At 45.3% G+C, this 71,215-nt stretch overlaps 1 protein-coding gene across 3 annotated transcripts; it reads left to right on the top strand.

Moving 5' to 3' along the window:
- The first annotated feature begins 10,285 nt into the window (after positions 1 to 10,285).
- On the top strand, positions 10,286 to 36,233 carry MYSM1 (Myb like, SWIRM and MPN domains 1). 3 transcript variants are annotated; one of them, XM_051999573.1, is made up of 20 exons: positions 10,286 to 10,403; positions 12,882 to 12,960; positions 13,258 to 13,328; positions 15,165 to 15,242; positions 15,342 to 15,365; positions 17,826 to 17,904; positions 19,347 to 19,445; positions 20,226 to 20,938; positions 23,427 to 23,557; positions 24,349 to 24,452; positions 24,749 to 24,826; positions 25,676 to 25,764; positions 26,280 to 26,334; positions 27,005 to 27,055; positions 27,672 to 27,746; positions 28,099 to 28,287; positions 29,052 to 29,184; positions 31,965 to 32,070; positions 32,224 to 32,281; positions 33,780 to 36,233. In XM_051999573.1, exons 1-20 carry the CDS (start codon positions 10,336 to 10,338, stop codon positions 33,945 to 33,947), a joined length of 2,448 nt encoding a protein of 815 aa, XP_051855533.1. In that variant the 5' UTR covers positions 10,286 to 10,335; the 3' UTR covers positions 33,948 to 36,233. The 3 variants fall into 3 exon arrangements, with proteins under 3 accessions (XP_051855533.1, XP_051855534.1, XP_051855535.1); XM_051999574.1 differs by lacking the exons at positions 12,882 to 12,960; positions 13,258 to 13,328; positions 15,165 to 15,242 and having other exon boundaries at positions 10,287 to 10,403; XM_051999575.1 differs by lacking the exons at positions 12,882 to 12,960; positions 13,258 to 13,328; positions 15,165 to 15,242; positions 15,342 to 15,365 and having other exon boundaries at positions 10,287 to 10,403.
- Positions 36,234 to 71,215: the final 34,982 nt, after the last annotated feature.

Below are 71,215 nucleotides of genomic sequence, written 5' to 3' on the forward strand. Positions count from 1 at the left end.
TGCTGCCTCCCAGTGGGCTCAGCTGCAGCTGAGATGCTCCTTCTTCCCTCTTAGTGGAAGCGTGGATTCGGGCGCCTCCTTTTCACTTGGGTCCCAGAGGCTCTATTGCAACTGGGCTGTCATATGTCCGATGACAGGACTGTCGGCCTGCTCTAGAACAGTGAGCCAGGTCACTAGAACCCAGAGACAGTGAGTCTTGTTTGAATTGACTTCCATCTTTTCTGCAGAATCCAAGCTTTGTAATTCTTACTTTACCATTTAAGTGGCTTTTGTGCCCCTGAAATCTATTTTGAAGTGTTTTATCATTAAAACAACAACAACAACAACAAACTTACAGGAATTGTGTGGCTGGGAGGTGCCTCAGTTTCCCTCCACCCCACAAGATCCTTAGGGCTTAGTAAATGATCTGCAAGGGAAAAGACCAAAAAAATCAAACAGCATTTAGGTGTCAACCCTGGGTGCTATTGGTCTACACTTCAAATGCCTGCCTTTCACTTACAAATTTTGCCAGCCCCAAACCACCCAAGCTCCAGAGCTGCCCTACATAAGAAAGAAGATTAGGAACTTATGGGAGGTCAAATAAAGGATTTAAATCCATTTAACCAACCTTTTAGAAGCGCCTGGATGAGGCAGCTTAAGCCGCCGTGACCCCCTGACCACCCCAGAGCTTCCCACCCAGATGTTCACAGCCCAGGACCCGGAACCCACAAGTCCTGAGTAAAGCCCTGAGCCAGCCTGCTGGCTCTTCTTCCAGCTAAGCTCACTGTGGAAATGATTCAGCCTAAGACATGGATAGGATTTCATCAGAGAAATGACATTTTTAAATGTTGTATTATTATGCTTGACTTTGCCACTGTCCTCAGAGGATGGAAGATGGAAGCGGGGGGCAGTGGGAGGAGTGCGTCCCACCTGACCTGCAGATGAAGCTCCTTCTATGTGCGAGCTCCTGGTTTTAGAAGGTGAGAAGCCCGAGAAAGGATTTTTTTGCTTCTCTATTTATATCCCAGCCCCCGCAGAGCTTGCCACATAGTAAGCTTTAAAAGCTTTTTCATTCACTCATTCAATCATTGATCTACCATGTAAGGTACCAGGCTAAGGACTTGCCCAAGCTCACACGGGTGAGTGGCCGAGTCGGTTCGGTCTCCTGCCCTCCAGATTCACTGTCCTTTACTGTACAGATGAATTGGGTCAAGAACTGGCAGGAACCTTAGAGTTCCAGAGCATGAGCCAAAGAAAATAGTTCTTGCATTTTGCTGGAAAACACTTGTCTGTAAATAAGGGAATATAAGATAATTTGAGAAGGGAGAGGGCAACTGGAGATGGGGAGAGAGGGGAGATAAGGACAGATGAGACCATGATCATCATCATCATCAAAATCATCATCAGGTAGAGGTAGATTCACATCCAATACTATGGATAGGGTAGCTAGGTGGTACAGTAAATAGAGTGCTGGGCCTAGAGTCAAGAATATGTGAGTTCAAATCTGGCCTCTTACTAGTTGGGTGCGACTATTTGCCTCAGTTTCCCCATCTGTAAAATGAGCTGGAGGATGAAATGACCAATCACTCCAGTATCTTTGCCAAGAAAACTTCAAATGGGGTCCCAAAGAGTCAGACACGTGTGAACAACAACTGTGTATCCCCTTGTCTCTGTAGAGTCCTCTGGAGGGGCAACTAGGTTGCACAGTGGATAGTGCTAGACCTGGAATCAGAAAAGACCTGAATTTATCTGATGGAAGTGGATCTCTTCGACAAAGAGAAGATCTAACTCAGTTCCAATTGATCAAGGATGGACAGAAGCAGCTACACCCAGAGAAAGAACACTGGGAAATGAATGTAAACTGTTTGCATTTCTGTTTTTCTTCCCAGGTTATTTCTACCTTCTGAAGCCAATTCTCCCTGTGCAACAAGAGAACTGTTCAGTTCTGCACACATATATTGTACCTAGGATATACTGCAACCTATTTAACATATATAGGACTGCTTGCCATCTGGGGGAGGGGGTGAAGGGAGGGAGGGGGAAAGTCGGAACAGAAGCAAGTGCAAGGGATAATGCTGTAAAACATTACCCTGGCATGGATTCTGTCAATAAAAAGTTATAATAAAAATTTAAAAAGAAAAAAAGAAAAAACAACAACAAAAAGAAAAAAAAAAAAAAGACCTGAATTCAAATCTTATCTTAGTACTTGACAGCTAAGTGATGCTAGATAAGAACCATAAGTATCTGCCTGTAAAAGAAGTCTAATAACAGTCCAGAGTTATTGTAAGGATCAAATGAGATGATGTGCATCAAAGGCTTAAGTCCATTTACTAAATAAACGCTAGCTGTTATTATCACTGCATATTGAACCAAATCCAGATTCCTCAGTCTGGCATTCAAGGCTCTTCCCTAGCTGCTTTCATTTCACCATCCAAGCTCTTCTCTTAGTACCCAGTGACATAGATCCTCCACTCCAGGAAAGCTCCATTGAGATGCTCCCCATACATTTCCCACTCCTAGAATTTCCTTTCCCCTCTTCATTGTCAGTCCAAACCCTCCACCAAAGCCCTGCTTCTTTTCCATGGTGTCTTGATGGGCTCTCCCTTATTCTGATGCCCACCTTCCTACTACACACTTTGTTAAATGTCACTTCTGTGGTAGCTGTTCCCTGGGCCTATAGTTCATTTGTCCAACAAGTCTAGAAACTCCTTGTGGGTGAGGGTAGAGAAGTGAAATAGAACCCTGGAAAGAAGGGAGCGCCAAAACCTTAGTCAAGAGATAGGGGTTCATATTTGCATTTTTGTTTTTCTTCCCGGGTTATTTCTACCTTCTGAATCCAATTCTCCCTGTGCAACAAGAGAACTGTTCGGTTCTGCACACATAGATTGTATCTAGGATATACTGCAACATATCTAACATATATAGGACTGCTTGCCATCTAGGGGAGTGGGTGGAGGGAGGGAGGGGAAAAATCGGAACAGAAACGAGTGCAAGGGATAATGTTGTAAAAAAATTACCCTGGCCTGGGTTCTGTCAATATAAAGTTATTATTAAATAAAATAAAATATATTTATTTATTTTTTTAAAAATAACTTTTTATTGATAGAACGCATGCCAGGGTAATTTTTTTACAGCATTATCCCTTGCATTCACTTCTGTTCCGATTTTTCCCCTCCCTCCCTCCACCCCTTCCCCCAGATGGCAAGCAGTCCTTTACATGTTGAATAGGTTACAGTATATCCTAGATACAATATACGTGTGCAGAACCGAACAGTTCTCTTGTTGCACAGGGAGAATTGGATTCAGAAGGTAGAAATAACCCGGGAAGAAAAACAAAAATGCAAGCAGTTTATATTCATTTCCAGTGTTCTTTCTCTGGGTGTAGCTGCTTCTGTCCATCTTTGATCAATTAAGGCTCTCTTTATCCAAGAGATCCACTTCCATCAGAATACATTCTCAAACAGTATTGTTGTTGAGGTATATAATGATCTCCTGGTTCTGCTCATTTCACTCAGCATCAGTTCATGTAAGTCTCGCCAGTCCTCTCTGTATTCATCCTGCTGGTCATTCCTTACAGAACAATAATATTCCATAACATTCATATACCACAATTTACTCAACCATTCTCCAATTGATGGGCATCCTTTCATTTTCCAGTTTCTGGCCACTACAAACAGGGCTGCCACAAACATTTTGGCACATACAGGTCCCTTTCCCTTCTTTAGTATCTCTTTGAAGTATAAGCCCAGTAGAAACACTGCTGGATCAAAGGGTATGCACAGTTTGATAACTTTTTGAGCATAGTTCCAAATCGCTCTCCAGAATGGCTGGATGTGCTCACAATTCCACCAACAATGTATCAGTGTCCCTGTTTTCCCACATCCCCTCCAGCATTCCCCATTATCTTTCCCTGTCATTCTAGCCAATCTGACAGGTATGTAGTGGTATCTCAGAGTTGTCTTAATTTGCATTTCTCTGATTAATAATGATTTGGAGCATATTTTCATATGTCTATAAATAGTTTCTATTTCTTCGTCTGAGAATTGTCTGTTAATATCCTTTGACCATTTATCAATTGGAGAATGGTTTGATTTCTTATAGATTAGGGTCAATTCTCTATATATTTTGGAAATGAGGCCTTTATCAGAACCTTTGATTGTAAAAATGTTTTCCCAGTTTATTGTTTCCCTTCTAATCTTGCCTGCATTTGTTTTGTTTGTACAAAAACTTTTCAATTTGATATAATCAAAATTTTCTATTTTGTGGTCAATAGTGATCTCTAGTTCTTCTTTGGTCATAAATTCCTCCCTCTTCCACAGGTCTGACAGGTAAACTATCCTATGCTCTTCCAATTTATTTATCATCTCATTCTTTATGCCTAGGTCATGAACCCATTTTGACCTTATCTTGGTGTACAGTGTTAAGTGTGGGTCAATGCCTAGTTTCTGCCATACTGATTTCCAATTTTCCCAGCAATTTTTGTCAAATAATGCATTCTTATCCCCAAAACTGGGGTCTTTGGGTTTGTCAAACACTATATGATTAAAGTTATTGTCTGTTTTGTCCTTTGAACCTAACCTATTCCATTGATCAACTAGTCTATTTCTTAGCCAATACCAGATGGTTTTAGTAACTGCTGCTTTATAATATATTTTTAGATCTGGTACAGCTAGGCCACCTTCATTTGATTTTTTTTCATTAATTCCCTTGAAATTCTTGACCTTTTGTTTTTCCATATGAACTTTGTTGTTATTTTTTCTAATTCATCAAAGTAGTTTTTTGGGAGTCTGATTGGTAGAGCGCTAAATAAGTAGATTAATTTAGGTAGTATTGTCATCTTTATTATATTTGCTCGCCCAATCCAAGAGCATTTAATATTTTTCCAGTTGGTTAGATCAGACTTATAATGTGTGGAAAGTGTTTTGTAGTTTTGCTCATAAAGTTTCTGATTTTCCCTTGGCAGATAGATTCCTAAATAGTTTATACAATCAGTAGTTACTTTAAATGGAATTTCTTAAAATATATTTAAGAGAGAAAGAGAGAGAGAGAGGTTCAAATATGGCCGCAGGCACTTAGAGACTAGATGAAAACATCTGAAGACTTAGTTTCCCCATCTGTTAAAATGGTAATGAGCATGATTGATTGATTGAGGAGGGTCGCAGTGAGGGTTAGCATTTGCATAGTCCTTTCACTTATCTCATTTGAATTTCACCATTATTATCCCCATTTTACACTTGGGCGACCCGAGGCTGCAAGAAGTTAAGTGACTTGCGCCTAGGGCAAAGGATAATGGAATTAGGAGCTCCAATCCCCTTCTTTGGCCAAGCCGGAGGTCAAGACAAGATCAAAGGTACAAGCTCGCAGCAAAGCTTGGACTCAAGACCAGAGAGTAACTACCTCAACCCTTCGTGTTCCTCTTATTGAAAAATTCTACTTGGGAAATTTAGTCTACGTTGGTCTGTGTTCCATTGCTCATGGAACCAAATGTCTTCGAGCGCTCTGGGCTTTATCATATTTTCATTTCCACACCATCCATGGCCGGGTAGCCAAACTAAGCTCCCGGCTCTTCCCCAATTCCATTCTCTACACAGGGCATTTTCCTTGCTCTTTGAAAGCACTCCATCCGCATCTCTAATATCTGAACTTGTTCTTTTCCTCAGATGTTATATCTTTCCTGCTAAAAGCGACTTCTCCTTCCTTCATTTTCTTAAATCTTTCTCACTGATATATCTTATACTTTAATGTAGTTAGGGTCTTCCTAATAGTGTGAGGGCCGGGAGGCTACACCCAAGTTCAAATGGGTCTTCAAGTCAGTATCTATGCAAAGCCACTGGCAAGAGCCCCCACCTTATCTTTTCCTTTTGCAACAGATTATGCTTCAATCAAAGTAAAAAAGCATTTAAATAGAATTGTAAAGGCAAGCTCTAGCAGCTCTTTGTCCCTTCTCTAAGAGGACCATGACGTCAGGGAGAGGACACCCAGACAGATGAGTGAATTGAATTTCAGTGAGGGAGGGCAGTGCAAAGTCCCCAGTCTCACTTTCTTTCCCAAAGATCCAAAGGGATCTTCCAGGGTGGGTGGGTCCAGTACAAAGATATAGCTGGGGAGGATTGGAGGTGGTCCTGGATGAAATATAGTCACCCAAATATGGGAAATGCCCCATGTGTACCATCTCTGACTTAGATAAAACAATTCTGCTTCTGAAGCTTCTGCTTGCTGCTTTTTCCTAGAGCTACTGATGAGCATCTCCAGGATAGATTGCTAATTCTGTGAGAGGATCTGCTGGTTTTCTGCTGGGCTCTGTCTGCCATCTACTGCATTTCCCCTGAATTGCAGAGGGAGGGAAGGGCTCTCTCAGCTTTTTAATGAAGTAACTCAGCGTCTAAAAGAAGGGACTTTTCTCCTGCTGGGGTACACACTTTTCTTAGGGGTTCAAGAATAGATTTCTCAGCTTTTTAATGAAGTAACTCAGCGCCTAAAAGAAGGGACTTTTCTCCTGCTGGGGTACACAGACACTTTTTTAGGGGTTCATGAATAGATTTCAAGGAGTCCATGAACTTAGATGGAAAAATAATTGCATGTTTATTTTCACCAACTTTGGGTTTCATTCATAATCTTGTTTTGCGTTTATGCATTCCCAAGCATCATTCTGAGACAGACATGGTAGGTTTTGTTGATTTGCCAAAGGGTCCATGACATTTAAAGATGGAGATCCTCCAACTCATACCTATTTTAGCATTTTTGTGACTAGGACCTCTAAGTGGTGGATAGAGGCAACTCAGCAAAATTTCCCTCAGAGGAAATCTCTCTTTTTGAATAATTTTACTTCTTCCTCTATTCTTCAGACCCACCTGACAGGTGTGACCTGGGGAAGTGAATACTTTCCAATTCCTGGCACAGATGATGACGCCCTGCAGTTTTACTTCATGGGACTGGAATGAATGGGTTGAAGAAGCGTCAGTAAAGATGGTCCTCCCACAAAGTTGGAATCTCAGCTAAGTCCAGACACAGGGATTTATCTTACTCATCCCTTTCCAAGGCTTTACAATTCTTTTTTTTTTTTTTAATAACTTTTTATTGATAGAACCCATGCCAGGGTAATTTTTTACAGCATTATCCCTTGCACTCACTTCTGTTCCAATTTTTCCTCTCCCTCCCTCCACCCCTTTCCCCAGATGGCAAGCAGTCCTTTACAGGTTGAATAGGTTACAGTATATCCTAGATACAATATATGTGTGCAGAACCGAACAGTTCTCTTGTTGCACAGGGAGAATTGGATTCAGAAGGTATAAATAACCCAGGAAGAAAAACAAAAATACAAGCAGTTTATATTCATTTCCCAGTGTTCTTTCTTTGGGTGTAGCTGCTTCTTTCTGTCCATCCTTGATCAATTGAAACTGAACCTAGCTCTCTTTATCGAAGAGATCCACTTCCATCAGAATACATCCTCAAACGGTATCGTTGTTGAGGTATATAATGATCTCCTGGTTCTGCTCATTTTACTTAGTATCATTTCCTGTAAGTCTCGCCAGTCCTCTCTGTATTCATTCTGCTGGTCATTTCTTACAGAACAATAATATTCCATAACATTCATATACCACAATTTACCCAGCCATTCTCCAATTGATGGGCATCCATTCATTTTCCAGCTTCTGGCCACTGCAAACAGGGCTGCCACAAACATTTTGGTACATACAGGTCCCTTTCCCTTCTTTAGTATCTTTGGTATAAGGGCTTTACAATTCCTAACTGGACCAGGGTTGACCAGGTTCAACCCTCTCATTTTAGAAAGGAGGAAGTTAATTCCCAGAAGGGTTCAATAAGTTGTTTTAGAATCAGATGAGATAATTTGTAAAGCACTTGCCAGCTTTAAGGTATGATATAAATACCAGGGATCATTCTGATCATCATTACCCAGGGGCCCATTTATGAAATCTGTAAAGTCCACTCATGCTCATAGGGTCACAATATTATTCTATATTATGTATAACAACATCAAATATATTATAAATGTCCATTGAGTGACTGACTAACAACCTCTCTGTTTCTGATCTGTGAAAGGAGGCAGTTGACACGATCTGTAAATCTTTCGTTTCTATAAAAAGTATCCACTCTGGGGTCAGTTCTGGGACCCCGGGCAAAAGATGGAAGTTTGATTAGATGGTTTTGGGGTTGAGGGGACTTCCAGCTTCAGACTGCAAGAAATACTTCATTGAGACCTCTACTCTGTTCCATTCAGTATTTTTGAATTGGATAGAATCTTATCAAAGTGCTCCCCATCAGGCCCCAGAGCTGTGAGCTGCAGATTCGAAGTTCACTTACTCAATCATAGGAAATTAACCCAAGGCCCTGCACCCTTGCTTTTCCTTATCCCCGTGACCAAGTCCAGCCTGGCAGCGCTAACAACTCCATGAAAAACTCCCCCAAATAGTTCTGTAATCTCAAACCAATCTCTATTTTTTAAAATAACTTTTTATTGACAGAGCCCATGCCAGGGTAATTTTTTACAGTATTCCTTGCACTTACTTTTGTTCCGATTTTCCCCCTCTCTCCACCCCCTCCCCCAGATGGCAAGCGATCCAATACATGTCAAACCCATCCCTTACCCAATAAGAGCAGGTGACCAGCTTACAACCACTTAGCTCATAAAAGTGTGTAGTTTATACCATTTCCTCCTGCCCAAATGAAGAAAATTGTGCGTCTCATCTGGAGATTTTCCTTGCTTCTCCCAACTTGTGACCCGGCTGACATATTTATTGCTTACTTTAGCTTACGTACCCCATGGCAATCAATGGAATTATTCTGCATTTGTTGTTCTGGAAAAACCGGCCCCTGCATTTGTTTGCGATGGAATATTATTGTTCCATGGGAAATGATGAGCAAAATGCTCTCAGAAAAAGAAACCTGGAAAGTCCTTCATGAACAAAGTGATATTGAACCCCAGACACATTATTATTGCCCTTTGACCTTGGTGGAGTCCCACTCCCCCCCAGAACTCAGTTTCCCCATCTGTAAAATGAGCCATTTGGATGAGACAGACTTGGAAGTCTCTCCTGGCTCTCCGATCCTGCTCCTGCCCCGCCCCCCGTCGGGCCCCCATCTGTAGGAAGAGCGATCCCAGGCGATCCAAAGCCGCTGCTTGGGACCCGGACCGGGCCGGATGAGGGCGCTTGGTCATGCCGATTTCTTATGTTGCTTTTCTTTTAAAAAATGAGTGACAGAAATGTTGGTGGCGGCCCTGGTTGTGGTGGCCAGAAGCTGGAAAGTGAAAGGCTGCCCATCCATGGGAGAACGGCTGGGTAAGTTGTGGTCTATGAACGTGATGGAATATTATTGTTCTGTAAGGAATGACCAGCAGGATGAATACAGAGAGGACTGGCGAGACTGACAGGAGCTGATGCTGAGGGAAACGAGCAGAAACAGGAGATCATCATATACCTCAACAACGATACTGTTTGAGGATGTATTCTGATGGAAGGGGATCTCTTTGACAAAGAGAGCCTTAATTGATCAAGGATGGACAGAAGCAGCTACACCCAGAGAAAGAACACTGGGAAATGAATATAAACTGTTCGCATTTTTTTTTCTTCCCGGGTTATTTCTACCTTCTGAATCCAATTCTCCCTGTGCAACAAGAGAACTGTTCGGTTCTGCACACATATATTGTATCTAGGATATACTGTAACCTATTTAACATGTAAAGGACTGCTTGCCATCTGGGGGAGGGGGTGGAGGGAGGGAGGGGAAAAATCGGACAGAAGTGAGTGCAAGGGATAATGCTGTAAAAAATTACCCTGGCATGGGTTCTGGCAATAAAAAGTTATTTTTTTAAAAAAGTGAATGACAGGAATAAGAAAAACGGGGGGTTTGGGCGGAAAGAATAAAATTTAATTTAATGCTTATCGAGCAAAAATAAATTCAAAGGAAAAAAATAGAAAGGCACGAAGGACTCGAGCTGGCGGGCAGTTGGGCGCGTTTACCGCCTCACGGAATCAGAAGTGCGGAGACAGCAGAGACCGCCGCCCACTTTTCTCAGAACCTCCCGGCTTCCAGCTCAGCGCGCCCCCCCTCCCTCACCGAACCACCCTTCTCTTCAGGTTCCCTGCTCCGCTAGAGGCGCCAGGCCCCGCCCCTCGCGTTAGCTCCCCCTTCCTGTAACCCCGCCTCCGAGCTGAAGTCCCGCCCCTTATCTCTGGTAGTTCCCCCACCCCCTTGTGACCACGCCCCCGAGAGTAGCCACGCCCCCTGCCTCTTCTCTCCAGTGACGGGCTTCCTCCCTCCACCACAGCCCTCCTAAGTCTCGCGGGATTTCGCGAGGGGTCGCCCGGGGCCGCGGCGGGGTCGCGAGACGCGATCATGGCTGCCGAGGAAGCGGATGTGGATGTCGAGGGGGACCCAGGGACGGCGCTTCCTCCTCCACGCGGGTGAGGCCGGGGTTGGGACCGAGCGGGCCGGCGGGAGGTCAGGGCGGGCTCGGGCAGAGCCCGGCTCTCGAGCCCCCGAGACCCGGACCGGGATCCCTGTCAGGGTCACGGCGCGTGAGCCGAGCGGGCTTCCCCTTCCCCGCCTGTGACATGGAAAGGTGCCCCTGTGTGCTCCCTCCTCTGGCCCCGGCCCGGCACCGTCCTACAGCTAGGGACCGAGGTCCCACCCCCGGGAGGCGGGCGCCTCTTGTACAGAGGCGGAAACTGAGGCAGGCCCCTCCCGGCCTACAGGCCCTGAGGGTTTGCGGAGCCGCGGCTGCCGCCTGACCCTGTGGGCTCTCCCGTGACCCCTGCGCCTCCGACCAGGGTCAGGTACCGGGGTGTCTCCCAGTGAGACTGTGGTACACTAAGGCAGCGGAGCGGCCCGGCGGGCAGGGCGGCATCGGGGCTGGAGCAGGAGGGCACGGCGGGCAGGGCGGCATGGGGGGTGGAGCAGGAGGGCACGGCGGGCAGGGCGGCATCGGGGGTGGAGCAGGAGGGCACGGCGGGCAGGGCGGCATGGGGGGTGGAGCAGGAGGGCACGGTGAGCAGGGCAGCAGGGGGGGCGGAGCAGGAGGGCACGGCGGGCAGGGCAGCAGGGGGGGCGGAGCAGGAGGGCACGGCGGGCAGGGGGGGTGGAGCAGGAGGGCACGGCGGGCAGGGGGGGTGGAGCAGGAGGGCACGGCGGGCAGGGCGGCAGGGGGGGTGGAGCAGGAGGGCACAGTGGGCAGGGCAGCATCGGGGGTGGAGCAGGAGGGCACGGCAGGCACGGCGGGCAGGGGGGGTGGAGCAGGAGGGCACGGCGGGCAGGGCGGCAGGGGGGGTGCAGCAGGAGGGCACGGCGGGCAGGGCGGCAGGGGGGGTGGAGCAGGAGGGCACAGTGGGCAGGGCAGCATCGGGGGTGGAGCAGGAGGGCACGGCAGGCACGGCGGGCAGGGGGGGTGGAGCAGGAGGGCACGGCGGGCAGGGGGGGTGGAGCAGGAGGGCACGGCGGGCAGGGGGGGTGGAGCAGGAGGGCACGGCGGGCAGGGGGGGTGGAGCAGGAGGGCACGGCGGGCAGGGGGGGTGGAGCAGGAGGGCACGGCGGGCAGGGCGGCATCGGGGGTGGAGCAGGAGGGCACGGCGGGCAGGGCAGGATGGGGGGTGGAGCAGGAGGGCACGGCGGGCAGGGCGGCAGGGGGGTGGAGCAGGAGGGCACAGTGGGCAGGGCAGCATCGGGGGTGGAGCAGGAGGGCACGGCGGGCAGGGCGGCATGGGGGGTGGAGCAGGAGGGCACAGCGGGCAGGGCAGTACAGTGGGTAGGACTCCAGGACTCTATGCTGTCTGGATGACCCTGGCCAAGTCCCTTTCCCCCCTGCCTCAGTTTCCTCATCTGTAAAACGAGCTGGAGGAGGATTTGCCAAATCCCTCCAGTACTTCTGCCCAGAAAACCCCCGGTGGGGTTAGAGTCCCCAGAACTCAAGTCCAAGTCTTAAGAATCTGTCCACCCTCAAGCGCTTTGTCCTGGGCTGCAGGGGTCAGGGGTCCAGGCCGGGCCTGGCTGGGATTCAGGATTCGGGGGATTTGCTGCTGGGAGGCGCGGGCTGATGTGCCCCCTCCTTTTGTGAAAGTGCCGGAAGCCCTGGGGGAGGGTGACCCAGAACTGCCACTCTGACCTCTCCATTCACAGATGAGAAAGTGGTGCCCGTTGGATTAGGTGCTTTGCCCAGGACCACACACAGCTCGGCTTGCTAGGAAGCCTCTCTGGGCACGAGCCCCGCTCGGGCGCTTCTCTCCCAGCTCTTGGTTCGGCCTTTCCGACGCTTGCCGGCCGCTCTCTCCTCCGGCCCGCTGCCCTTAGCTCATCCTTTGCTCTCCCGTGCCGTGGACGCCGGGATCTTTGCCCTGCTGGGCAGCTCTGTCCCTTCCCTGCGCTTCCGAGCTGAACTTTGCCCTCCGTGTGTTGTCTGACCGGCCTCGGCGGCGCCCGCTCCCTGCGGCTCTTGGCCGACACTTCCCACTTCTGACGTTTCTGTCTCTCTTCGTGCTTAGACCAGCCCGTCGGTAACGGGTCTGTTTTCTTGACGCTTTAATTCATGTTGGCAGCAGCCCCGGCCGCTGTCATCTTCCGATCCCATCGTGTGAGGGCGGGGGCGGCGCTGGAGACGGCCTGGCTCCGGCCCTTCCTCACTGCGGGTCAGCCCTTGGCTTTTCTGAGTCAGCCTCGGTTTCCCCTCAGAGAGGTGGGGATAGGTGGACTTGTAATACCTACCCCTTGTCTTCGGGAGGTACCCGCCTGCTGTGGGGCCGGCTTCTGGCTGTGGAGGCAGGTCCCGAAGGCCGCAGCCAGATCCATCGCTGCACCGCAAACAATGAGAGACAGCATCGGGCAGCCCAGGAGAGTCCCCAAGCCAGGCTCCCTTTTAAGCATCTCTGTGCCCATTTTCTTATCTGTTACAGAAGCCATGAAAATACAGCATCTGCTTTACAGCAAGATCACTACCTTGAATCCACCTGGAGAACTGATAATGGCCTCATTGTAAGTGCTTTATGAGAGGGTTGTGCCCTTTTGCTTTTTACGATATGCCTATGAGAGAGATATGCCTATCTTGAAATACCACTCTTTCCTGCTTCTGTCCCTGTTCTCAGCCATTGCGGATAACACCCTGGGAGATTTTCCTTGGTTTAAACAACATAAGGAACCTTGTTTCTTTTCATCTTGAAGAAGAGCATAGCGGGAGGTTTCACTTAGACATCACACATTTTTATCTGATGTGATATAGCAGATAATCTCAAAAATCAATTAGTATAAAAAATTATCTTTCTTTCTTAATAGCCTTGGACTCTGGATAATACCATCAGTGCTGAGAACAGGGCTGTCATCGAGAAAATGTTACTGGAAGAAGAGTATCCTTTAATGCTTCTGAGGAAAAAACTCATCAAGTTAGGTTGTAGAAGCTACAAATAGAAAATTTGGACCAGAAGTCACTGATTGTCATTCTGTAGGGTTTCTCACCTGAGAGATCTCCCTGATCTCTGGGTCTCTGAATGTTAGTAGAGTGTTTCATTCAACAAAAACTAAGTTTTCACTTCCAAAGACCGGCATTGTCTAAAATCTGTCGTAGCTCTCAGAAACTGGGAGCACCTCTCCATTTCAAGCATTTTCTGCCTAATGCTTGTTAATGCTATGGAAACGTGAGGTTAAAAAAACATAGTTACACTTAAGACGGGTGGGCCTATAGCCGTGATGTTCTCGATAAGTGATTGTCCGGATCCTGTCGCAGTAACGTGTTCACGATGTTATTGATATTGAATAACATTGAGATGGGCAGCCTCCTGTGAAACGTGCTTGAATCGAAACTTGTAGCGCTGCTCTTGGCCAGACCATCTTGAACTCAGCCATGCTCTTAGGGAAGGTTGTCATTTGTGCCCGGCCTCTTGCTTCCTTGTCACTTGTGAATACATCCTTTCTTGTCTGTTTTTTTGATCGTTCCTCCTTTAGTTAATCTTCAAGGACTCAAATAAAACACCAAAATGCCCCAAAAGTGAAGCAATCAGGTCTTTTTATTTCAAAAGGGATGTAGTAAGCGATGGTATGGCTTGGTGGGAAGAGCACCCAATTGCAAGCGAAGAGGCCTTGACTCAAGTGTTCATTCTGCTCCTAACTGGCTGTGTGTGGCCTTGTTCAAACCACATAATCATTTTAGATTTGGGGGGTGGGGGGGCTTCATCTTTTTTCTTGGGCTTCCTCCACCATGATCCATTTCTGATCTCCAAATACTCGGTCATTGCTGTAATGACATCAGAGCTTCTGTTTTAGTCCACGCCCACTCCATCCTCAGGAGATATTGTTCCAGTCCAGGAATCGGCAGTCTTCATTTTACCTGGGAAAAAATGATAGGTTTTCATTAGGTTCTTTTATCAGTGTCCCAAAGTCATCTCAGTAGCTATCTGAAGATGTTTGGCCAGATAGAATGAAGGTGTGGAATTCCGTTGACCTGCAAGTGGTCCAGTTGGCTAGTTTCCACACACTTGTGGGGATGCTGGGGGCATTTTCCTAACATGACAAAGGAATAGCCCAGACCTCCTTGCACCCTCAGGGAGCAGAGATTCTTAACCTGGTATCCAGAGACCACAGATCACAGGTCTGAACTTGAATGGAGGAAAAATTACATCTTTAATTTTATTAACTTTTAATTTCCTTTGTAATTCTGTATATTTTATTGTATTCATTTAAAATATAATTCTTGGAAGGAAGCCTACCTTTTGCAGAATGTCAAAGGTATTGCCATACAAAAGGTTAATTCGTCTTGCTGAAGAGAAAGGAGGTTTAGAGTCTTTAGTTGGTGTGAGGGAAATATATTCTAATTATCCTATGTGCCTTATAAAATAGTGCAGAAGGAGAGGCAAAGAGAATAAAGCTGTTATTCTCATCCTTCCCAGACATTCAAGTATAGCCTAGGTCAAGTCTTGCTAGAACTCTGCATCTCTTTATGCCATTAAAATTTAGCTATCAATTCATTAGAGATAAGAATGGGTTCTATAATATACTATGTCATTTGTATATTAATATAGAAAAATTTGTTTAATTCCTATTTTGGTCCCGTGTAATAACATGCAACTCATTGCATTTTCAACTTAAGCTGGTGATGTTCATTCAGGAGATAATAATTTCCATGAAGTATGTGAAAGACATCATTTTTCACTTCATGTTTTCAGACAGTTTCCTTAGTAACCTCACAGATATTATATGTCTAACAAATCACTTCCAGGCAAAATCTGGCTTGATCATAAGGAAAATAATAAAAAATACACAAAAAGGTAAAAAAAAAAAAATCACTTGGGTAAAACTTGGGAGAAGGCAGTGAATTTGAAAAAATTCATTACATCAACCATTTCTTCTTTTTTTATCTTTTACAGTCCACAAAAATCAGGAAAACTCACGTATGTACTTTTCATTTTTTCAAAGCCTTTTGTGAGCATATGAGTTAAGTCGCATTATTCTTAAAAGTAATTTGTAAATCTTTGTATGACTAAATTCTTGTAAGCATGGGATATGTAAAAATGTGAGATATAGAGAAAGCTGCATTTCTTTAGGAAATATAAGAATATGAAGATCATTTTTAGTTGACTTTGAATGCAATTAATTTTAGCCAGCCAACATGAAGGGCTTGTTGTATACAAGATACATTATAAGTCAGTCAGAGAAGTTGGATTCAGGATGACAATTACAACTTAAAAGTGATTATTTATCTAGTCATAGGCAAAAAAGCTGGCTAAGTTGAACAGAGCAAGTCGAGGTTCTGTTCATTGGATTTCCAGGATAACAAAAATAATGTTTAAGCAAGTAGAAGGAATTCAGTACAGAACCCCACAATTGAGGAGGTAGAAGGAAGTTCAGCAGCTGCAAGCCCAGACCCCAGCACAAAAGGAACCTATTGTCACGTGCAGGCTGCCTTGCCTCGACCTGAATACGTGCCCCGTTCCTTGTTTTGCACTTTGGGGCCAAACACAATGACACCAGCTCCTTTACAGGTCAGCCCTTCAAACACTTGAAAATAGCTGTCGGGTCCCATTGAGTCTTGTCCAAGCTACACATGTCCCGTTCTGTCATTCAGCTTATCCTAAGATAGGAGTTACCTGCCCTCCACCTTCTGGATTTTCCTCTGGATGCTCCGGCTCCTCGGCGGTTCTTAGAACTGGGCAGATGCTCCGAATGAGGGCAACTACATGGCACCTCTGTTCTGGAAGCTGAGCTCCTCTTACTGCTGCCCAGTATCCCTTTGCTGACTGCACTGACCTTGCAAGCCCCTAAAACTCTCAGGTCTTTTTTCACAACTGCTTTCTATCTCTGAAAGCTAAAGAAGCTGAAATGTTAGGTCGTTTACTGCTGACTGTCCAATTTCCTCTGCAGCTCTCTGGTTGTATTAGTCTTAGCCATGACTCTCCATCTTCTCGGCCGTAATTGTGCGAGAGCCTTTAGGAAAAGCTTTACCAAAATCTGGCTAAACTGTCTCTGGCTGTTCTCCCCAAGCACTCATTTAGTAATCATGTCAAAAGAGGAAATGAAGTTGGTCTGGCTCCCTACTGTTGGTAAAGCCAGTGCTGGTTCTTTGTAATCCCCACTTCCTTTCTAGATTTTCTCCAGCCATCTCAGATTGTCCCCGGAGTCAGTCACTCATTGCATGTGTGTAGACCCTGTTCTCTTTCCTTTTCTAAAAGTAAGGGTCATGTTTGCTGTTTTCCAGTATCTGACCTCTGCTCTCTTTCCAGATCTTTCACTGGCAATGGTTAAGTGACCCTCCTTTCTCCTTATCTCATCATTCTTTTGTCATTTCCAGTCTAATGGTCATTCTCCTTTGCAGGAAAAAAAAAAAAAAAAACAAAAACAAAAACAAGTTAAGAAGGCAAATGTCTGAGGCCAGATTTGAGCTCAGATTATCCTCACTCCAGGGCTAGTGCTCTATTCACTACACCATCTAGCTACCCCCCAAATTAAGAATTGGGAATATTCTTATGGAAGATATTTCTTCTCTCTTGAATACATTTGTATTCCTTAAAAAGTTCTTGCAGGTTTCCTCTCTGTTCATCTGAAGGAGTAAAGGCCATTTGTTTCTCTTTGAGGCATAGAATAGTAAAGGTAGTTTTGTAATCGCCAGACATCTGAGCCCTGGCTGTCTCTTTAAGTATTGTAAATGTTTGTTGAAAGTTAATTTGAACAGCTTAGGTTACATTCCTAAGGTCATGCAGTGAATATTGTCAACGAACCCACTGACAATATAAATTTATCTAGCAAGAAGTAAAAACAGGCAGACATTATCAGCCCATTGACAATATATATTTATTTAGGGAGAAGTAGATAAAAGACAGGCAGACATTACTAAGTGCTAAAAATAATAAATGGAGCCCAAAGATGTATGGAACTGCTATATCTCATTTGATTTTTTTGTCATTAATTACATAAAGTAATTAAAAGTAGAGATTCCAAAGGGTCAGAAGAGATGGGATTGGAGGGAGACAGAATTCTGGAAAAGGGGAAGGAAGAGAACTTGATTTCTAAGAAATGTGGAACCAAGTCCCAAGATTTCCTGTTTCTTTTTTGATCTGAAGATGTAGCGGTTATTGCCTAGTCTTGCTTCCCACTTGATGGCTCCTGTTCCCGTTGCCTGTTGTTCTTTGGTTCCTTCATGATTTTTTCCCTGTGTTAACCCCAGTTTCCCCCCCTGCCCTCCAAATGTGCCTATAAAGTGTCCCTGAATTTGTATCTTCCCTGATTCAGGCCTCAGAATTTGAATGCAACCCATAACCATAAGATTTCTGATTATATCAAATATGAGTTGTTTATTCGCAATCTTTTTTTTTTTTTATATGTAACCTTCCCCCCCCCCTTTTTTTTTTTTTTAGGACTCAGTCACCTACAAAGCCAGCCAGTCACTCAGTCAAGTGGACAGTGGGAGAAAAAGAGCTTTTTGAGCAAGGCCTGGTAAAGAAGAGCTTTTTATCATTTCAGATAAATTATTCTAGAAGTTCTGGTTGTTCCTAGACACAGATAAGTGTGATTAACTGCTAGTAAAGGGATCAAATATTATGTATTTCTAGCTCAAAAAACTTGTACATTTTTATGGAGATGAATGAAATAATAAGGTAGATCTAAAATAGGATGTCTGACATGGTAAGCCACTAAAATCATTGTGATTTATTTTAAGCAGCCTTAATCCACAAAAGAAGTCTTTTCTGGCCTAGAACAAACCTAAACAAATTAGACTATACAATGCCAAGTATCAAGATAAAAAGTGAAAATCCTCCTAGTTTTTTTTACCTAACACCAGCCTGTCTGGGTCGCTAGTTGCCTAAAATTTTCATTTTAATTCAAGTATTTGGAATTCTACAAAGCAGTCAAAATGGCTTCATTTTAGTTGGAAACCAGAAACGACCTATTTGCATAAATGCTTCATAAGGATTAGTTTATATGTGAAAAAATTGCACACACCAATCCAATTGTGAAACACCCTCCCTGTACCCTTGGGAGAAAAAAGTACGTGGAGGGTGTATTTACTATTAAATACTGCTGAATGTCCAAAACAAGAACTTTTCATGCATTTGGAAATTTGTTTCTACATTTATGAGATTTTCAAATAAGATTAATGTGGATGAAACTTTAAAAATGAGCTTTTTTATAACATTGTCTTCATTAAGACACTGTGATAGTATTTGAAAGCAGATATAACTGCATCTCCTCCTCCCAACTTTTTCCTGAGCACAAAGGCAGCCATTTGTCAGTATTTTAGTTGTTCAAAGACTCCCTATGGACTGATCTTAGAGTGAGTGTAGAGTATCAGTATAGACAAGTGTCCTCAGGAGATTAGGGAACAAGCCTTAGCGCTGATCACCCACCACTGCCCTTGTGAAAAGCTGAGACCTGGTCTTATTTTCTTTTCTCATGAATAATTATTATTTGATTTTTTACAAATAGAGATTTAATGGATTATTTATTTTCTTAAATCCCACAGAACTGGGATTATTTCGCACTGCTTAGTGTATAGAGATCCTGAAATTTTTTGGTTTTGTCTATAGGTTTACAATGTATTTTCTCCTGCTATTTCCTGTTATCACCACAATAATCCTGGGCAGTGGGGCTAATGTTATCTCTGCTTTATAAATGAGGCTGCTGCTGCCCACGGGGGCACAGTCTGTGCCACTTAACTGCACAGGGCCAGCAGCTTTCACGGGTCAGCAGTAATTACGACTTAATTAACTGTCACCTTCCTCATTAGCTTCAGAAGGAAAGCGGAAACAGTTTCATGGTGGTTTTTGTTGTTGTTTATTTTTGGTTTTTTTAGTTCTAGTTTTTTAGAAAATCTACCTGTCCAGGCTATATTTCCAAGCTGACAAAACATTTTAAAATTTCTCTTTTTGGTGTGGCAGGCCAGGTTTGGCCGGAGGTGGACCAAAATTGCCAAACTGATAGGAAGTCGCAACGTTTTACAAGTCAGGAGTTACGCCAGGCAGCACTTAAAGAAGAAGGTAAGCAGGATGTCAATGGGGTAGTTCTCATGACATATAGAGAAATGGGAGAAGCCACCCCCTCCCCCCCATTGGGTGTAGTAAGGGGGTGGTCCTGCTCACCCACCAGAGTCATCGCCACAAAATAAACCATAGAAAGTGTGGCTGGTTTGGGCACTTACTGAGCTCCCCCCGCCCCCCCGCCTGAGCAGGGTTTGCCCACGCAACTTCCACCTCCTCCAGGGGGAGCCTGTGAGGGTTGGACTTGAATTGATCACTTCTGCCATCTTCTCCATTCGGGGGGGTGCTGTCCGGGGCTGGGACTCCGGCGACGTGGGCTCAGGGATCTGGAGCTCCAAGGCCCGGAGGCCCTGGCCGCCTTTTCAGATGATGGGGAGGTGACTGGCCAGAGGGGGGCGCCCGGCCAAGGACGAGGCCTCTGGTTCTTCCCTCCTCCACCCCCCACCCCCCAGACCTGGAAATGCTTTGAGACTCCTTCCACCAGCACCCCAACCCTGCCCTCCTCTGGAGGCTGCACAGGAGCCCCTGCCTGACATCACTCACAGAAAGGGAAACTGAGGCACGTGCTCCTTCTGAGGGGCCAGATTCTGAATGAGAGAGGCAGATGAGCAAGAGATCTGTGTGTGTCTGTGTGTGTGCGCGCATGTGTGTGCGTGTGTGCGACCCAGGGGACCCCTGCGACTGAGGTTAATGGTGTTCTCTTTGTTTTGTGCCTCTTATTTAAGTTGTAAAATCTCCCTGTTCTTGTTCTTTTTTTCCTGCTTTTTAAATGCCTCAAAGATAGGTGTCGTGGGGAAGGGCGCGCCCAAGCAGGAGAGCCCGGAGGAGCTGCTGGCGGAGAAGCCCTGGGCTTCACTGGGCCTACAGGGGCGGGCCGACCCTCACCTGAACGCTGTGAAGATCGAGACCTTGTCCGATGACGAAGAGGTGGACATCACCGATGACTCGGACGAGCTTTTCCCCGTGCCCCTGAGGAGTCCCAGCAATGTTCTTTTATTCAATGTTCCCAACAAGACGGACGCCCAAGGGCCCCCTCCTCCCGAGCGACAAGACTGCGCCCTTTCTGCCGCTCCCAGGAATGACCCTCACGGGGCCCCCCGGGGGCAGAAGGAGGAGCTCTCCGCCTCGGGGATGGCTCCTTGGCTGCAGAAGCCCCACAGCAACGGTGGGGGATGCGAGCGGATGTGCCAGCGGACGTCTGGTCCTGGCTGCGGCACAGAAGGAAGCACCTCGTCGGGGGCCGGTGAGCAGGGGGCCAGCCGGGGGCCGAAGGACGTCCTCGATCGCCAGGCGCTTTTCCCTCCCTCCTGCCAAGTGGACGAGGAGAGCGCAGAGGACGGGGAGCCCCTCAAGGCGCCCGAGCAGGAGGTGGAGGTCAACAGAGGCACCATCCAGGAGGAGGAGAAGCAGGCCATCCCCGAGTTCTTCGAGGGCCGCCCAGCCAAGACACCGGAGCGCTACCTGAAGATCAGGAATTACATTTTGGATCAGTGGTAAGAGACAAAAGCAAATCTGAACGAAATGGGGAGGGGAGATGGTGGGAGAGGGGGGAGGGTTCTGGCTCCCTGTTGGTCCAGGGGAACAATAATTAGAGTTCTGACTGGGCAGGGCTCACGGTGCTCCCAAGGCCTGGTTTAGTCCGGTTTTCCCAAAGCTCCGGCCATCGTGCCTTCTGGCCCAGCGTCGGCACCTGTTTTTTAGAGGGGATGGGGGGAAAATAGGCAGAACCTTTCTGTTTCTTAGAACCGCATGGACCCAGCCAAGGAAGGGATGCTCAGGCTCCAGGAAGGCTTTGGGAAGAGCAGGCCTTGGGCTGGGCCGGAAAGGGTGGGGAGAGTTTATAAAAGGCAAAAACAGGGATCAGGAGAAGATTCGGAGGCAGAGAAGATCTCAACAAAGGGGGAAAGGTGGAAAAATCTGAGACTTATTGGAAAGTCCTTGAGGACTCGCCTGGGACATTGATGGGGACCTTCACGGCAACAGGATCAGGGTGGGGGCACCCGAGAGGAAGATTGTGGCTTTTTCCCAGCTGATGATAGGAAGTCGGGGAAGGGCGGTGAGCTTGCTGACTAGCACTGGCTGGGCTAGGCTCCCACGGCACCTGGAGGGCCAGGGCTGGGTCTCACTGAATCCAGGGCCTGTGAGGAGCCGCTAGCCACTGACAAGGAGCCAGGGCCACTCGCAGTGCCTGGCCTTGGGCCCCTTCTAACAAGAAAAACCTCTGGAACAGCTAAGGGGGGGGACCACTAGGTGGGGAGGTGGACCAGGGAGGTATCCTGGCAGCAGAGCTGGAGGTGAGCAGTGGTGGGGGGAGAGCCACCAGTCCCTGTGAAATGTGAGGGGCCAAAGGGGTAAAAGAAAAGGGGGAGGAGGGGAACTGCTGGCCAACGGCTGTCTGAGGTGTGGAGCCCAAAGCCAGGGCAAGCAGAAGAGCAAGCCAGGGTGGGGTGCCCTGGGCCATGGCCCCCCACCAGCAGCAGGCATTCAGATCCACTGTGGGGCGGGAGAGGTTCCTGTAACCTTAGTGCTCTTTGTGCTTGTTAGAGAGACCGAACTCTCAGGGCAGGTGTCACTGAGCCACACCAAGACCCCCAGTGGGGGAAGCTTGAGCTCCCATTTTACAGGTGAGGGAATGGAGGCCCAGAGGGTAAAAGAGATCGCCCAGGGGTCCCCAGACCTCCTCCTTTTCGGAGCCAGAGCACTCCAGCTCCACAGACGGGGGCAGACTCTGACCTTCATCCCCCAAAACAGCTCTTAAATGTCCATGTTTATCTTTGAGAGCTCGCCAAGGGAGGCCCCAGGTGTCTCCCATCTTTTTTTCTTTCCCCTTTGGGGCCCGAGATCCTGTGTTATCCAGCTGTCTTCTGGCTGGATGTGGACGGCGGTCTGTGTGAGCGCCCCCTCCCGCTGGGCTCAAGGGTCCCACGCTGACCTTTGACAGAGCCGCGCATTTCTTCCCCGACACCGAGGGGAGAAGAAGCGGTGAGGAAAGCGGGGGATGTCTTAGAAGAGAGGAGGCGGGCTCTGAAAGGCTGTGGGGAGTGCTTAGAGCACTGGGCTCCAAGTCAGGGCCTGGGTCCGAATGCGGGCGGCTGCATTCTGCACCTCGGGCCCTTCGTCTGGGAGGTGGGACCGACCCAGAGCAGATGAGAGACGGTGTCACGGAGCACCACGTAAATGTCGGTTACGGCCCGATGGTTGGTGACGGTCACTTACTGCCTCGTCGTGGAGGACGCTGCGAAGCTCGTCATGTTCTCAGTACAGTGTTAGTGTAGGGGACAGTTCGGCTTTTTTCTTTTTTTTAAAGTGAAGCCCCAGGGCTGAGGATCACACATCCTGACCCCAGGACCGTCTTCTGTCCCAGGGCACCTCGCTCCCCGACGTTCTGGACAGCCAGTACGGTTCTGAGAGAATGCCCTGGGCTTCAGAAGCAGTCTGGACAAAAGGACCCAGAGGAGCAGGGTAGAGCAAGAGCCCCAGGGGCCCCAGAACCCGCCGTCAATCCCCAGCCCTTCATTTTATGGAGAAGGCAAAAGTGGCCCGAGATCCCAAGGGCAGTCAGCAGCCAGGCAAGATTTGATCCCAGCACCTGCAACTCTAGAACAGCAACAAATTTGAACTACAGATAAAACACCCAATCAGTATTTGCACATGTTTATAATTTCCAACTCTTTTGTTACCGAAGTTACCGAAATCCAGTGAATTTAGCATTGGAGAGGAAACTCCATTGCAAAAGCCATGCTGCTGTACGTGAAAGGTGCTGCAGAACTTATCAGAAGAGTGGGTATCTTTTAGCTGTCCCAGAACTCTTTTCCTGTGGGACTTTTCTGACTTTCCAAGACCCACTCATTTGAGGAACTTATAATGGGGAAAGCAAGGGAAAGTTTTATTTTGCACTGAGAGAAAAATGTTTAAAAATGGCAGGTATTAAAATGTTTTTGGAGAAATGAAATTTTCATTTGTATTTTTCCAAAATATTAGGGAAAACTGCAAACCAAAATATTTGAACAAGACCTCGGTGCGTCCAGGCCTGAAGAACTGCGGCGACGTTAACTGTATTGGACGGATACACACGTACCTGGAGTTAATAGGAGCCATCAATTTTGGATGTGGTAAAAAAATTATTTACATCTATTTACACTTTTGTCCTCGCAGCGCATGTTAATGTTATCTCTGATCACTTCCAAGAAGAGACATTTTCTTGAAAGCTTAGTTAAAAAAACCTTCTTTTTGATAAGCTTGCCAACGTTTTGTTCTTGACCTGCCTTTGAAGATTTCTCATGAAAGATGATCAGGCCCCATATTAATGGTGCTCTTTTTTAAAAGTCAGACAAAAGAAAAGGAAATTAAAGCAAAGTCCTGATAGTACGTGGAGTTACTCAGAATGCAGGTGCTGGGCATTATCCCAAAGACTTACCCAGAGCAGAAGCTTCTAAAAGCAGATGGGGATCCCCTTGTCCTTTGAGGGGCACATTTCTGCTTGAGTCTTCAGGCAGCGATACCTACAGGAGGCACCCGCTTCTCATCGGCAAATCCAGCCTCGAAAACATTAAGCTGGAGCCTGATAGCTGGGCTTCGGGCACTTAGGAAGGGAGGCGGCCGTTGCTTTTCCATGTCTAGGCGGAAAGGATTAGACCGGATTGGAGACAGAAAGGGGAATGCCCTGAGAGTGTGGACATTTTGTGCCCAAAAAGCGTTATTCTGAAAGCTCCTTTTGTGGCATGGGAGCCACCAAGCCACCGTGGGCCCTCGGCTCGATTCAAAGGGGCCTCTTGGCAGTGGTTTGGAAGAGGGCCTGGGCTGTGGACACTTCAGGGCTCCCCCTCTCCCAGAACTCCCTTCTTCTCTCTCCTGAATGTGGATCAGTCGCCCCAAACAGCTGACCGTCTCTGGTTTCCAATAGAGCAGGCGGTGTATAACCGACCTCAGCCGGCCGACAGGACCCGGGTCCGAGGAGGAAGAGACGCCGAGGAAGCCTACCAGCTAGCGCAGCGGCTGCAGTCGATGGTGAGCCGCCCTCCGCCGCCTCTCCCCAACCCATCCTCCCATCCGTGCCGCGGGCTGGCGGGCGCCACGTCCTCTCGGCCTTTCGTTTCCCCAGCTCCCACTCAGCATCGCGTTCCAACGATACCGGGCGTCTCCAGACTCCTGTGTGAGCCCACTCCCCATTGAGCCAGGGAGCCTTGATCCCCCCGATGCTAGGACCCTGTTAGGCTCGGCTAACTGCACGGACTGGGGGAGGGCGTCAGTGATTTGATCTGAATGGATTGATGATGTCTGATTTCTTTTAATCCCTTATTTAGCGCACGCGTAGGCGGCGAGTGCGAGACCCATGGGGCAACTGGTGTGACGCCAGGGACTTGGAGGGACAGACGTTTGAGGTACCTGAGCCTGCCAGCCATCCGTCCTTCCCCTCCTTAGTCCTCCGTCCTTCTCTGAGTTAGGAGGGAGCAACGGGGAGCGCCAGGCCAGTGAGGGGAAAGGGGGGAGTGGGCATGAAGGCCCAGAGCAAGGCCCTCCCAGCCACCTGGCTGATTGTGCTGGAGAAGCCCCCCTGTGTCCCAGACCAAAGGACCCTGAGTTTGCCAAGTTGGGCAAGGTCCTTCAGGGGGTCTCCAGGGGATCCCCAACTTCCCCCCCCCCATCAAAAAGAAGGGTCAGAAAAAGCTGTGCAGAACCCACCCCTCCCAACTCTGCTTTTGTTGCCTATCATCTGTGCGCCCTCCCCCCCCCCCAACCTCAAGTGCGAGTCTGTCCCGGCCTCCCCACCAGGGCTTCAGTTTCTCATGAGCTGCCACCTTTTTCCCATTCTATGCATTCAGACCTGAGCATACCATCGGTGCTTCATAAGTGCTTAGAGCTTGGTTGTCATTTCAGCCTGGCCATGGGGTTCCCAGGGATGAGCCTTTGTTTCTTCTCAAGGTCTCCTTCCTCAGTTTGCTCTGGCTTTGGGGTTCCCAGGGGTCTTTCCACAGCAGGTGGGCAGGGTTAGGGCAGGTCCCCACAAGCATCACCCCCATACCCCCAGCACGGTCTCGGCCAGCCGTGGAGAGGTGTCCTTGGGGGACCCCGCAGAGCACTGGAGGAGCCCTAGGCCATTATTCACTGGTGGCGTGACCGGCAGTAGTGGGCCTCCCTCCCCTGGCCAGGCCCCTGGGCTGGGAGGGGGCGGCAGGGGGTCTCTGGAGTGCCCCCCCTCGTGGCTCTGATCAGCTGCTCCCTGTTTGCAGCATCTCTCGGCTGAAGAGCTGGCCAGAAGACGAGAAGAGGAAAAGAGCAGGCCTTCCAAAGCCACCAGGGCCCCCCGGCTCCCCAGGAGGTAACCCCGCGGCTCTGAGCAAGCGGAGAGGGCGGGAAAGCTCCCTTAGGGCCCACGTGCCAACTTCAGCGCAGCCCCTTTAGCCCGAGGGCTCCGTGCCGGCAGGACACATGTGATGCCTCCCATCAATGGCCCTGGCAGAAAAGGGCGTCTGAGGCCCCCCCCCCCCCTCCCCTCTGCCCCCAGGCCCGTCCGTGCTGTCCCTCTGGTTGTGTCTGGGCCCTCGCACATGGCACCTGGGGGGGAGGCCGGGTCTAACTGCGGAGCTCGGGCTCCTGCCTCGTCCTTCCCACGTGCCCCGACCGTCACCGTGAGAGTCACGGGGCACTCTGGGCAGAAGGTCCCCCCAGGGTCTGCCCATTTGGGCTCTGGGACTCACCGTAGAGTAATCTGCAGCCAAAGTGATGGTGGGCCTGTCTGCCACGTGACGTTCCTGTGGAGGCCGCAGTTTAGACGTTCTTAGCGCAGTGACCTCCCTCTCGTTGTGATTAAAGCGGAAACGTTTCCTTTCGCAGCGCCTTCGACCCCTTCCAGCTGATCCCTTGCAGCCTCTTCAGTGAAGCGAAGCAGGTACTCCCTCAGGCCCCGGCTCTGTGTCCGCTGCTGGCTCCCGCCCTGGGCGCAGCCCCTCACTGGCCTTGGTAGGGCCTAGGCACGTTGTGTTTCGCGCCTTCATGGGGCCGACGGCCTGTGTCTAAACGGGGCCAGAACCAGGGGCCCTTCCCCTCTGGGGTAGCCTGGACCCCGTGGCCAGGCCATCTCTGAAGTCTTTAAACGAAGTCAGTAAGTTACGTAGCGTTACAGAGGAGCTGCAGGTCAGTGAGAGCCAAGCTGTCGTGTTTTCCGTCCCGGTCTGTGGCTCCCTTGCAGCCCCACCTGCCACAGACGGCCAGAAGGATCAGGAGGGACCCCTGAGCCAAAGGGCGGTCCCCGATCTCATCCCCAGGGGCCTCCTGGGCCACTTGTGGCCTTCCATCGTCCAGGCTCCCGGGCCCGGTGATGTTTCTGCCGCCACCCCTGGTGGCCCTCCGGAGCCTCCTCCCAGGCACGCGTCCCCCCTTACCCTTCATTGGGCCCCCTGTGACTGAGGCCCTTGGAAGAGTTAGAGGGGGCTGGGTTAGAACAGGGTGGTACAGGCCACCGTGGGTGAGCCAGGCCGGGCCCGAGGGCTGCTGGGGGAGAGCGGGGGGCGCTGGCGGCCCTGCCTCGGTCTTGATGCTGTTTTTCCCTTCCATTTCAGGAGCCATTTAAGGTGCAAGTGGCTTCAGAAGCACTTTTAATAATGGATTTGGTAAGGATGCGGGCACGGCTAGGTAGCCTGATGTTGCTCTCCTGTATTTTTGTTGCAGGCATAAGGGACAGTTGGAAGACGAGTTTTTGGAACTTAACTATCCTTTACAAAGAATCTAAAAATAAGATTTTTCTTTTGGAGAAAAGCCAAACAGTTGCATGTTCCCAATATTTTAGAGAGAATAAATTAATGTGAGTTTTTGCAGACTGTTTATCATCATTGTTATCCTATTAAGTTTCATTTATTTCCGAATATCCCTTGGCTGCTGCCTTGAGAGTAACTGCAACCAAACCAGCCCCTGTAATTTGGCAGTTTCTTGTTTTTGGAGCATGGCGGGGAGTGCTCTGCGTGACTCCCTCCGCCAGAGGCTGATTGAGAGTGTTTCTCCCGATGTTCTTCCCCAGAAGAGCTCGCGGTGGGCTGATCGGCCGGTCCTTCCGACATCTTGGGGGGTGTGAGGCAGCCCCGTTTTTGAAGGGGCATGATTAAGGCCCAGGCCTTCTTACAGCCAGGCTGCCTCTCAGCAAGCGCCCTCCCCCCCTCCCAGGGGCGGGCAGCTGCTCTCGGTCACCCGGTGGGCGTGCGTCGTGACTGACCGCGTGCGTCTTGCTTGTAGCACGCTCACGTGTCCATGGCAGAAGTGATTGGGCTCCTGGGAGGAAGATACTTGGAAGACGAGAAGGCGATTGAGGTCAGTTCGTTTCATCCTTGAACTTTCCCATTTCTCCCCAGGAAGTCCAGGGAATAGCGAGGCAGAGGGCAGCTCACAGGCAGACTGACTGGGGAAAGCCGCCAAGGGCCTGGGCTCCCTAACTCAGCCTCCGGGAGACACAGGGGAGCCCCCGGGCCGGGGCCCTCCGCTTCCATCCGGCCCTGGCTGTGCCCCGGCCCTCGTGGCCGCCTTCTTCCCCAGCAGAGCCGTCCAGGGGAGCGCCACGCAGGGGGCCTGGGTGCCCGGGGCCATCTCCTGTACATGGGGAGGCGAGAGAAGGCGGGGACGGGCTCACTCTCCCCAGGAAATCTGAGAGGATTGTCTCCCATAGGTCTGTGCAGCCGAGCCCTGTAACAGTCTGAGCACAGGACTGCAGTGCGAGATGGACCCCGTGTCCCAGACCCAGGCGTCCGAGAGCCTGGCCGACCGGGGCTACAGTGTCGTCGGCTGGTACCATTCCCACCCGGCCTTTGATCCCAACCCTTCTCTGCGGGACATTGACACTCAGGCCAAATACCAGGTGGGTGGGGGTGGGAGAGGTCAGAAACGGAGACAGGGAAAGAGGGAGAGAGACAGAGAGAGAGAGACAGAGGCAGCAGACATACCGAGGGGCTGGAGGGCGCGAGCCGAGTGGAGAGCAGCGGGATGGGAGGCGGTGTGTGTTAGTCCTGACCTCCTTGCAGTGCAGCTTTGGGACAGGCTCTCCAGGTCAGCAGGGAGAGTGCACGCTCTCACTGTGCGGTCACTCAGAGTAAGGAAGCCGTGGCTGGTGATGGCGGCTGGCGGCTGGCCCCGGCTCGGGGGGCTGTCTGTAGCTCCCCAAGATGGGGTCGTGACCCTGGTCCCACAGCTTATTTCCGGGCTTTAGCAGCCCCAAAGGCCGGCCCTCTGCCCCCACACCTCCTGCCCTGCTTGTGCTGCCCGCGGCCTTCCCCGCCCACCAGGCCCCCTCCAAATCCAGCCTCCATTCGCCTCCCCCCAACCGAGGAGGAGGGAGGACACTTCCACACCACACGTAGCTCGGCCCTCGCAGCGCCTGCTCGTCAGCCCGGCCCCCTTTGCTTGTTATTACCCCGGCCCCTGAAGGCCGACGGTTCTTATTTATAGCAACCGGAATAAGGAGGTGTCTATTTGTTTCTGATGCTAAGAGCAAATTAGGAAGATTTTTTTTGCTTTTCTGTGGATGTTAATTATATTTACTGGTGGGGATAAACACTTGCTTCTTAAATTACATAGTTGTAACTCAGCATTTTCCTGGTGTTTTTTTTTCCCTCTTTGTTTTAGAGTTATTTCTCCAGAGGTGGAGCAATGTTCATTGGGATGATCATTAGCCCATATAATCGAAACAATCCTTTACCATATTCCCAAATTACCTGTCTGGTTATAAGTGATGAAATTAGTTCAGATGGCTCTTACCGTAAGTATCAGATGAAAACTCCCTCCTATATCCTATCCTTGGTACTTGAAATTTTAAAAGCAGAGGAACTGATTGATAATGGATGTTTGCCCCCAGGGGGCTTTTGTGATCTGGACAGAGCTCCCCCAACTCACAAATGACCCAGACTGAGGGAGCGGCTCCCTTCTTCCCCCACCTCAAAAAGGAACCTGTTCAGAGCTCTAAGGGGTCCCTGAATGCCGGAAGTAGAGAAGTAGTAGTCTCTCAGCGAATGGGCGCCAGCCAAAAAGACCCGACTGATTCCCTGATGTGATGCCGCCTGAAACTCTCCCCGGTCAAGGCTGTCGACGAAGCTCGCCAACAGCATCTTTAAAATGCAGGTCCCCTGGGAAGCTGTTTGTCCCGTGGGGCCCAAAGTAGGCCTGAACACGGCTCCTGAATACTTCCTTAATCCAGCAGCGGTCACGGCTTCTGCCCGAGGGATTCAGAGCTGGATTGTGTGAGGGGCCGTGTGTGTTCTAGAAAGCACAGAACACCTCGTGGAGGAGGCCGAGCTGAGCCAGACCATCTGTGGAGGGCTACTCCTGTCTCCTCAGAGAAAGAAAGGGGCAGAGAAGTGGGAAGGAGCGGAGGCAGGAAGCTTGGGGACAGGGGAAGCAGGAAGCTCTGACCCCTCCCAGGGAGCAGATCTGCCGGCCTCTGTGATGGGCCTTCAGACTTAAAATAGGTCTGGTGAGGTACTGGTTCCTTCCCTCCTGAAGTTCAGAATCTATACCTTCTCTAGTGTATGACAGCCTAGGATAGTGGGGAGAGAGCAGGCCTCGGGGCAGGGAGACTGGGCCTGCCTGTGACACCCTTACACCCCGGCCCTGGGCCCCAGGCCATCGGCCTCTCCTCTCATTGCCAGTTTGGAAGGTATCGTCTCAGAGCAGAGAGCCCAGTGCCCTGGCAGTGCCCAATACAGTCCCACCCAAGCCCCCAAAACAGTGTGTGATCTTATTTCACTGGACACTACTTTGCAATTTCCAAATGAGTAATTTGGTAAAACAGGTCACCTTTACTCACTGACCAAGGGGAACTCTAGGCCAAGATTCAAAAACCAGACCAGATTCAGTTCCAGCTCTTCTCCTTGCCCCCTTGTCATCATGGACGCCAGGGCAAGGGCAACTTTGTCATGGGCCCTGCAGAAGTCAGGGAGCTCTCACTTTTAGTTCCATTTAAGCATGCTTGGAGAAATTAAGAGCCTTGAAAAAATAATTTCCTCTGGCTTTTAATTCTCTTCCTTACTTTTGGTCTCTTGTGGTTAAGCCCTTGGCTTAGAATTAATAAGTAGAAGATGAGCCCAAGTTCTTTGCTTTTTCTATACTTCAGCGCATGAAAACTTGTCTAAAAGGCAGTTTTTGTTGGCTTACATGCTGCACTTCACATCAGAAAAATATTTTTAATAATGTGATTTGGCATTTTAGGATGTGGTTGATGTTTCCAATTATATTTTCACTTGACTCTATAGGGACCACAAATAGAATTTGTTCTTCCTTTTCTTTCTCCTTCCTCTCTTAGTCAAAATTGAGATTCAGATTCACCCAGGAGATAGGGAAGAAGTGTTTAACAAATGAATTTCCATCATCTCAATGAATTTCTTGGAGTATCCTGGGCATTGCGGTCTCCTCTTTCTCTCTGATTTCCCCCCATTTCCCTTTTATGGGCCTCTAAGTAATAAAGCAATTGGTTTTTGCCCTCTAGAGCATACCTAGTTTTGTTTACTTTCAAGAAAAGACCTTTGAATGTAACTCCCAGTTTTGAGGTTCTTCACTTGTGTATCTCACCTGGAGAACCAGAAAATTAAGAAAAAAGTTCCCTGGGACTGTACTGAGCAGATTGAAGTGAAGAATGAAACATTAGTTTAAGACTAATGGATGAGTCCTCCTTGGAGAAGATTCCCTCATTAGTCTTTCCTCCTCGGTAAAGGATCCCCTCCCTCCCATCCATCTCCAGGTACCTTTTGTCTTTTCTATGCCTCCTGCATTGATCATGAATAAAATGTAAGGTTCATGAATAAAAAGTAAGGAGTAATAATAAATAATATTAAAATTAATAAATAAATATAAAAATAATAAAAAGAGTAATCTTACTCTCCATATTCCAGCATAGTACCTGCTCTTTATAGGTACTGAATAAATCCTTGCTATTTGGTTAATTTTTAAAATAATCATATTTATTTATGTTTGAGATTATATATATGTGTTTAATATATAATTTATCTCATGTATTTGTGTACACACATATATGCTTTCAGGAATCCTACTTGGGGGTGGGGCAGAAAAAAAGATTATCTCTTTGACTCCCCTCCCTTGACTGGAATCCATTCGGATACATCTCATCCTTCCCCATAACTCCTCTTCTGGTATACGTCTGACCCTCAGTGTCCAGAAAAATGTATGGGAGCCTCCCCTGAACCCCATCTCCCTCCCATCCATTATGTAAGGAGCTGGAGAGATGGACTTCAGATCCCGGGGGGACACATCCCTCTTCTCCACAACGGAATTCCCACGTCAAACGTAAGCTGAGTTTTTGTAGGGGAAGCTCTTGGTAAACCTTAAAGCATCACGTAATGGGGCTTATTATTGTTTTACATGTTGTGAAATAGGACTTTTCAGTCCTGGCCTAGCAGTGTGAGTGTCTGCCAGGGACAGGACCCAGCCAGACCTGGGGAATTAGGCAGGCTGACCTCCTGCTCCTTGATCTTCAGTGTAAGAAATAACAACGGTTGATGAAAATTATACTTTTGTGCATTTTCCTAGGTGTCCCTTACAAATTCGAAGTACAGCAGTTATTAGGAGAACCTCGATGGGAATTGGTGTTTGAAAAAACAAGATGGATGATTGAAAAATACCGGCTCTCCCCTAGGTATAGTCTGACTGAAGAGCTATCATGGCTCCTCATTAAGTCACGCTTTTAAAGAAAGCCCAAGTTAAATGTAAAATTGGACCCCATCCCACCCCAGAGCTGATTAGTTCCTGTTATTTGTTTCCTGACTCTCTTTTCATATTCTTCCTACAGCGGCGTCCCTATGGATAAAATCTTTCACCGGGATTCTGACCTGACTTGTTTGCAGAAAGTAAGCTGCCTTTTAAAAATTGGTTTCATTGTTCCCAGTATCTGAAGCTATTCATCTCTGTGTGTTATCCCATGGCACCAAATGCTTCATGGATGAATTTGCTGTATATTTCCTTTTATTACTTCTCCCTTTCTAAAATTAATTTCCAAGAGATAATTAGAAATGTGTTTTGGTGCCTAAGCTTACATATGAAACGACGATGCCTTAGAATATACACTTGTTAGCATTGAGGGATAAACTAGCATCCTGGGCTGCCGACATTTTTCTCATTTTCTCAAGTATAAAAAGCATCCTGTGTAAATCTGCCCGTGATCACTTCACAATTGATCAACCTCACAGTTGAATTTTAAATTAGCTCTTTTCTGTTGAGTGTTTTCCTCGATGGCTTCCATAACATCCATGAGTTTTCTCAGAATTGGAAGGTGTAACTAGCACAGTGACATGACAGTCTGGACACAGACCCTTACCTGGATGTGGCGATGGCCCGGGCTGAGCAGGGGACATTGGGCAGGCGGGGGGTCCGGCCTAAATTCCTCCATGTGGCTTTAGGGGGTCAGTTCCTCCAGAGCCATGGGAGGGATATACAAGAAGCATTTAGGCGCACTAAGGAACCTGCGGTGTCTCATTTGAAAAAGCTGCTCGAGTTTGAGGAACGTGACAGAGTTAGCCAGGACGTGGTCCGCAGCAAGGTCAGGGACAGATGGGCCTTTCCTTCTCCACCCTGGTCAGACCCCACGAGGGACATCATGGCTACTGGTGGGCACCTCAGTGTAGGAAAGACCCTGACCAGTCGATCTAGCCCCATTGAAAGGGGAGCAGAGTTAAGGTTACCAAATGACCATAGATTTTAATCCTAAAGTATCTGTGAGGCTGTGTTTGTGGAGCTAGCCCCTTCCTCCTGGGGCTGCTGACCCTGTGCTTTTTTACCACCTCCTCCAACAACCCCATGTGCATTTCTGTAATGTCTAACTCTTAGCAGTAAGACTCAGATCAGCCCAACTGAGAAGCAACCACCATCCATTACTAAATCACCTCCCAAGAGACAGTGGATCAGAATAAATATAATCAAAGAAAACCATATCACCTTCTCCTGCTTCCACATCTCTTCTTGTCACAAATGGGTTTTTTACTCCATTCAAAGAGAATGGTTTTCATTTGGTCTGTCCTTTCGGGGGTTTTTGGTAAAGGCATCATGGAGGCAAAATGTAGAAAAAAGATTTTTGTCATTGGCCAGAATCCCTTTCATTGACAGATGGGACATCCCTAAAGAGATGAGCCAGTTAACTTCTCTGTACCCTGGGGATGATGTCGCCCTTTCTGCCGAAGGTGATGTCCCCTTCAAATGAGCTCATTTGTAGCGGCGATCCTTCGTGTGATCCCGTGAATTCCTGTGGTTCAGCCCGTCCTTAGCCAGTGGGAGGAATACATACAACTCTGCGGGCTGTTTAATGCATCTGTTGTGTGATGTGCTGAGGCTGAACATTTTCTTTTAAACCAGCTCTTGGAGTGCCTGAGGAAGACTCTGGGCAGCGTGACCAACTGCCACATCGCCGAGGAGTTCTTGACTCGAGTGGAGAATTTGTTCCTTTCCCATAACGGAAGCAAACCCGAGCAGAGCACAGTTGGCGAGGACTGCCCCTCCTGTCCGCCCCAGCCGCCACTCTGACAGCGTTCTTGGTGGACACTCTCACTGGAAAGGTAAAATGGCCTTGGGCAGAATCCCACCTGCAAAGTGCTTACACCTGCGTATCGTTCTGGCAGCAAGAGCAGCTGTGACACCAGTGTTTTATCCACCAAAGAAATGCAGTCGCTCCTGAGCAACCACATGCAGCCGGAGAGCTTTGGGCTCTCCCCACTGTGTGGCCCGCGTCCAGCTATTGGTTCTGCCTCCATTTTCATTGACTTGAAACTTTTCCTCCTAGCCTCCATTGTTCTTTCCATTCAGACTCGTGAACTTCGTTTTGTTTCCAATAAGGAATGGGTGGGAGAGGTCTTATCTATGGTGGGATGGAAGAGATTGCTGGGCTACAGGTAAAGATCCTGCACGAGAAGATGTGGGTGTGTCTGCATAGGTGTTTGTGAGTGGGTGTGCACTTTTTGCCTTAGAAAATGATCCATTCAGGGACTGAAAGAAATCAAGAGCCAAAGTCTGTGTGTAGCCACTTGCCATTAAAATAAAGGGAAAACTGAGGAGCATCAAGTCAGGCTGGGCCTTGACCGTAGAAGATTCCTAACTCAGGATTTCTCTTTATTAAAAATACTTTTTCTATAGGCCCTAGTACTTGGCAACCTTAGAAGCTTTTCTCCCTGTTGCTTCTGAGTAAGAAGCAAAGGACAAAATAGGGCACCAGGATCTGGAATTCTGTGATTTCTTTTTATTTAGTTTTATTTGAATCACTGAATCCATGCTAGGGTCACTCTGTGTTTGGGACAATTTCTTCGACTTACTTCCTCTACGGTGGGGATCGATCATCCATCCAGAGAAAATTCCTGCAAGGCACTCAGTCACATAAACCAATTATGTTTCTTGAATAATATTTACTAGGGCATAAATTCTGATTAGTTAATTGATTGAAATTAGGGCATTCTGCTTAATCGTCAGTTACTAAGAAAATTTGATTAATTCCATTCGTCCTCCCCCTCTCCCATCCCCAGCATCCTAATTAATAATCAATCAGCAGCTGTTTACAAGGTGCCATTCTAGGTACTTGGGCTTTACATATTAATGTGAGAACGTCATTGCCCAATATTTAGGCAAGTTTAGTGATCGGGTGTGAGAAGTGAACGTAGTGTGTCCAAAGGGCAGTGATGAGGGATCAGCCTTGAAGGGTAGACTGAATCAGATGGCGAAGAAAGGCCTGATTGAGTTCGGAGGTCAGTGGGGAGCCCCCGAAGCTCCTTGAGCAGAGGACCGACCTCCTATCCTTGCTTTAGGAATATGACTTTGGTAGCAATGTGGAAGAAGTGTTAGGGAGCGGCGAGATTGGCTGCATACAGGGAGACCCTGGAGAAGACCATACTGCTCTAGCAAGTGGGACTGGACCCGGAAGAGAATAGAAAATTAAGTATTTCCCCTTAAGCTGGATCTATTCATATGGAATAGAGCCAACTCCTAGACCTTGCAATATGCAGACCTGTCCTAAGGCAGGGGCTCTCCTGAGTGGGGAAATTTGGGGCAAATCACCCCCTCTTTGGGCCTCAGTTTCTTTTCCTGTACACACAGGTTTGGATTAAACTATCTCAGAGGACATAAAACAGTAGCACATACTACTACAACTTTTCGATATGTTACAAATGTTTTTAAATGGGATGTCCCATTCCCCATCTTTCCCCGACCCCAAAAAATTAATTAAGCATTCTAGTAACTGAATCCTTGTGAGCCACTGAAACCTGTAGAGTACGTACGTCCCAGGGCCTTAGGACTGACCTAGGTTGTGGCTTGTGTCTGAAAAGGTCTCATTGTTCAGGAGTCAGCAGGAAAGGTCGAGTTTTTCAAAAACAGGAGAAAGTCCTGACTGTATTTTCTTAGGCATCCATGCTCTTGGATGGAGACTCCTCTCTCATTTCATGAATCATATCTACAGGGGACAGTATGTTTTAAAAACCATGCATTTCACTAAAATGAATTTAGATTCTGCTGGATTGCTGGCTGTCTTCAGCTCTGTGGCATTCTGTCCCACGATGGAAAAGCTTTCTTTGTCCTCCTGCGGGTATTGCGTGTCCATGAATTCTGCTGCTTTTTCCTCAAGTGCTCTCGGCATTTAGAGAAGGAAACCTCTCTTCAGAGCGCTTTGGGGATGTCTGGCCATTTTATACATGAAGGGCAAAGCTGTGCTGTAAGCTACTGTAGAGTGCACCAGAAGTCCAAGCAATCTCTGGCCTGTTGTCTTGTGCAAGAGATGAAGCAAAAGCTCTGGAAGACGGCACTTGAATAAAAAGATGGAAAACCAAACTTGGCTATTTTTTTTCCTTTCATTCAACAAGTGTGTATTATTTATTAAACACTTGCTGTGTGCCAGATTCTTGTATTAGGGGCTTGGAGGGAAAAGCACATGCACCGATTCATCAGTAGAGTAATTTTGTGGGGAGAGGAGGTCACTGAACAGTGAGCGTATCTGAAAATGTTTCCTTTTAGAGACCAGAAGTGGACTGTGGTGTGCAGGATAGAACAAACAGGCCCAGAAGCCTACACTGTAGGAGGGGGAGTGATGCGAAATCAGCCTGGAAAAATCGTGTAGAACTTCAGGGCCAGAAGAGTGACTGTTCTTCTGCAGACGGTGGGGAGCTGCCCACACTTCTTGGCTTGGAAGTGGCCTAAGTAGACCTGAGGTGTAAGGCTGTCACTGATATCTGGGTGGAGGGCAGATTGGAGGCAGGAAAACTAATGAGCAGGAAAGACTTTATGAACTATCTGCTGACCGACTTGGGGAGGAGGGACCTCCAGCTTTGGTACCTGAAGATAAAACAGGGCCCGCCATCACATCTAAACCTAGTGGGGCTGGGGCCGGAACTACTTGGGTCCTCAGAAATGAGGTCTCCATTCTGGCTGAATCATGGCTTCTAGGAGGTGGTGGCGATGAAGAAAAAATGAGTTTATTTAGAACTCACTGGGCTTCTTCTAGTCAAGGGCTGCAGTGGAGGGTCCACAGCCATTCTAATTCCATGATATGTTGCTTTTGTTTGAGCTTGTTCCTCCTGGAAAATCAATCACTGCTGTGGACCCGCTGTTAATTAGCAGTTAGTTCCTAATGGTTCCTGCACAAACTGATTCAGATTTCCCAATCAGCACAAAGAGGCTACACTGTACTTTAGTCAAAATGTATGGGGGCCTCTTTTCCCATGATTCTGTGTCCCAGAATGCCTCATACTTGGGACCAGAAGGTTTAATAGAGAACCCAATGATAAGGAAGCAAGAGACCTCTCTAGAATACCCACTTTAGAATCAAGTCTGTTAACTTACTCCCTAATCTGTCTACAATACATTTCTCTAGGTTTATTTCCTATCAATCCCTCAAGTCCTCCATGTCTTCCTTGCCTAATTATCTGGCTTTACTCTTTCCAATGTCCATGAGGCTGCTTTGTGCCTACTATCTTGAAATTCTACCCCTTCTTGGAGGTCTTCAAGCAAGGCCAGATGGGCTACCTGTCTAATATGTGATAGTAGGGTTTCTTTTAGGGTATCTGTGGATTGAATGAGATGGCCGTAGAAGTCTCATCCAAATCCAGGCCTGGCCAAATGCCACTTCCAATAAGAATAAGAAGCGTTCTCTGCTTTCCCCCTCCTAGGAAGTCTCCCATGTAATTCCCATTCTCATTTGTTTTATATGGATCTCTCCCCTTTTAAACCACACATTTTTGAGCATCCCCTCAATACCTGGCACAGAACTAAACACATGATGAGCATGTTATTGTTGAATATAAAAGCAAAGAAAATTTCAAAGATCATTTTATGACAGCTGGTTTTTATATTGAGAAATCAAGGGATTGAGTTAATTGTATCTCTGATTTCTCACTAGCTGGCTCCTTTCTGCCCCAAGGTGGTGTTTTTTGCTTCAGAATCTTATGCCTTGAGGGGAACAGAATTTATGAGTCAGAAGTTAAGTCTGGATTCTTGATCTGTGCTGGACAAAAGAGAAGACATTTATTTTAAAAGTCATAATCCCATCTCTATTCGATAAAGCTGGAAGACTCAGTAAAAATCTTATTCCCTCCAAGAATTTTCTGAAACAGTATATATAATATTTGCAATTCTGAGTTCAGGGAATAGTTATGGATTAGAAATTGGAGTCTCATCTTAGAAGAAAAACCAACAATTTATCTTTTTAAGTGAAATAAAAAATTTAACACCTTTTTTTTTTTCATGGCTTAAGTACTTCTGATTTCCATCCAACATTTCCTTAGGAATTGTTATTTGCCAAGTAGACGATGGATGTAGAGGCAGAAGACTGAGCATTGAGCAACTAAGCAGTTGGACTAGAGAGTGTGTAAAGGAGAATAACAAAAAATTAGACCTAAAAGACACATTGTACAGAACTTTTAACTGCCCGGCTGAAGATTTTATATTTTTATCCTAGAGATGTGGAAATTTTCCATTTGAGTTAGTGATATTCAGATCTAGATCAGCCACGGTGTGATGAAAAGAGCACTGGCCATTGTCACTAACTTTGTGATCTTGGATAAGACGTTGGACAAGTTTTCTCGGCTGTTAAATGGATATTATTAAGCTAGCGTGAAGATTGGACTGAACTCATAACCAGAGTCATTTCCCTTCTCTGGACCTCATCTTCCTCTTCTGTCAGATGAAAGGACTAGACTACGCAACCTGAAAATCTCTTCTAGCTCTAAACTGGTGATGCTCATTGCCATGTTATTATTTATATATTCCAGTCTGAAATAGAATTTTGTCTTTCTGTGCTACTCCTTGAGCTTTGAAGATTTAATGTTATTTAGGAAACATTGAGTAGATTGGGAACACATGTTGTTATAATTAATGCAGCAAAGGCCAAAATTGCTCTCACCAAGATGAATGAATCGCAAGACCTTCATAAAGAAGGAGGCATATAGCAGGAAGAAGGTTTTAACTCAGCAGAGCAAGGTGTGTGACTTTGGGCATGTCACTTACTCTGTAATGTGGAAGAGTTGGACTAAATCCTCTAACGTCCCTTCTCACACCGATATTCCACCTTCTTAGACCTTCAAATTCTAGTATCGCCCATATTACTAGGACCTCTTCCAGTCCTGTGTATTGGAATGCTATATGTTTCCAAGATTTTAATGAAATTAGGGCACTTGGAAACCCAGTTAAAGCCACTAGAGGGCACTCTGTTATAGTAAGTGATTAAGAGACATGAACGTGTGGTAGGCCGTTATAAATGAACTCCAATGGGACAGCACATATTGGCGAACGCTAACCTACCTTGACAAGTCCACCTGAACCTGTGATTGATGTCCAGTATCCTGGTCTAGCATTGGTCAGAGGAATTCAAGGAAGGAAGGAAATAGGCAACAATGTCAGTCTTGGGTTCAGTTCCACTCAACCAGCTTTTGTCAAGCTCTTTTGGTGCAGGGGGCACAGAAAAAGCACCTACCCTCCTAGAGCTTTAATTCTTCTGCATGTCCTTGCTTCTTGTTGTAACGCATAGGCTGCATCTCTCCCAGTTGAAATTGAGTTTACTTACGCCGAATCCACATAGGATTGGGCACTTTTCCAATACCACTACTAGGTCTGTAACTCAGAAGAGATCATTAAAAAGGAAAAAGGACGTACACGTACAAAAATATTTATATTAGTTCTATTTTTGTGGCGGCAAAGAATTGGAAATTGAGAGTTTGCCCGTCACTTGGGGAATGGCTGAATAAGTTATGGCCTATGAATATATGAAATACTGTTGTTCTGTGAGAAATGATAAGCAGGAGGATCTCAGAAAAACCTGGAAAGGCTTACTTGAACTGATGCTGAGTGAAGTGATCAGAACAAGAGCCATTGTTCACTGTACAACGCAGTGATCTAAGACATCTTATGGCCACTTAAGTCCACATGCAGGAAAAACTATGGAGACTGAATGTAGATTTTGCTTTTTTTTTTTTTTTGGTAGCTTTTCCTTTTTATTCTGTTTCTTCTTTCATAACATAATTAATGTGGAAATCATCTATATCAGATTACTTGCAGCCCGGGGAAAGGGAGGGAGGAAGGGAGAAAAATTTGGAACTCAAAATCTTATAAAAATGAATATTAAAAACAATATGTAATTGGAAAAAATAAAATACCATTAAAAAAAAAGACAAGCAAAAAAAAAAAAAGCAAAAACAAACTTTGTCCTTTTTGTATATTACGCTAAATTTTATGTTCTGGACCTGTTTTCATCTTCATAGATGTTTCAGTCTCTCAGTGAGAAGCTCCCCCAACCAATGGTTCTCGGTTCCTGTCCTTTGACCTACAGATTGAGAGTTGCCTGAGACATTGAAGAGTCACACAGTCAGTATGTGTCAGAGATAGGACTTGAAGCAGGTCTTCCTGTTTCCTGGACTAGTTCTTTACTCACCATAGGGGGAGAAACATTTAGAACACAAAGTTTTGCAGGGGTGAATGTCGAAAACTATCTTTGCATGTATTTTGAAAATAAGCTTTTATTATGAAAAAAAAATCCCCAATATCGGGTCATGAAGAGTTGGATACAATTGAAAAACAACTGAACATTACCTAGTGAGCCACCTAGCTGCCTCTTTCAGAGAGAATGGAAATAAGTTCACTGGTCTTATTCTGCTACTTCTTTCACTACCATGTGATGGGGTGACTTGAACTTGTCAGGGGCAGCTATCTTACACAATGTACACTGTGATAGGAAGGGAGCAATAGCGGGTGGAGGAATCTCTTTGGCACATCCATGGGGCCATCAGCTCTTCGGAGGTCCCGTCCATATTCAGATCAATGATATGTGGGCCTGTGATTCTCCAGCCAGAGCCACGTAGGGGATGCTTCATCACCTCATGGGACAGGCACCCTGACGACGAGTCTGTGGTCCCAGAACTCCCGAATGGTTGGCTCAAAGCAGTAAAGGCATAGCTGAGCATGCTTTTTAGGGAAGGTAGGGGATGGCCTTCACTACATAGATCATGTTAGATTGAGAGCTCTGGAAAGGAATCAGATATTTAGGAATGAATGGAATATTTTTTTTAAGTTTCCCAAACCCCCTCCCCCCCAACAATTCTGGGATATATCCCAATCACAAGACTGCCCTGTGATTTCAATGCTATGAAGATCCGCCCTCTTCCTGTGCAGGTCAGCCCTTTTCTGAAACTTGGAGCCTTTGAAACTGGCTTGGAGCTCTAAGATTTTTGCCCCTTGAAGGCAGGATGTTTGCCGCGGTAATCAGGAGAAATGCCAAAAGCAGAAAGGAGGTCCGCATACATTTGTAGATGTGATCAGAGTCTTTGATACTGTCCGACATGAAGGCCTATGGAAAATTATGTGAAAATGTGGCTGCTGGAAAAGTTCATCAGTGTTATACTTGAGTTTCATGATGGCAAGCTGACCCGGATTCTGAAAATGGATGGTGCTCTGGAGCCTTCCCAGTCACCAGGGGAGTGAAACAGGACTGGATGCTTGCTCTCGGGCTTTTCAGCAAAGCAGGACTGAATTAGCTCAGAAGAAATGTGAGCTGCGCAGAGAGTCCTCCTCAGACGTTCCTAGAGACTATTTGTGTCCAGTCTGGCGGAGCACTCCGAGTTCTTGTTGGTCTGATCAGCCACTGTCAGACACACCGTAACTTGACTTTTTAACATAGGGAGGTTATGTCGGTGCTCTTTGGGGAAGAATTGTCTGATCCTTCCACGAGGACAAACATGGCGTCCAAGTCTGCTCCTGTACCACTGCAAGCCAAAATTTGGATGGAGGGAGTGCTGGCGAGTGTTTGTGCTTGCAGATGACTGGGTGCCCAGCGCAGCCTCTGAAGCCGGGATACGACCAAGTGTGGACCCTTCTCTACTGCTTGTGTTCATTTTGGCCTAACAAAACCCAGGTCCTCCAGCAGCCGGCCCCCCCATCCATATGTAGAGCTGTCAGAGCAAATGGAAGCTTTGCTGTGGATGAGTCCTCTTATCTTGGCAGGAGACTTTCCAGGGATGTCCGCACTGATCATGAGATTGACACCCGTGTTGTCAGAGCCAGCTCAGGGTTTGGAAGGCCCTGAAGGGAAGGGTGGGAGAGAAGAGGGATCAGACTGGCCACCAGACCGAAGGTCTATAGCCAGGCTGACCTCATTATTGCGTGCCTGTGAAACCTGGACGGTCACCAGCGCCAGGCCAGGAAACGGAATCGCTTCCTTTTGAATTGTCTGAGGAAGATTCGGAAGATCTCCTTGGGAGGAGGAGATACGGGACACTGGGGGCCTTTCCTGAACTAAACAGCCACGCATTCCAGCTCTATTGCAGAGACTGTTGTCTTCCTGGCTCTGAGATGGGTTCTCTAGGATGCCCTGCTGCCTTGCACTTATAGTTAGGCTGTCCCAGTTTTACAGAAGGAAAGTGAACCCTGGAACAGTAGAGAAATTTGCCCAGAATCACCCAAGGGTGTCAAACTTCAGGGTCCTGCCCCCCAATCCCATGATGCCATGCTGCCTGTCACTTAGCTCATGCTCTGCTGGGTCACAGATGGCAGGATTCCAGAAGACGGACCCATCAGAACAGGGCTCCTGCTGTCGGGTCGTTTTCATCTTTAAGGTCCGCCTAGCACCTAGAGTCTTCTCTATAAAGCTACATTTTAAACTTGAGAGCCAGTTGTGCGATGGGCCAGCATCGCTCCCCCAGAATATAGAGACTAAACATGAGAGCCCTCATTCGGTGCTTCAAGGTTCCAAAAAGTACTTTCACTAGATGTCCAAAACTTACTTCACAAACCCGAAAGCCAATGGGGTCGATTCTTCTCTAGAGTCAGGTTGGCACAGGGGAAAGTGTGCCTGATTTGGAATGGGGGAAATGGGTTCAAATTGTGGCACTGAATGGCCTGAAGGCAAGCCACAAGCTCTCTGAAACTCTACTTTCACATCTTTTCTTTTTCTTTCTTTTTTTTAAACAAACATTTACTATGTACCAGGCCCCATGCTAAGTATTTTTGCAATTAATATCTTATTTATCCTGTGAGGTAGATGCTATTCTTATTCTTATTCACATTTTGCAGTCCTTAGCAAAGCCCTGGGATACAGTAAGTACTTAATAAAAGCTTGATTGATTATTGATCGCTGAAATAAACTATCCAGAGTCCCTTGGGATTGCCTTGGGTCACTGAACCGCTGAGAGGAACCAAGTCTTTCACAGCTGATCATCCACAATCTTGCTGTTACTGTGGACAATGATGTCCTGGTTCTGCTTGTTTCCCTCAGCAACAGTTCATGTAAATCTTTCCAGGCCTTTCTAAAATCAGCTTGTTCTAAATGAAAGAAACTGAGGGAGAGTCTTGTTAAATGTCTGAGCTTAGCTTTGGACTCGAGTCTTTGTGTCTCCAAGATTGGGACTTCATCCACTGGGCAGCCCGGCTGCTTCTGCAAAATGGTGACTTGGAGGAGAGTGCATGGATGAGATGACCTTGAAGGTCCTTTCTAGCTCCTATCATCCTTTATCTCACGATGCTCACAGTAATGCTTCTTGGCAAGGGTTCTAGTATGGAAGAGACGAGGAGCCAAATATGGGGAGCTTGCATCTGTGGCCAGCTCGGACACTGAGGTAGCCCACGGGAGCTTTGAGGGCCCTCGTCTTAACTCCTCCACTTACATGGGCTGAGCCCCCAGAGCTTAGCGACATCTTTTTCTTCCTGTTCAGAGACAGCCTGAGGAGTCAAGGAAGTTCCCTAAACATGATATAGGGTAGAAAGTCATGAGAGTTTAAAAAAAAAGTTGGAGACAAAAAATAGTTGAGAAAAATTGTAGGAATGGGCCATCAACATGTCGCTAGAGAGGGAAGAAGAAGGGTGATCCCGGCTCCATTCCTCCAAACTAAAGTCCTTTCCCCACTGGGAAAATCCCCAAGGGATGATGGTAACTTTTTTCCTTCACCGGCTAATCAGAACCTTGTTTAGCCTTGTTTCTATTCTGAGTGGAGGATGAGAAAATAAACCACACCCTTGACAAACCTGTTCCTCCAGCAAGAACCTCGGCTGAGTGCTCCTCCCCCTGCAGTTCTGGTTGGAGGAGACCAGACCTTTGTCCTCAAAGGGCAGATCTAAGGAGGAAGGGCAAGGTGCCCAAGCCCCATGGGCAGCTGCCCATCACCCTGGGGAGCGTGAGCATTATCTTACGGACGAGGACATCGAGGGCCTGGTTCCCACGCTGACCCTGTATGATAGGCAGGGCCGGTGTGTGGAAGGAGAGGTGCCATTTGTGCGTGGGTACCTGAGAGAAGGGCATCTTGGGGAAATTCTGTGGACTCTAGATTAAAAAAGCAGTGTGTGGGCCCCGCAACGTGGCCACGGGGAAGACCACGGAGTAGGAGGATTTAAAATGGAGGGAGTCGTCCATGCAGTGGCGAGATGCTGGATCATGATGCTGGAGAGAGCGATGAGGAAGGTGGCAGAAAATGGCAGCCACGCTCCGAGCTCTGCCCCTTCCTGTAGTTTGCCAGCGGTCACTAGAGCCGACACCCCGGGTTTCAGAGGTCCCTCTGTAGCTGTACCGGGAAACCAGAGCCACCGAGACCGTGGCTGTAAGATGCAAGGCGAATGCTTAAGCAGAAGCTGCTCTGTACCCTTGTTCCCAACACCCCCACATAAATCAGCTAGTGGGTCCTGCTGAGGGGACTCCGGGAGGCTAACGGGGCCATTAATTAGTCTTCTGAGGTTGATTACCATTTGGGGATGGCTGCAGGAGGGTTTCGGACCCGAGCTAACTCCCTGTTATTTACTTAGCTAAGACTGATTTACTAAATGTCTATTTCTCCAATTTCATGAAGCCTCTGGTTCAAGTCCAAGGCTCGGTCCCCGTGTCAGCGAGCTGCCCCACGATAAGTAGCTTTATGATTGGGAAGAGGGGAGGAAGAGTAAGAGAGGGGGGATGGGTAGTGTCAGGGCCAGACCCAAACTGGACCCTGGCTCTGAGCCCAAGTGGTTTTCCCCATAACTTGGCCCGAGTTTGGATTTGCTTCTGCCCTGTTTCACAATCAGAGAATTGGAATCTAGATTGTGACAGCATTTTCGTGTTGGGAGCCATCTTAGAGTTCACTAATTCAGTGCCCCAATTTGATGACAATTAACCTGGGCCTGGACCCCCACTCCCCCACCCCAGCCTCAGACAGGGCCTCCGCTGCCTTTGCTTCGCAGTTCTCAGCTGAAGCTGTGAGAGAGGCAGCCCCCCCCCCCCCCCGCTGGGGGTCCCCTTCCTGCTCTGTGAGAGGCTAAGTAGGTGACCGCCAAAGTTACTTCTGACAAGTCCAGGACTTGGTCATTTCCAGGGACACGCGTGGGACTTGACAGACTCCCAGAATTTCAGGCCAGCCATGGGCAAGGGGCCCTGAGGCCTTCCTCCAGGCAAGCCCAAACCTGCCCCTCCGCTCTCTTTCCCCTCATCCTCAGCTCTGCCTGAGGAGGCAACGAGAAGCCTTTCAGCCTCTTAAAGCCAGCCCTCTGCCCCCGAGCCAGAGTCCTTGTGGGGGAGGTCTTGGTGATCACGACCAACCTGGGGTCTCCCTGACCTTGCTTCCTCACTGGAAAAAGAAACACGCAAGATGGAGGAGTTGGGGGCTAGACTCAGACCCAGGATCTTCAGGCACTGGCTAGCTGTGGGAGCCAAGGGAGGTGACAGCTTCTAATACCTCAGTTTCCTCATCTGTAAAGTGGGGATAATCAGAGTTTTTGATGGAGGATCAAAGGAGATGATGAATGAAAAGTAACTGGGAAATCTCCAAGTGCTGTATCAATGTGAGTTACTGTTTTAAGCTAAAATCACAATATCCTCAGCAGATGGCTTATTTACGGCCCAACCAGCTCTACTTCCAGGCTCCCACTTATCTTAGACAGCAAAGAGTTGCCCCCACCCCAAGGAAACTTTGGTGTTGGGGGGGAGGGGAGGTGTGTTTTGAATCAAACCCTCTTATCAGACCATTTCAGTCAGTCGGCCTTTTAAAGCTAATTAGCTCTGGCTGGCTAATTGCTAGTGAGAGCCACACCTTTGGGGGCTCTCACACCTAGAGCCCAGGGAGTTGAGCCACCCGCTGAGGATCCAGTCTGAGAGCTGGGAAGGACCAATAATAAGATTCCAACAGGTGAAGTGATTTGCCCACAGCCACCCAAAGCGTCCAGAACCTCTGCCCTCGGACCCCAGAGCCAATTTGCTCTCCTCTTCCCGGTCTCATTTCTGTCAGGAGCGCTTTTCCTCCAGGACTCTGGCAGCTCCCACTCGCCTCCAAAGGCCGTCATTATTTATCTACAATCAGGTCCCTGTTACCTAACTGGGGGGAAGGGGGAGGGGTCCAGTTCCCAAGTAGAGAAACAGTGGGGAGAGACCCCCAGCATTTTGCTGAGGAAAAAGCCAGGGTGTGTAATAGAGCCTGAAATCAAATTCAGTTTGCCGGGCTGGGGTCTCCCACCCATGAGCACCCGCTCTCCGGTGGGAGGCTGGAGAAACTGCCTCCTTGGAGTGTTTAATCCGGCTCTCACCTGTTTCCACATCCGCTCACTCATGAGTCACCCTAAGGAAGCTTATCGGCCCACTGGCGGTGAAACCTCCTCCTCCGCCACGCATTGTCTCCCTCGGCCCTTCCCCGTCGGGATGGCAGCTCTTCAGGAGGAGAGACCATCTTCTCCTCGGATCTCTAGGGCTTGGCATGTAGGAAGCGTTCAATCGTTGCCCCCTCATTCATTGCCCGCATTCCGGTGGTACCTAAATTACCTTGTTTATCGGTCTCTACCGAGGAGTTGGAGCGAAATAATAATAATAAATAATAATAATAAAATTTACCTGAAGGAATGAAAGGGAATCTCAAAGGAAATAATGAGGAAAAACAAGTGGGTGAGAGTAATAATTAGTAATATTAGATCTTGAATCATACTAGAAAGCAGTAGTCATCAAAACAACTTGAGACTGAGGAAGAAATAGAGGAAGATCAGTGGGACAGATTAGGTCCCATTTATACAGAAGCAAATGAGCCCTGGAGCCTAATGTTTGAGAAACCCAAAGATGGCAACTACTGGGGGCAACTATTAGACAGTTGGAAAGTGTACCGGAACTAGGTCTAGACCCAAGTCTCACACCATATACCAGATAAACTCCAAATGAGAACTGTAGCTGACATCAGAAACAAATTAGAGGGGGGAAAAAAAGAATTAAAAAAAAAAAAAGCTATTGAAAGTCAGCCCTTGACACAAGCTTTTGTAAAAAAAAAATAATAAATTAATAAATAAATAAAATAAAACAAGTTAGAGGGGAAGGGAAAAAATTCAAATCTATAGAGGGAGAGGTACCTCTGTTTGATTCACAATGGGGGAAGGGAGGTGTTAAACAAGGTAAAATGGCCAATTTGGGTTACATAAAAAGTTTTTGCCCAAACAAAACCAATGAAGCTAAAATGAGGAGAGAAGCAAGTAAATAGGGAAAAAAAAAATCTTTATTGCAAGTTTCTCTAATAAAGGTCTTATTCATAACTAAGCTATATAAGGAACTGATTCAAATGTATCAAAATAAGAACCATTCTCCAAATGAGAAATGATCACAGGATATGAATAGGCAATTTTTAGAGGGAAAAATCCAGGCTATCATAACCATATTGAAAAAATGCATTAAATCACTAATAATTAGAGAAATACAATTTAAATCAACCCTCAGATCCTATTTCACACCCCTCCGATTGGCAAAATTGACAAAAAAAGAAAATGATGAATGTTGAAGGGGTTGGGGGGGGGGAATACATTAATGCACTGTTGGTGGGGCTGGGAACCGGTCCAACCATTCTGGAAAGTCATTTGGAACTGTGCCCAAAAAGCTATTAAACTGCATCCCCTCTGATACCACTACTAAGTGTATCCCCCAAAGAGGTCAAAGAAAGAGGAAAAGGACTCATACGTGCCAAATAGTTATAGCATCTATGTTTGTGGTGGCAAGTAATTGGAAAGTGAGGGGCCACCTATCAGCTGGGGAGTGGCTGAACAAGTTAAGGTATATTCATGTGATTGAGCTATTGTAAGAAAGTGAATCCTTTTAGAAAAACCTGGGAAGACTCGAATGAATTCATACAGAGAAAAGTAAGCAGATCCAGAATGGTTTGTACAGTAACAATATGGTAAGGGGGCAACTCGGTGGTGCAGTGGGTAGAGCACCAGTCCTGAAGTCAGGAGGACCTGAGTTCAAATTTGACCTCAGACACTTAACACTTCCTATTGTGTGACCCTGAGCAAGTCACTTAACCCCAATTACCTCAGCAAAAATAAACAATATAGTAAAGACGAACAGTTTTGAAAGAGAAACTTTTATTAACACAATGACCAAACATAATTCCACAGGGACTCATGATGAAACAAGCCGGCTACCTCCTGAGAGAGAAGTGCTGGACTCAGCATACAGACTGGGACGTGATTTTTTTTTTTTTTTTGGGGGGGGGGGAACATGGCCAATGAGGGAACTTGTTTTGCTTGACTATAATAAGACAGATTTTGTTTTTCTTAATTTCTCATGTGAAAGTGGGGAGGGTGGAGGACGGAAGGGAAAGAAAGTAAATCTCTGTTTGGAAAAAAAATAATATTAAAAGAAAAAGATATATTGACAAAACACATTTTATCCTCCCAAGTGGAATATGAACAGTTTGAGAGCAAAAGCTTAATTTTTATTTTATCTTAGTATTCTCAGCATGCTATGAAGTACTTTGTATGCCATTGGTGCCAAATAGGTGTTTATCAAACTACACTGAACTTAATTGGGTTGTTTTAGATTGGAGTCCTAGAAGTTTAGCAGCGATGATCCCCAGCTCCTTAGACCCAATGTACAGAATGAGACAGGCTTGCATTTTGGGACATGAGAATATGAAAATATGGAATTTGTTTTGCTTGGCTTTAAATATTAACTGTCAGGAGCAGCTAGGTGGCCCAGTGGATAGAGCACCAGCCCTGAAGTCAGGAGGACCTGAGTTCAAATGTGGTCTCACACACATGGCACTTCCTAGCTGTGTGACCTTGGGCGAGTAACTTAATCTCAATTGTCTCAGCAAAATTTATATATATATATATATATATATATATATATATATAAACTTATAGTAAGACTATGGCTGTTTTTATTGCTTTGACTTTGTTTTCCAGTGGGAACAGAAAAGGAAAATAATTATTTTTTTAAAAAGTCAACCAGCAGGGGCTCCAAAGACCATTTCAATTTTTTCATTCACAATACCTGGAAAGGATGAGTGACCTTGCCCTGCCACACAGCAGGACAGTTGCAAAATTGAGAATGAGCTTCCTGACCCTTTTCTAGGATTTTTCCTCATTCACCATAATTCTCCCTACCCTGGAGCTGCTTTGAGGAACCTCGGAAACCAGGGGCTCCAAGCTGCTCATTCTCCCTCTGTGGAAACTGAGGCTCAGGGAGGTAAAAAGAATTTGAAGGCTTGAAACATGGAAGAAGGATTCCATTTATTTTTCTTGGTCCCGGGACTAGAAGCAGTGGTGGGAGTGGGTACTGCCTGCCTCCAGCCCGGACTCATTCAACTCCATATGAAGACAACTCCTCAGGCGTTTTTTGGTCCCATCAAGAAGCCTTCCAGGCCAAAGCACAAGCAGGTGTTGGACTCTGTTCACTGGAGGCTTCTGGGACAATCTGGATGACCCTTTTTTTTTTTTTTAATTTTTTTTTTCTTTCTTTTTTTTTGGATGACCCCTTTTAACAGAGGACTGTTGTTCAGGTGGGGCTCCGAGGTCCCATCTGCCCCTGATATCTGGCTTTCAGGCCAGTCCCCACAAGCCCTTTCCAGGGAACTCTACATTCTGGGATCCGGTTCCAGCCCCGAACCTGTGCAAATAAATAAGCCCGAGATGAGTCAGACCTTTGGGGAGGTGACCAAACCCATCAGCCTCCTGGTGCAGGTAGAACCTGGGCTGTGTGTAACAGGATCTCCCCGAGGTGACTAGGCAAAAGAGAAAGAATGCAGTCTCCTCCACCTCCATCCCCCACCTTGTCTGAGCCAGTCATGTGTTCAGAAAAAAGAAGCCACTTCCTGGGCCCTTCCCTCCCTCCTTCCCCCCGGCTCCCCATCTTAGCCTTCAGCCCGTAGGGCTCCTCCAATGTTGTTACCTGAGGTGACGGGCCTATGACTTAAAGAAAGGGGAAGAAAAATGTTCCAGATCCCGAAGCACAGAACTTCAGAACTGACAGGAACCTGAACATCCTGCCCCCAGACAACCGTCCCAATCCCCCGGTCACACAGTAGAGACCCTCCACAAAAAGTCATCCAGTCCACCTTTGTCCGAAGCCCTCCGGTGAGGGGCAACCTGCGCACCTTTCAGAACGGAGAGAACCTTGAATCCTATTTAGTCAATAATTTTAACTTATTTTTATTAATTTAATTTGATTAGTTTTAATTTGACTGATTGATTCTCATTTCTTTTCACAAATTGATTCCCAAAGTTACTAAAGAGAACTGCAAATCAATTTGAAAACTGTCTCGAGTGGTGGTAGAGACATGGGTGGTTTAAAAAACCAAGTTTGCTTTGAAACTTTAAACAGTCAGCACTTAGGGGCCACGCACGATGTGCTTCTGCCTTCACATTGCAAGTTGTGCAAGAATTTGATCATCAGCCTCTAATCTTGTGTGATCCTCACAAACTCTTGGGAGGTGGGCGCTATCATTTTACAGAGGGGGAAACTGAGGCTGAGAAGGTAAGACACCTGCCCAAGGTCAAGTGGTTAGGAGGCAAGATTCAAAGCAGAGCTTCCTGCTCTCCTTCAGTCCATGCTGCTTCTCTGTCTGGGTCACCTTGAACACAATTTTTCTTTCCACATCTCAGTTTACTTATTTGTGGAATGAAGAAAATCTCTGGCTCTAACAATGGACGGACCCATGGATCCTTATCTTCATGGGCCAGGAAGTAGAGTCAAGATCTACATGAAGAGGGTGAGAAGAGGTTCTAGTGGGGCTCCATTACATGACCTTGAGTGCCAGGATCAGAAGGGTGGCCTCCGTCCTGTGAGCGATGGGGAGTGATTAAAGTGTTTTGAGCGGTAAAGTTAGGGGCTCTTCCTCCTTGAGGGTCTTCATGTAGAGCTCGATTCCCCTTTCCTGATTAATTCATTCAACAGAGTTCTGTGACTCCTTTCCCCCACCTGCCCATGCCCCAAACTCCAGGCTCCCTCCCAGTGTCCCCTGCCCTGTCCCTCTCTGTGCCATCTTCCCCTATCTCAATGTTAGGTCCTTGATGTCCAGGATGGGATCGTTTTTGTATTTATAACCCAGCTCCCACCCAAGCTGTGCAGGAGAGAGAAAGTGGGAACCAAGGTACAAATATCAGTAGCCAAGAAGGTCCTGCCTGCCAGGGCCTGCCATCCCAGTGGGGGAGTTAGCACACAGAAAGTGATTCATCAGCGTTTTATTCATCTGTCCCAGGAGTCATGCTTTAGGGAAATGACTTTAGCTTCAGTGTGCACTCTCAGATCCTGATGGAGAAAGTCCTCATTGAAACCCTGGGATCAGCGACCTTCATTTTATTAATATTTGGTTTCAACCACTGGCTTTCACTGTAAGCATATGATCTTATATGTTAAAAAATCCTATTCTGAGAAGGATCCACCAGACTTGTAGAGGAGTCCAGGAGACCACAAATCTCCTGTCTAAATCTTGGTTCCAGAGAAGATATTTTAAAACATCTCTTTCCTCTCAGAAGAGTTATTGGGGATACAGTGGATGTGGAATGTTACATTTGCCATCAGACAAGGACACTGTATTTTAATTTAGCCTAATTTTTCTTCTTCCCAATAAAATGTAAACATCTCAAAGGCAAAAATTCTTTTATTTTTGTCTTTGTATTATATCCCTAACATCTAATGCATAGTGTATGGTATATGGTAGTCACTTAATAAATGCTTATTGTGATATGCTATAGGCATCTAATAAATGCTTATGGATTGTATGCAGTAGGTGCTTTTGTTGATTGGGGTATATGGTAGATGCCTAATGTGAGGCTAATTTTGATATCCATACTCAATTTAATCAGCATTTACCCAGTTTGTTGTGCTTTGATGGGTAGCGGTGATTATATTAGTGAACTGAAGAGAATAGATTTTGTTTGTGAGGTAATTTTCTTAGTTATTGCTATTAAGATAAAAGTTAGAAATGATTAATCCACCATGTAGTGATGATTTCTTAAATTCAGCCATATTTTATTTTTCCATTTACATATAAAGAGATCATTATCGTAAAATTTTGAGTCCTAAATGTTTTTCTCCTTCCCTCCCTCCTCAGCTCCTCCCCTGATCTGATAAGGTGATATATGTACAGTCATTTAAAAAATATTTCCATATTAGTCATGTGAAAGAAAAATCAGAACAAAAGGAAACCATGAGAAAGAAAACAAACAGACAAAAAAAAAAAAAAAACCTATAGGGAAAACAGGCTGCTTCAATTCACATGCAGTCTCCTTAGTTTTTTCTCTGCATGTGGACGGCGTTTTCCATTCCAAATCCGCTGGAACTGTCTTGGATCACTGTCTTGCTGAGAAAAGTTAAATCTGTTATCATGGATCATCACGTAATCTTGCTGTTGCGTGTATAATGTTCTCCTGGTTCTGTTCACTTCACTTCGCATCATATAATTCTTTCCAGATTTCTGAAATCGGTCCGCTCTTGATGGTTATTTTAATTGTATTTATTAGATAGATGCATACTGTTGGCTAAAACTGTTATGGGGATGTAACTGCCACACTATGCCCCTCGCACTCCAAGTGTAGTGATTAAAAGAAGGATCCTTTATCTCTCCACTCAGAAATCCATCATTTCATTCATTTCCTAGTGATTTTTTGCTGCAAAACCACAATTCCTTTAGAGTTGAGGGGTCCTCAAACTACGGCCTGCGGGCCAGATGCGGTAGCTGAGGACGATTATCCCCCTCACCCAGGGCTATGAAATTTCTTTATTAAAAGGCCCACAAAACAATGTTTTTGCTTTGACTCTAGTCCGGCCCTCCAACAGTCTGAGGGACAGTGAACTGGCCCCCTAGTTAAAAAGTTTGAGGACTCTTGCTTAGACCCTCGGATACCGTTGATCAAATTGAAGGGACTTTGGACTGTAGGAAGCCTTAATTTCTTATTGACAGCCTCTGGGTGATGGGGAAACCAGTGGATATCTCCAGATGATAGTGATCTAAAAGCAAAAGGCATCGATAACACATTTAGAAGAAACAACTTGGTCTCAAGTTAACTCATAGATGTGACATAAACAGGGATATGAGAAATGAGCTCCCTGACCCCGGGTCCCAGATCCCCTCACTGTTGCTGGGCCCTCACTCCCGGGGATGTCTCTGTTCCCACAATGGGCCCTGCTTTTCCCAGCTGTTGCAAAGCCTAACGATGTTTATCGAGGGCTCTCTGATGAAAGGCTCGGGTCCTGGCGTGAGCAGAGTAGTCATTTGGATGGAGTTTCGATGGCCTGCATCACAGCCACAGCTAATGAGGGGCTTGGTTATAATTAGGGAGCCTGAGCAAGCAGTGAGGCGGCCAGATCCTCCGGGCTGTTTGGATTGTCTTGTCCCTGACATTTTCGCTTCAAGTGCCTGTAGTGGGTTTGGATCCTAGGGTAGGCCTTCATTTCTTTCCCTAGAATTTCTTTCAAAAACAAAAAACACAGCTTGCCCCATGCCTGGGAGAGTCCGGGAATCCTGTCTGCGGGATTTACAGCCAAATCCTGTCTTTTTTGTGCCTTGTGGACCCTGAGAATCGCAGTACATAGAGGGATCGTCCTAGAGTCAGAAAGACCTGAGTTGAAGCCTCACTGGCTTTTGTGACTCTTACTGCCTGCCTCAGTTTCCTTCATGGGAATAATAATGTCCACCTCATAGAATTGGTTTATGAACTAAATGAGATAGTAATTTGTAAATTGCTTAACTACCTCAGTTTCCTTTTCTGTAAGATGGATAATTATATCAAGACTTCCCACCTACGGGGAAAGTGCTTACTCATCCTTAAAATATAGGTTGCTAGTTCTCCACCCTTTCGAGTTCCAAATAACGTAATTTGGGATTGGTGGGTCCCAGATTTAGAGCTGGCAGAGCCCTTTTCCTGCCATTTCATGGCGGAGGAATCAGGTCTAGAGGGATTTACCCAAGTAGGCTTCAGAGCCGGGTCCTGATACTCCGAACCCAGCCTTCTTTCCACTGGACCACAAGCTTGCCAGCCCTTTCCTGAAAGCCCAGGAGAGCTGGGAACTAACAGGGTCCCTTCTCCCATTCTACAGGCTGGAGATTTCTTTTTTCCCCTAAGGCCCAGCTTAGGGATTGCCTCCTCTGTGAAGTCTTCCATGATCTCTCCCTCCTCATATGACAGAACACCTCTCTTTTCGCCCCATTCTCCCTGGGATGGAGCTCACTTGATTATCCCCCTGGTACATTGTAAACTTTCTGAGTATCTCTTATCTCGGGACGGCCCAATACAGCCCAGACTCTAGGAAAGATCATGTGTGAAAATGCTTGTGGAGGTTTATTGAATTGGAGAGGTAAGACAGAGACACTGACAAAGAGAGAGCGGACGTGGTCCCCGGACAGAGCTCTCCGTCTCCCGGGCAGCTCGGGGCCTGTGGTACATGTGGAAAGGCCCGCATTTGTCTCTTGTATGTGCTCTTTATGAAGAAAAGGGAAAGAGGTAGCAGAATTCCGGAAGGCCTTCGTTCAAATCCAGGATGCTCCTATGTCCTGATAGGAGCATTTACTAGCTGTGTGACCCTTGGCCTCCATGTCCTCACCTAGAATGAGGTATTACTTAATTTAATTATCAAATTTAAATTAATTAATATTAATTAATTAAGATATTCCTTAATTTCTTTCCCTAGAATTTCTTTCAAAAACAAGAACCACAGCTTGCCCCATCCCTGGGAGAGTTCAGATCCTGTCTGTGGGATTTACGGCCAAATCTTTCCTTTTTTGTGCCTTATGGACCCGGAGGTATCACAGTGGATAGAAGGATAACCCTGAAGTCAGAAAGACTTGAACAGAGATGCTATTATCACAGCACCCACCTCCCAGAAGCATGGTGGGGATAAGATGAGAACATATTTTGAAGTGTTTGGCAAACTTTAAAGTGCTATAAAAATTATTATTGATTTTATTTTAAATCACATTTAAATGTTAAATAATATTGAATATTTAAACAATATTAAAGTATTTTAAATTATTAAAGTGCTATTATTATTATTATTACATATTGAATTCCCCATTAGAATTAATGAGGGCAGGAGCTACCTTTGGTTCTTTTGTGTCCTGAAGGGTTCCTGATAAGAGCAGTGGATCAGTCAATCAGCCAAACAAAAGAGTTTCTATTTGATCCTGGAGTCATAGGGAGCATCTAGGGGAGAGAGAGAGAGTGATGTGGTCAGACCTGGTTTAGTAGCAGAATGGAAGATGACTGGGGCAGGACAACTCCTTGCACCTCTCTGGGAGCCCTGTTTTTATGTCTGCATCAAGGAGGTAGGGAGCATTTCCTGAAGCCCTGCTGGAGGCCAGGTATGGGGGACACAGACGCGAGACGGCCCCATCTGGTGGGGAAATGCCGAGGTCCACGTCACAGAGAGCAGATGCAGGATGGGTAGAAAAATAAAGCCCTTGTGATCGGGCAGGGGCGATGGGGGAGGGTGCTACTCTGGGCATCAGGGAGAAGGCTCATGTTGGGAACGTGGCCTGCAGGTGAGCCTTGGAGAGACCTAGGAGGTCCCGAAGAGGTAAAGGTGAGCCGAGAGAGCGTGTGCTCAACAGGTGAACTGTTTTGTAGGGAGGAACAAACAAGTCAGCCAGGGAGGGAGGCTCAGGCGTGATTGTCCACAAAGAAAGGGGGAAACCACCTGCAAAGGGCTTTAAAGGCCAAACACGGATGTTGGTTTTGTCCTGGAGGCCCTAGGGAGCTATTGATGATTCTTGGGCAGCTGGAGGGACTACCCCTAAGTCCCAAAGAGTGCAAATAATGACATTTCCACCAGACCAGTGTCTATCGAATTATATAAATGAATCCTTGACTATTCTTTCTCCTGAGCCCCATCATCATGAGAATTTAGGATCCTACATCTGGAGCTAGAGGTGACCTCCGATGTTATCTAGTCAATGCCCTCGGGAAAGTTAATGGCCAGGTCAAGGTCACACAGGTAGTGAAGTTGCCAGGGTTTCCTCTTCTGCTTACTTACTAATCTCTTCCTTAAATCAGTCCTTTACATTTTTCCTAGAGTATCCAGATAATCTGACCAGTCTTTCTGCTTTCATGCTTCCCCTAATTGGTCTTCTGTCTTCCATCCATTCTCCTTTTTTTTCCCCATCAATAAAAGTCTTTTTATTATCCAACAGATTCAGAATATCTTATTTGCAACTTTTTATTTATTTATTTTTTTAATAACTTGTTATCGACAGAACCCATACCAGGGTAATTTTTTACAACATTATCCCTTGCACTCACTTCTGTTCTGGTTTTTCCCCTCCCTCCCTCCACCCCCTCCCCCAGATGGCAAGCATTCCATCCATTCTCCATAGAAATGTCAAAATGATATCCCCTGGGGCAGCTAGATGGTTCAGTGGATAGACTGGGTACTAGTTCTGGAGTCAGGAGATCCTGAGTTCAAATCCACCTTTAGACACTGACTACTGTAGGCAAGTCAGTTAACCCTATTTGAGGAAGGAAGGAAGGAAAAAGGAAAGAGGAAGAAGGAAGAAAGGGAGGAAGGAAGGAAAGAAGGAAGGAAGAAAAATATTGTATTACCCAAATCCAATTGTGATGATGTTATCTTCCCACTCAAAAACAATCAATGGGTCCCTATTGCCTCCAAGATAAAACAGAACCTTTAGCCTGCCACTTCACAATCCAGTTCTGAGCCTGCCTTTATGATTTTGTTTCACATATTCCCCTTCCCCTACCCTCCCCTACAATTAAACTGGCTTACTAGTTGATTCTAATACACAGCAATCCATCCCCGGGGTCTGTCCCAAATGATCCTCCAGCTCTGAAATGTACTCATCCGCTAGGAATCCCAAGCTTCCTCATCTCCTCCAGAAGATCTTTTGGATCCCCCCGGTTAGTGCTGCTCTCTCCTCTCAGGGCTAGATTGTCTACACTTTGTAGTCACTTACATGTTGTAGCTTCCCTCAGAACGTAAACTCTCGGGTCTCGTCTGCTTTGGTTTTTAGCTTTATAGCCCTAATTTCTGGGATGGCACCGATCCTTAAAAACTCTGTGTGATGATAGAATTCTTGGAGAAACCCACTAGAGAAGTAGACAAGAAAGTCAGTCCCCCAGAAATTTACCCGTGAGTCCTTGTGAGAACTAAGGGATGGGAACCTCAGCACGGCAGTTTCTTTCCCAGTGGCATTTGGGATGGGCCTACTCTGATGTCTATCTCATTAATAACAACCGAAGTATCACCCTTCATAGATTGTGATCATATGGGTGCTTCAAGAAGAAAAAGGGAAGGGACTCCCGGCTCCAGAAAAGTATGGGAAGAAGCCACTGGATTGTGGGAGAAAAGCCAGATCAGTCCTTGACACCCTGGGTCATTTCCATGCGAATTTTGCCTCCACCACTTACTACATATAAGATTTTGGACAAAGAAGTCTCTGGGCCTCAGTTTCCTTATCTGGAAAGTCACGGGTTGGCTAGATGACCCCAAGGCTGCTTCCAGCTCCAAGCTATGATCCCATGGAAGTATAAACTGTTTCTTCACTTCTGCCGACAAATGACACTCCTTTCTCCCATCCCTATGTCTACCCTGTTCCGCTCCCAAAGGCCATGACCAATTCTCCATATATTTTCAGTAGTGTTCAGTTATGCTCCTGGGACTCACAGAATGTTAGAAGCAAAAAAAAGCTTTAGAGGGCATTGGGTCTACTCCATGTTTGACAGGTCAAGAAACCAAAGCCCAGCAAAATGAAGTTACTTGCCATGGGTTGTGTAACAAGTAAGCTCTGAAGCTGGAAGCAGAATCCAGATCCCTGGTTTTCCTATAACTCTGATATAAGTGAGGCAGTGGGACTGGTGAGGTAGAAGCTGGGGAGAAACCTGAAGTCAGAAGTCATTTCTTACTCCTCCGAGAAACTTTCTTTGACTCATCGAGTCCATATGGATTCTTCCTTTCTCTCTTTCACTCAACCTTTAGTCACTCAAAACCCAGAATTTCATCACTTCATTGTTGCCTAATAATTAATAATAACAATACTATACATACATGCAGGACCTGAGTACTTTATAAAGTGCTTCCATATCTTTTATCTCAGTGGATCCTCCTAACAACCCAGTGAGGTAGACAAGGCAGGGATTGTTCTCTCTTCTCTCTAGATAAGGAGGCTCATTATCACCACATCACACAGCATAGTGTTAGCTACTTGAAGACAGAGACAATCACGTCTTATTTCTGTTCCTGTTTTCTCAACCAAATAGAGAACTGGATTAGAATGAACAGGACAAAAAAAGATTAAGAAAGAAATGATACTCAAATATTAAGGAGCCAGCAAGAAAGCACCTGACAGGAGCAGTTAGATGACACAGTGGATAAAAGTCAGGAGAACCTGAGTTCGAGGTCATTTAGTAAAACTAAATCTGATATATCTAATATTCCATTGCCCATAGTTCCCAATATCTAAAAAGAAAGGACAAGATTCATTTTTCATCTCTTCTTAGGATCAATCTTGGTTATAGGCCAATCACATTATATTGCCTTAATTTTCTTTTTTATTTTTTGAGTAACTTTCCCCAGTTATATATAAAAATCATTTTTAATATTTGGGGAGGTATTTTTTAGTTCCATATTCTCTCCCTTTTTTTCCTCCCCTTCTCCTTTCTCCCTCCTGAGGTGGTAAGCAATTTGATATAAGTTATATATGTCCAATCATAAAATATATATTTCCATATTAGTCATTTTGTGAAACAAAATAAAAGGAAGGAAGGAAGGAAGGAAGGAAGGAAGGAAGGAAGGAAGGAAGGAAGGAAGGAAGGAAGGAAGGAAGGAAGGAAGGAAGGAAAAAAGGAAGGAAGGAAGGAAGGAAGGAAGGAAGGAAGGAAGGAAGGAAGGAAGGAAGGAAGGAAGGAAGGAAGAAAGAAAAGTAATAAGCTCAGAGAAGGAAGGAAGGAAGAAAGGAAGGAAGGAAGGAAGAGTATGCTTCAATTTGCACACAGTACCTTAATCGAGTGGGGAATCCCAATTTTCCTCTGTCAGAACTAGATAAATCCAACTAAAAAAATAAGCAAGAAAGAAATTAAGGAGGTGAATCAAATTTTAGGAAAGTTAAATATGGAAAAAATTAAATGGGAATAAAAATGAATATACTTTTTTCTCAGCTGTAGGTACATGGCATCTACACCAAAACTGATGATGTATTACATCAATTCTCACAATCAGAAAAGTAGAAATATGACATGCATTTTTTCATATCATAATGCAATAAAAATCACATTCAATGAAGGGCTATAGAAAGATAGATTAAAAATTATTTGCCAAATAATCTAATCTTTTAAAAATGAGTGGGCCAAAAAGAACAAAATATATTAACATTTCACAATTTATGGGATGCAACAGAGTAGTACTTAGGGGAAATTTTCTCTCTCTAAGTGCTTACATAAATAAAATAAAAAACAGATCAATGAATTGGACATGCAACTTAAAAAAAAGAAAAAATTAAAATGCCCAATTCAACACTAAATTGGAACTCCTAAAAATCAAAGGAGGGATTAATAAAATTGAAAGTAAGAAAACAATTGAACTAATAGATAAAATTAAGAGCTAGTTTTATGGGGGAAATCACCCCCAAATTAGATAACCATTGATTGATTAAAAAAAAAAAAAACAGCTAACGTACCAATATCAAAAAGGAAAAGAGGGAATTTACTACCAATGAAGAAAGATTATATGATTATTAAGTTATTTTGCTCAATTAAATGCAAATAAATCTAACAATCTAAGCAAAATGGATGAATATTTGCAAAAATATATATAAATTGCCTGGATTGATAGATGACAAAATATTTAAGTAACCCCAATTTAGAAGAAATTGAACAAGTCATCAATGAACTCCCTTAGAAAAAGTCTCCAGAGTCAGATGGGTTCACAAATGAACTCTACCAAATATTTAAATAACAATTCTAGTACCATATAAACTATTTGGAAAAAATAGCAAAAGAAAGAGTCCTACCAATGCCTTTTTATGACACAAATATAGTGCTGATATTGTTTCTCTGAAGACTACAACGATGTGGTGATGACATGACATGCAAGTGACTTGGCTTTAAGAAGGACTGATGTTGCTGATACCTAAAACAGGAAGAGAGAAAACAGAAAAAGAAAACCATAGACCAATTTCTTTAAGGAATATTGATGCAAAAATTTTAAATAAAATTCTCACAAGGAAATTGTAGCAATATTTCATGCTATGATTAAATGGGACTTCTATTTATATACAGGACTGGTTTCCTATTAGGAATTCTATACTGCTTTTCTAATCACAGGAGAAAGACACCAAGGTATTTAAGTAATCTGGAGAGGCAGAGATTATCTTTGATTGGGGAAATCAGAGAAAACTTCAAGGGAGAAATGAAAACCTAGAAACCTCTACCTAGTGACTTGATACCATGGGGATTGTGGGGAGGGGAAGGGGGAAGTCCTATCACTTGCCAAATGAGACCAGTTGTAGGATCTTAGATTTAGGAATGGAAAGGAGCTTACAAGTTCTGCCAGACAGCTTCCTCATTTTATCAGTGTAGAACATGAGACCAGGAGCGCTTAGGTGATTGGATGAGGAGCTCCCAAATAGCAGATGGGGCAGATGGAAATTGAACCTGAAAAACCTACTTATAGCTATAAACTTGAAAGGAATCTTAAAAACTATCTTATCCGACTCCCTCCCTTTATAGATGAAGAAACCGAGGGCTCTAGAGGAAAAGAGTTTTCCCTAAACCTCATAGGCCAAAGTTTTTCACACTATGTGTTTTGACCCTATGTGAGGTCTCATAATCAAATGTGGAGATCACAAAGAAGGATTTATTATCAGCAATTTTTGATTTATGTATCTATTTTATATACTTACACATCCAAGGTCTCATAAACATTTTTTGGACAAAAAGGGGTCGTGAGTGGAAAAAGTTTAAGATGCCCTGACATGGACTATGGGTATGTGACCTAGGATTAGAACCCAGCACTTTTCATGTCCACACTTGCCTGCTCCCTCAAGGCCAGGCCTGGAAAGCCTCCCTGCTTCTTGTTCCACCGCAGCCTGTGTAGGCAGCTGATCCCTGACTTTGTGAGAGCAGCCGAGCATTGCAGCTCGGCCGCCGGCACCCTGACCCCGAGGAATGTGCTCCCTCCATCCTGACATTCACACACCACTAACCAATGAGGGCTAATCCCTCAGTTCCCCCATGGAAATACCACCAGTTAATTATTAACTGGAGCCTCTGACCTCTCTGGGGCAGGCCTAGGGACAGGAGCCTGAGAAGAACTCACAGCCAGGTGATTTCAAGGACTTCTCTCATATCAGGACCAGTGGGGAGGGGAGACTCCCCATCCCAGGGTCAGCCCCTTCCCCCGCCGGAGGCCCTGGAGCCCTGCAGACCGAGGCCTTCCCTGGTCTGGTTCCAACCTGCTTTTCCAGCCTTTCTTCCTTCATCTGGTCTATACCTGCAGTCAAACCAACCCCTCCTCTTGCCCCTAGTCTTGACTTTCCTCCTTCCTCTGTGATTTTGGTAAACACTATATAAGTTAACTATTACTATTGTTATTTTTATACTGCTGGGAACTAGGATCATAGGTCTAAAGTTAGAAGGGACTAAGGGTCATTTTTCAGATGGAGAAATTGTATTCTAGGAAAATCTAGTGGCCTCTCCAAGGTCACAAGAAAATACAGCACATAGGTGAGATTTGAACCCAGGTCCTCTGCTCTTTCCTCTGTAGCCCACTGACTTTCCACCTCCCTCACTCACTGGTATGAGGGCACTACTTCTAGGAAGTATCCTCTGAACACTTCAACAAAAAGGCAATCTTTTCCAGCTGGACAGAGGATGGATCCAGATTCAGGAAATCTTGGATTCAAATTCTGCCTCAGATATTTACTGAGTCGGTGACCCTGGCTAAGTCATTTAACCACTGCCTACCTCAGTTTCCCCTCTTGTAAAAATAATGATAATAATACCTGTTTCCCAGGGTTATTGTGAAGATCAATTTAAATAACTTATGTCAAGTGATTCGAATGTGAGTTATTCTTCTCACCTCAAATTACTCAGGCCTCTCTGTTCTTATGCTTATTTTCTACTCCTATTCCAGGGGATTTGGAAGCTTCTCCCAGGCTGTCACAGCCTTAAAAGCTGAACCTACATCATTTATCATTTATCATTGTTGTATTCTGACAACCAGTGCGCTGACTTGCACATAGTAGGCATTTTAATAAGTGCTTGTTGAATTTTTTTTTTTTTTGCTGAGGCAATTGGGGTTAAGTGACTTGCCCAAGGTCACACAGACAGAAGTGTTAAGTGTCTGAGATCAGATTTCAACTCAGATCCTCCTGACTTCAGGTCTGGTGCTCTATCCACCACATCACCAAGCTACCCCTACTTGTTGAATTTTTAAAAGAACCCAAACTCCTCCTTTCTGCCACTTTAAGATTCACCAAGGGAGCCTTGTCTCCTTAGCAGAGGGGCAGAGTCAGGCATCCAGAATTGGAGGAATCAGCTTCAAATTCTGCCTCCGATGGGGCATAAGGAAAGTCTGTGGCTGTTCCTTCCTTGATAGTAAGAGGAGAAGTGTGAATTAAAGGGCTTCCAAAAGCTCCAGCCCCAAACCTGCTGTTTGCCACCTGTGTGATCTCTGGCTAAATCAATGAGTTTTACATCTGAAGCAGGGAGATACATGCAGGTTAAAGATAAAAGGTTGGAGTAAAATCTACTATGCTTCAGGTGAAGTCAAAAAAACAGGGGTTGCCATCCTGATCTCAGATCAAGCTAAAGCAAAAATTGATCTAATTAAAAGAGATAAGGAAGGGCACTATATCTTGCTAAAGGGTAGCATGGATAATGAAGCACTATCAATATTAAACATATATGCACCAAGTGGTATAGCATCTAAATTCTTAAAAGAGAAATTAAGAGAGCTACAAGAAGAAATAGACAGCAAAACTATAATAGTGGGAGATCTCAACCTTGCACTCTCAGAATTAGATAAATCAAATCACAAAATAAATAAGAAAGAAGTCAAAGAGGTAAATACAATACTAGAAAAATTAGATATGATAGATCTCTGGAGAAAACGAAATGGAGACAGAAAGGAGTACACTTTCTTTTCAGCAGTTCATGGAACCTATACAAAAATTGACCATATATTAGGTCATAAAAACCTCAAACTCAAATGCAGTAAGGCAGAAATAGTAAATGCATCCTTTTCAGACCATGATACAATGAAAATTACATTCAACAAAAAGCCAGGAGAAAGTAGACCAAAAAATAATTGGAAACTAAATAATCTCATAATAAAGAATGATTGGGTGAAACAGCAAATCATAGACATAATTAATAACTTCACCCAAGAAAACGATAATAATGAGACGTCATACCAAAATGTATGGGATGCAGCCAAAGCGGTAATAAGGGGAAATTTCTTTTTTTTTTTTAATGTTAATTTTATTTTATTTAATAATAACTTTGTATTGACAGAATCCATGCCAGGGTAATTTTTTTTACAACATTATCCCTTGCACTCGCTTATGTTTCGATTTTTCCCCTCCCTCCCTCCACTCCCCCCAAAGATGGCAAGCAGTCCTATATATGTTAAATATGTTGCAGTATATCCTAGATACAATACATATTTGCAGAACCGAACAGTTCTCCTATTGCACAGGGAGAATTGGATTAAGAAGGTAAAAATAACTCGGGAAGAAAATAAAAAATGCAAATAGTTCACATTCGTTTCCCAGTGTTCCTTCTCTGGGTGTAGCTGTTTCTGTCCATTATTTATCCATTGAAACTCAGTTAGGTCTCTTTGTCATAGAAATCCACTTCCATCAGAATACATCCTCATACAATATCGTTGTCGAAGTGTATAATGATCTCCTGGTTCTGCTCATCTCACTTAGCATCAGTCCATGTAGGTCTCTCCAAGCCTCTCTGTATTCATCCTGCTGGTCATTCCTTACAGAGCAATAATATTCCGTAACATTCATATACCACAGTTTACCCAGCCATTCTCCAATGGATAGGCATCTAGCCACTACAAACAGGGCTGCTACAAACATTTTGGCACATACAGGTCCCTTTCCCTTTTTTAGTATCTCTTTGGGGTATAAGCCCAGTAGAAACACTGCTGGATCAAAGGGTATGCACATTTTGATAACTTTTGGGGCATAATTCTAGATTGCTCTCCAGAATGTTTGGTTTCGTTCACAACTCCACCAACAATGCATCAGTGTCCCCATTTTCCCGCATCCCCTCCAACATTCATCATTATTTTTTCCTGTCATCTTAGCCAATCTGACAGGTGTGTAGTGGTATCTCAGATACCACTGTTTTAATTTGTCTTAATTTGCATTTCTCTGATCAATAGTGATTTGGAACACTCTTTCATGTGAGTGGTAATAGTTTCAATTTCATCATCTGAAAATTGTCTGTTCATATCCTTTGACCATTTATCAATTGGAGAATGGCTTGATTTTTTATAAATTTGAGTCAGTTCTCTATATATTTTGGAAATGAGGCCTTTATCAGAACCTTTAATTGTAAAGATGTTTTCCCAGTTTGTTGCTTCCCTACTAATTTTGTTTGCATTCGTTCTGTTTGTACAAAGGCTTTTTAATTTGATATAATCAAAATTTTCTATTTTGTGATCAGTAATGGTCTCTAGTTCATCTTTGGTCACAAATTTCTTTCTCCTCCATAAGTCTGAGAGATAAACTATCCTATGTTCCTCTATTTATAATCTCGTTCTTTATGTCTAGGTCATGGACCCATTTTGATCTTATCTTGGTATATGGTGTTAAGTGTGGGTCCTTGCCTAATTTCTGCCATACTAATTTCCAGTTATCCCAGCAGTTTTTATCAAATAATGAAATCTTATCCCAAAAGTTAGAATCTTTGGGTTTGTCAAACACTAGATTGCTATAGTTGACTATTCTGTCTTGTGAACCTAACCTTTTCCACTGATCCACTAATCTATTTCTTAGCCAATACCAAATGGTTTTGGTGACTGCTGCTTTATAATATAATTTTAGATCAGGTACAGCTACAGCTAGGCCACCTTCATTTGATTTTTTTTTTTTTTCATTAATTCCCTTGAGAGTCTCGACTTTTTATTGTTCCATATGAATTTTGTTGTTATTTTTTCTAGATCATTAAAATATTTTCTGGAAGTCTGATTGGTATAGCACTAAATAAATAGATTAGTTTAGGGAGTATTGTCATCTTTATTATATTCGCTCGGCCTATCCAAGAGCACTTAATATTTTTCCAATTATTTAAGTCTGACTTTATTTGTGTGGAAACTTTTTTGTAATTTTGCTCAAATAATTCCTGACTTTCCTTTGGTAGGTAGGTTCCCAAATATTTTATGCTATCAACAGTTATTCTGAATGGAATTTCTCTTTGTATCTCTTGCTCTTGGATTTTGTTGGTGGTGTATAAAAATGCTGAGGATTTATGGGGATTTATTTTGTATCCAGCTACTTTGCTAAAATTATGAATTATTTCTAATAGCTTTTTAGTAGAATCTCTGGGGTTCTCTAGATATACCATCATATCATCTGCAAAGAGTGATAGTTTGGTTTCCTCATTGCCTACTCTAATTCCTTTAATCTCTTTCTTGACTCTTATTGCAGAGGCTAGTGTTTCTAATACAATATTGAATAATAATGGTGATAGTGGGCAACCTTACTTCACTCCAGATCTTACTGGGAAAGGTTCCAGTTTTTCCCCATTGCATATGATGCTTACTGAAGGTTTTAAATATATGCTCCTGACTATTTTAAGGAAGAGTCCTTTTATTCCTATGCTCTCAAGTGTTTTTATTAGGAATGGCTGTTGGATTTTATCAAATGCTTTTTCTGCATCTATTGAGATGATAATATGGTTTTTGTTTGGTTAGTTATTGATATAGTCAATTATGCTGATAGTTTTCCTAATATTGAACCAGCCCTGCATTCCTGGTATAAATCCTACTTGGTCATAGTGTATTATCCTGGGGATGATTTTCTGTAATCTTTTTGCTAATATTTTATTTAAGATTTTAGCATCAATATTCATTAGGGAGATTGGTCTATAATTTTCTTTCTCTGTTTTCAGCCTACCTGGTTTAGGTATCAGTACCATGTCTGTGTCATAAAAGGAGTTTGGTAGGACTCCTTCAATCCCTACTTTTTCAAATAGTTTATTTAGCATTGGAGTTAATTGATCTTTAATAAGGGGAAATTTCATATCTCTAGAGGCCTATTTGTATAAAATAGAGAAAGAAAAGGTCAATGAATTGGGCTTGCAACTAAAAATGCTAGAAAAGGAACAAATTAAAAACCCCCTATCAAACACTAAACTTGAAATTCTAAAAATAAAAGGAGAGATCAATAAAATTGAAAGTAAAAAAAACTATTGAATTAATTAATAAAATTAAGAGTTGGTTCTATGAAAAAACCAACAAAATAGACAAACCCTTAGTAAATCTGATTTAAAAAAAAAAAAAAAGGAAAGAGGAAAATCAAATCAGTGAGTTTTTCTGGGCATCAATGTGGAAACACCATGTATAAAACAATCCTGTGATCCTAGGAGCAGCCCTATGCACTAGGGGTTGCCTGTAGTTTTATTCCCATTTTACATATAAGAAAAGCAAGACTCAGCAGTAACGTGATGTATCCAGGGTGATGTGGCTAGTATGTGGCAGAGCCTATATTAGAAACTAGACCTGACTTTGTCACTAACAACTCCTAATGATTATTTCCCTTTGAAGAAAGAAGCACATACTATGTGCCAGGCATTGTGCTTAGCATTTTACAAATATAATCTCATTTAAGTCTCACAACTACCCTGAGAAGTAGGTGCAATTATAATCCCCATTTTATAGATGAGGAAACTGAGGCTGACAGAAGTTTCATGAGCTACCAAGGGTCACAGCTAGTAAGCATCTGAGGAGAGATTGAATTCAAACCACTCTGTGAGCACCATGACAGCCCCTAGCTGCTGATTCCCTTACCCAGTTCCCCAAGCAGGAAATAAGAGATGGATTCTACAATCTCTATGGTATCTATTTGGTTTTGACATTCCAAGTTCTAGGAACTTGTATTCTAAAGTCCCTTCCAATCTTTACATATTATATTTTAAAATCCAGCACCCCAAGTTTCCTCCAAGATTCTACAGTTTATGTTCTAAAATCTATCCTACTTCTAATATTCCAAGTTCTAGGTCTGTATTCTAAAGCCCTTTCCAATCTTTACATATTATGTTCTAAAATTCAACATGCCAAGGTTCCTCCCAGATTTCACAGTTTATGTTCTAAAATCCATCCTACTTCTAACATTCCAAGTTCTAGGACTGTATTCTAAAGCTCCCTCCAATCTTTACATATTATATTCTAAAATTCAACATCCAGAAGTTCCTCCTAGATTCAATAGTTTGTGTTCTAAGGTCCACCCCAACTCTGACATTCTAGGTCTGTATTCTAAAGCCCCTTCCAATCTTTACATATTGTTCTAAAATTCAACACCCCAAGGTTCCTCCCAGATTTGACAGTTTATGTTCTAAAATCCATCTTACTTCTAATATCCCAAGTTCTAGGTCTGTATTCTAAAGCCCTTCCAATCTTCACATATTATGTTCTAAAATTCAACATCCGAAAATTCCTCCTAGATTCAACAGTTTGTGTTCTAAGGTCCATCCCACCTCTGACATTCTAAGTTCAAAGTAGATGTTCTAAAGGCGCATAAGTTCCCTTCCATCTCTGGTACTCTTTGTTCTTGCACTCTCTTATCTAAAGTCACTTCCGGCTCTAAAATCTGGTCACGCTCATGTGTTCCCTCACCAGAGTGATCATGATTGTTGTGAGCCAGAGTGGCTGTGAAATCCAGCCAGCTTCAGATACCAGAGTCAGAAGCATGAGACACAATAACTGTGTGTCCCTCCTCCCTTTCCCTCCCCGCCCAGACTGGGAAGCCCTGACAGGTCAGTGTCTGGTTACCCCACTTTCAACTCCTCCTTCCTGCGGTACACCTGATACTGGCTTCACCTGGAGAAACCCAGAGGCTCACCTTGCTGGGACAGGATGCAGGAGGGTGGTGATGGGCAGAGGGAGGGAGTGACTCACCAGAGTGGGACAGAAGTTAGTGTGTGTGTGTGTGTGTGTGTGTGTGTGTGTGTGTGTGTGTGTGACAGTAGCCCTAGCTTATTTTGAAAGAAACTGGTTGGTTAAGTCTGCCACTCAAAAATATTTGCTGCTATTATTTATTTGATATCTTTTGTGTTGAAAAGACTTTACCCAGGGTTATGGAGAATTACAAAAGAAATAAAAGACCCAAAGAATGCTGCTCTCAAGGACTTCCCCAATCAAGTCTGGTTAAGCTCACTGAAAAGAACTTTAGAACCTAGAAGGTTAGAATCAGAACTATATAGGTTCTATATATAGAGAGAACACACACACACACACACATATGTTATTACATATATTGCATATTATTACAACTGGGAGCGGCCTTATAATCTGGTCTAATTCCCTGTTTTTTTTTAGCTGAAGATACTCAGATTGAGAAAGTTAGGACAATTTGCCTGAGGGCACACGTACACACACACACACACACACACACACACACACACACACACACAGAGTGATTTATTTAGTTCTACAGCTAGGAGTAAATTCTGGATCTCTGAGTGTTCTCTATTGTGGGAAGCTGCTATTTTGAACCTGATTTTAGGTTCTGGATGCTGATGTAGAGACAATGGGAATCTTGGGAAGAGGTCAGCTTTCCATTAATGGATGGTTGAAAGAGGAGAGGAATCTTGCTGGGTACGTTAAGGTGGAGGCTCCTTTCGGATAGGAGTTGGTCTTGGAGGCTACTGAGACCTTTTCCACACCTACAGCTTCTGTGATTCTCTATTTGGGGAGAGCAGGTGTCAGAGGGTGAATTACCCAGGCCCAAATGAGTCTGAGAATAGTCAGCCCAAGAGGGATGGAGGGGGCTCCAGAATAAAGACTTCTCTCAGAATTGCACGTTTAGCAGATATTGGATTACCTGTTGTCTAAGGGAGGGGAGTGGGGGGGAAGGAGGGAAAATTGTTTAGAAACACAAGGTTTTTGCCAGGGTGAATGTAGGAAAATATTTTTGCATGTATTTTGAAAATAAAAAGCTATGATTTAAAAAAAAAAGATGTGGGAAATCTGTCTTCACAAATTAAACATTCTCATGGAAAAAAGAATGATACAAAGGGAACCATGTTGAGAGTAAGGAGCTAGTCAACCAATTTGTGTTTTTAAAAGCTTATGCAGAATATGGTGGGTGTGAACAGGCTTCCAGTATAGACAATAAGGATCATAGATTTCAAAAGGAAGGAACGTCAGAGGAGGGGTCTTGGGCAATCCTGTCATTTGACTTGGAGGAGGCTGAAGCCCAGAGGTTAAGTGACTTACTGGGAGCTACACAGAATGGGGTGTAAGAAGTGGGTTTAAACTCATGCCCATTGGCTCCAAATATGTTGTTTTTTCATTCCACTCCTTCCTTCTCTCCCCCACCCAACTTCCTCAAGAATTGTCTGGGTGGCTAAAATGGAGACTTGGGATGCTGCCAGATGGGGTTGTTCAGTCACTGCAGTGATCTTTGAAATACTGTGGAGAATCGGAAAGGCCCCAAAGTACTGGAGAAGGATAAAAAAAGAGTCTACATACTCTAAACCTCAGCCCTGATATTCTGGTTCTCCCTGCATCTCTTCAAACTCCTGCTTCCTTGAAGACTCAGCTCAGGGGTCACCACCAGCAGGAGGAAACCTTTCTCACCCTCCTTCCCAGGCTCCCCAGAGACTGGTGGCTTCCCCTCTAAGCTTTGTGGTTGTTCACTCACTCATTTTCAATCACTCTTCATGGCCCCATTTGGAGGTTTGTTGGGTTTTTTTTTTCCTATTTCACTGGTTTGAGGAGTGATAGAGAAAGAAAATAGATTTTCTTAGATGACTTCTTTAAAAAGTCACTGAAAGACGTTTGTTAATTGATGGGTTAGTTCTTTCTAGTTCTGACATTCTATGATCACAGATATTTGAGAAGTATTTTACAGAAATACAGAAGTATTATACTTATTGAGAAGTGAAACTTCTCCAGCAAAATGTCAGGCTTGTGGGGACGATCTCATCCTTTTGAGTGGAATGGGATAGTAGTGGAGGGACTTGGTTTCCGCTGATTTCAAATTCTCTTGAAATAGAGATTTCAGGTGCTGGGACTTCATCGTACAATTAAAATTTAAAATACTAGTTTCAACTCCCAAGAGTTGAAGTCTCGATCTACCTGCCATTTATATTCCCAAGAAAATGGATCCAGTTTTTCCATCTTACCTTGGTCAGAGAAACAAACAAAAAAGCCTTCTTCACCTTCCTAGTATCCTACCCTAAGGTAAATGGAGAAAAACTGTGTCTTGTCCCTCTGATAAAGCCTCCTCCCAAAGCTAAAGAGCTTTTCTTTTCTCTCTTCCCCTCATCTATCTCCAGCTCCTCCTTCTCCTCCTCTTCCTCCTTCTCCAACATTCCCCAATTTGTCTGAGAACCCAAATGACTCCAAGATTCCATTTTTGGGGGGTCAGAAGAAAGAAAGGGAAATTCTCATCAGACGCTGACTAGTAGGAGTAACATTCTTCTCCTTCTCTGGCTTTGGATAGTGGAAAGACTTCCAAATGTGGATAGTAAAGACACTTAACCCTCATCTTCAAATCCCTAAAGAAGAAAAAGTCCCATGGAAGAGAGGATTTATCCCTTTTGATCTACTCATCCCTAGAAGACAGAACTAAAAACAAAAACTGAAGAGAAGAAACTTTCAGATGAATATGAGAGAACTAACAAAGTTACATAAAATTTTTAAGTGTGACACTAGATCTGTTTTTTCATTGTCTGTTTTTCCATTTAATTTTTTTTCTATCCTGAACTTGACAAATGTGTGTGTGTGTGTGTGTGTGTGTGTGTGTGTGTGTGTGTTGTATGTGTTGGGGGATGGAGACACTTGTCACCTCCCTTTAGTTGTAATTTTGTCTGTGTAATTTTTTTTCTATCCTGAACTTGACAAATGTGTGTGTGTGTGTGTGTGTGTTGTATGTGTT

This window comes from Antechinus flavipes, chromosome 4, assembly GCF_016432865.1.
Source record: "Antechinus flavipes isolate AdamAnt ecotype Samford, QLD, Australia chromosome 4, AdamAnt_v2, whole genome shotgun sequence".
NCBI lineage: Eukaryota > Metazoa > Chordata > Mammalia > Dasyuromorphia > Dasyuridae > Antechinus > Antechinus flavipes.

Bases quoted from the DNA above. Each gene is read 5' to 3' on its own strand.
- MYSM1 (XM_051999573.1), top strand. From the start codon at position 10,336: ATGGCTGCCGAGGAAGCGGATGTGGATGTCGAGGGGGACCCAGGGACG. The intron at 10,404-12,881 runs GTGAGGCCGGGG...TATCTGTTACAG, and splicing joins GCGCTTCCTCCTCCACGCGG to AAGCCATGAAAATACAGCAT. The intron at 28,288-29,051 runs GTGGGTGGGGGT...TCTTTGTTTTAG, and splicing joins ACACTCAGGCCAAATACCAG to AGTTATTTCTCCAGAGGTGG.